General features: G+C 41.2%; 2 protein-coding genes and 1 long non-coding RNA gene across 3 annotated transcripts; 1 reads left to right on the forward strand and 2 right to left on the reverse strand.

Annotated features, from left to right (window-relative positions):
• Positions 1 to 6618: 6618 nt before the first annotated feature.
• LOC137079441 (uncharacterized) lies at positions 6619 to 8299 on the reverse strand. The gene is made up of 3 exons (XR_010905516.1): positions 7957 to 8299; positions 6934 to 7016; positions 6619 to 6842 (listed from the first exon to the last, which is right to left on the reverse strand). It is a non-coding gene; the product is annotated as an uncharacterized lncRNA (long non-coding RNA).
• Positions 8300 to 20391: 12092 nt separating this feature from the next.
• Positions 20392 to 26246, forward strand: LOC137079442 (serine/threonine-protein kinase pim-3-like). The gene is made up of 6 exons (XM_067447397.1): positions 20392 to 20478; positions 20597 to 20647; positions 20749 to 21127; positions 21269 to 21445; positions 23755 to 23843; positions 25589 to 26246. Exons 1-6 carry the CDS (start codon positions 20416 to 20418, stop codon positions 25598 to 25600), a joined length of 771 nt encoding a protein of 256 aa, XP_067303498.1. The 5' UTR covers positions 20392 to 20415; the 3' UTR covers positions 25601 to 26246.
• A 14751-nt stretch (positions 26247 to 40997) lies between these two features.
• Positions 40998 to 45843, reverse strand: LOC137079443 (serine/threonine-protein kinase pim-2-like). Its single transcript, XM_067447399.1, has 6 exons — positions 45792 to 45843; positions 45293 to 45690; positions 44236 to 44260; positions 43448 to 43691; positions 41224 to 41312; positions 40998 to 41111 (listed from the first exon to the last, which is right to left on the reverse strand). The coding sequence occupies exons 1-6, from the start codon at positions 45807 to 45809 to the stop codon at positions 41100 to 41102; spliced, it is 786 nt and encodes a 261-aa protein (XP_067303500.1). The 5' UTR covers positions 45810 to 45843; the 3' UTR covers positions 40998 to 41099.
• Between the last annotated feature and the right edge of the window lie 26246 nt (positions 45844 to 72089).

Consider the following 72089-nt stretch of genomic DNA (forward strand, 5'->3'; position numbering starts at 1 on the left):
CCTGAAGTGGGACAATCACATTGACTCCAATGTGAAAAAGGCTCAGCAGAGACTGTACTTCCTTCGTCAGCTGAGGAAGTTCAACCTGCCACAGGACCTGCTGATTCAGGACCCCCTCCTTGATGGAGATATGGTCGATGAACCAAGCTGAATGGAGAAATTTTGATGAAGTGCTGGGTTGGTAATTCTGTCTTTGCAAGATTGAGTTTAAGATGATGCTCTTTCATCCAGTCAGAAATGTCTGTCAGACAGGCAGCGATACGAACACTGACTGTAGGATCATCTGGTTGAAACGACAAGTAGAGTTGAGTGTCATCAGCATAGCAGTGATAGGAGAAGCCGTGTTTCTGAATGACAGAACCTAATGATGACATGTAGATGGAGAAGAGAAGTGGTCCAAGCACTGAGCCCTGGGGAACCCCAGTAGCTAGATGGTGTGAATTAGACCTCTCCATGACACCCTGTAGGACCTACCAGAGAGGTAAGACCAGAACCACTGGAGAGCAGTTCCTGAGATCCCCGTCTTCTTAAGTGTTGACAGGAGGATCTGGTGGTTAACTGTGTCAAAAGCAGCAGACAGATCCAGCAGAATGAGCACTGAGGATTTGGAAGCTGCTTTTGCCAGTCTCAGTGCCTCAGTTACCGAGAGCAAGGCAGTCTCAGTCGAATGGCCGCTTTTGAAGCCGGATTGGTTGTTGTCTAGGAGGTTGTCCTGTTCAAGAAACATAGAGAGATTATTGAACACAACTCGCTCAAGGGTCTTTGCAATGGCAGAAGGGATACCGGTCGGTAGTTTTCTAAAAGTGCTGGATTCAGAGAGGGTTTCTTAAGCAGTGGGGTTACCCGAGCCTGCTTAAATGCTGTGGGAAAGGTTCCCGTGTGAAGAGAAGTGTTGACAATGTGAGTGAGTGCAGGAGTGATTGAAGAGGAAATGGCCTGAAGGAGGTGAGTGGGTATAGGATCAAGTGGACAGGTAGTAGGGTGATTGGAAAGGATGAGTTTATAAATATCTGCCTCGGAGAGTGGAGAGAAGGATGGAAACGTGTTCGTGTTAGTTGTTGAGATGTGCGTGTCAGTTTGTGATGAGGAGAACTGTTTGCTAATGAGAGATGTTTTGTTTGTGAAAAATGATGCAAAGTCATCAGCTGTAAGAGTTGATGAAGGAGGGGGAGGAGGAGGACAAAGGAGAGAGGAGAATGTTTTAAAGAGTTTACGAGAGTCAGAGCAATTGTTGATTTTGTTGTGGTAGTATGTTGTTTTAGCAGTGGAGACATTTGTAGAGAAAGAAGAGAGAAGAGACTGATAAAAGGCAAGGTCAGTATTGTTTTTAGATTTCTGCCATTTCCTCTCTGCCGCCCTGAGTCCAGAGCGATGTTCACGGAGAACATCAGACAGCCAGGGGGCAGATGGGGTGGGGCGGGCTGGTCTGGATGAAAGGGGGCAAAAACTGTCTAAGGAGGATGTTAGAGTGGAGCAAAGAGTGTCAGTAGCACTGTTAGTGTCCAGTGCTGAGAACTGAGCAGGTGGAGGGAGTGAAGATGAAACCATAGTGGATAGGCGAGAGGGAGAGAGTGAGCGTAGATTACGCCGAAAGGTAATCTGTGTAGGAGTACGTGTTGTATCAGGAGTCATTATGAGGTTAAGAGTGATGAGAAAGTGGTCTGAGGTGTGTAATGGAGTAACTAAAGTGTTGTCTGTGGAGCAGTTGCGTGTGTAGACGAGGTCTAATTGGTTACCTGATCTGTGAGTAGCCGTAGTAGATACTAACTTAAGGTCAAATGAAGTCAGTAGAGTGCTGAAGTCTGTGGCTAGGTGTTTATCAAGATGGATGTTGAAGTCACCAAGCAGAATCAGTGGAGTGCCATCCTCAGGGAAGCTAGAAAGTAACACATCCAACTCCTCCACAAAGATACCGAGGTGACCTGGAGGACGATAGACCACTACCACATGGATTTTAACAGGGTGAGTAATAGTGATTCAGTCCGATTCAAATGAACTGGCCGGTAGAGACGGTAAGGGAACAAATTTCCAATCATTTGAGATAAGCAAACCAGTATCCCCACCCCTCCCAATAGGCTGAGGAGTGTGTGAAAAAGTTAAATTGGTTGAGAGGGCTGCAGGAGTGGCAGTGTCCTCTGGTTTGATCCAGGTCTCAGTTAGGGCCATGAGGCTGAGCTGAGAATGAGTCCCAATAGATGAAATAAAGTCTGCTTTGTTTACAGCAGACTGGCAATTCCAGAGACCAATTGGAATAAAGAGTAAAGTAGCAGAGGATGTTAGGATATAGAGCAAATTATTAGGATTGCGGCGTCTCGCACGTACAGAGCGTGATTTACGAGTGCTAGAAGTTATAGTTGAGATTTGAAAGCACATGGTGAATACAGATCAGAGAAAAGGCCAGATAGAAAACGAACACAAATAATGAAAAGGAAAATAATACTCAAGTGCCTTGTCGGGAGGGCTTCACACTGCCGCTTCCGCTGCCGCAGACTATCACGCTATTTATACTCACATGAGTACCGTTATTGAAAGCAACTGGGAACGCCTGGAATGTCACCAGTTCCCCTGATGTGAGGATGAAACCTGTTTACCAATCACACCAAAAGTATTTATATTGACCATACAGAAACAGCTTGTGGCAGTATCTGTGATATTTGCATGTGACCCAGAGGGTGAGAGGGTCATATCTCGGCAGGGGTGAGGAAATAGGATTGGGCCAGGTGCAGTCTTGTTTACTCTTGCATTCAGATAGTGAAGTTTTATTGTCTTTATTTCAGCTTTAATCCCTTTAGTTTGTTCTCAGGTGAAATCCATTCTTACAGTGGCAATGACCAAACAAATGCTAACTCAACAAATGCTAACTCCCACACACACCGCGAGAATACACCAAAACTAATAATACACACCTCTGCACTACACAGACACACTTATCCAACAACAAATGAACAAACAATCAAATGAGAAAAGTTACAAACACTTACAGAGTAGTTGTCTATCAGTCAATCGATGCTTCACCTCACCTCATATATATATAAACATTATTTAATACTATTAATTAATGTTATTCATTTTAATATCATAAATTAATATTACTTTTTATTTTTTTATTTTAATGTTTGTATATGCTGAACATTAATTATTATTCATAATTTATTCATTTTAATTGTATTCATGTTTTTTATTTTAATGTTTTATATGTATTATATATTAATTATTATACATTAATTACTATTAATTTATGTTAATATTCATGTTAATTATCATACATCATTAATGTTACTTTTTATACATGATTTATACAAGCACTTGCTCTGTTCAATTTTTAAAAAAATCATAAAAATCTTTCCTTTATAGGTTTGCTCATTCTGTCAATTGATATTTGTTCAGAGAAAACTTGACTATTACTGTATTTGTTCACTAGTAATTTTACTGTATATTTTTGGAAAAAAGTACAGTAAAACTCGCCAAAAATTCATTTAAGCACCTACAGTCCAATTTTCAAAAAAATCATTCAAATCTTTCCTTTATAGGTTTGCTCATTCTGTCATTTTGTTTCCAGTCATTTTACTGTATAGTTTTGGAGAAAAGTACAGTCAAACTCGCCCCAACAATCATTTAACACCGTCCATTTTTCAAAAACCCATTACAAATCTTTCCTTAATAGGTTTCCACGTTTTTTCACTTGATTCCTGTTCAGAATGATCCTGCCTATTGCTGTATTCATTTACAAGTTAATTTACTGTATAGTTTTGTAGAAAAGTTAAGGTAAATACCCCCAAAATAAAAGTGCATTCAAGCACTTACACATTTTCCATTTTCAAACACTCATGACAATATTTATTTTATAGAGTCGCTCATTTTTTTCACTTGATTCCTGTTCAGAGTTATCCTGACTATTACTGTATCAGGTTTAAAGTAATTTTACTGCATAGTTTTGGAGAAAATGAATGGTAAACTCACCCCAAATGTCTATGTGCATTCAAGCACTTCCCCATGTCCAATATTCAAAAGTTCACCAAAAAATGTCCTTTATAGGTTCACTCATTCCTTCAAGTGATTCCTGTTCAGAGTGACCATGACTATTATTGTATTCATTTTTAAGTAATTTGACTTTATATAATTTGGGAGCGAGGTAGAGGCAAAATCCCCCTACACATCAAAGTGTGTTCTAGCACTTGCCCCATGTCACATTTCCAAACACTCATAAAATGTGTTTCTTTATAGGTTTGCTCAATATTTTAATTGATTCCTGTTCAGAGTGACCCGTCTAGTACTGTAATTATATATATATATATATCCATGTATTCCTGAGACCCTGCTTACAAAGAAAAATGTAAAATAAAAACTTGACTCTACATGGCTGCATAAAAAAAAAAAAAAATCAATTTAAATAATAAATATGCAAGAACATGTATAATACAGTTTTTCTCAGTCGCTTTGGTGCATTTCTCGAATCAAACTCACAATTTGCAAAACAGTAAGTGCATTTCTCAAAACAATTTGTACAAACAGCAAAACCCCACGGATAACCTGCAAAAGCCACTCTCTTGCTCAAAATCCTTCGTTCATCTCTCAGAAGTAAATATCTGTGTCAAAGAACATGTCAGTGCCATCAGAATGACAATTGTGTATCTTGTGTCATTGTGTACGGATAAGACGGTCAGATTGTTTAGTCATGTTGTCAATATAACAGTTTACTCTGGAGGGATGTTTTGATGGAAACTATGGCTAAAGTTTTGATGACAATTATTGTCAATTGTAAGTTACATCTTAGTGTGTGTGAGTGTTATTGTAAGAGAATGGAAAATATTCAAATTTACACTCTCACTGTTTGTATTGTATTTTATTGACCGAAAATGTAATTGAGATACAGAAATGAAAAGACAGTACTAAATAGCACACACACACACACAAAAAACCTAAAGAAGAAATGTGAACATAGGAAAAACTGTACATGCGGTGCTGTATATATATGAGAAGCACCTTCATTAGAGAAAGTCAACATTCACCTGGGAGCAATTTACCAATTCAGGACAGATTTAGAATGGAAATATAGAAATGATAGAAATATGCTTGACATATTATGATAACTTGTTCAACCATTTTGCCTGTAAAGACTTATGCTATGAGCTTGTGCCTATATCTTGTGGGGGGTGAGACTGTTCAACAGAGACCCAATATAATACATTTAGATCAACATGACATAAGCAACTGATAATGAAACACCAGAGAATTGGACATAATCATTGGCATGGATGGACCAAAGCATTTGCAACTTGTTCAAAGAAATGAGAAACTGCTTTTTTGATGTGCACAAGTTACACAATGATGTGAGAAATGAACAGGTAGTTTTGAGAATTTCTATTCTGATCTGAGAAATGTGCCAAAGCGACTGAGAAAAACTGTGATTAAAGCAATGAAAAAGTTGCCAATATTGAAACCAATATTTGAAACATTTATTGCATGGGTCCTATAAGAATAATGATTCTTACTTCACTTTCTGTCATTTGCCTTCGTGAAGTGGCTTCAGGAAGAAGAAGAAAAAAAATGTATGTTAGATTTTGCCAGTACATTTGGGGCAGTGCCAGTCTTCATCCCCAGTAATGGCATTTTGGGGCATCTGTACACAGTTAGGATGATACCACCCATTGCACGAAGTACATTCAACCAGCACTTCAGTTCTGTGTGCAGTCCTGCAAATGCAGTACACATTCACACGAGTCTGTCTTAATTTTACTGTGCTCACTCTCGGCTCTGTTTTAAAATGTATTTGGCCTTTCCTGAAAGAAGTTAAAAGTTCTGTCCTCAACCGGCCCTCACGGAAGAGGCAGTTTTCTGGCCTCATGACGCAGCATAATGCAATTGCAAACAAACCACAGTAATTATAATTTGCTATAATTTTAATGCTACAATTTGATTGAGGTTGGACCGCTGAATAAATGACCATAAACTGATCTTCCACTGGCTTAAGCAACCATGACAAAGTTTGCTCATCTTTACTGTGCAGAACTGTGGAAAGACTATCATATATACACATTTGATTGTTCTTGCAAAACAAGTTGCTTGCAGTTACCCAGTGGTTTCCACTTGTGTTTATTATTTGTATAAATGGGCTGCCTGGAGTACCCACAATGCCGCCATTGTGTAACACACTGTATAAAAGACATGACTGAAAACCATCCATGTTTGGGTATTCACTTGCAAGCAAGATGCAAAATCAATCTCATCACAGCTAAGCTGTTAAACTCCTGTTTTCTTGAGTCAGCGCTCCTTAAATGTTCCTGAGGAACAAAAATAATTTTATTATGGATGGATGGATGGTTGGATGGATAGATGGATGGATAGATAGATAGATAGATAGATAGATAGATAGATAGATAGATAGATAGATAGATAGATAGATAGATAGATAGATAGATAGATAGATAGATAGATAGATAGATAGATAGATAGATTTGACCGCAGCCTAAGCAATTCACATCACAAACAAATCTTCATTCATAGTGTTATAAAAAAGCAAAATAATTTTTCAGTATTATAAAGTATAATAAAAATATAGTATATAGTCGATTATATTTTTATTTTTACAAATGAAAGGAAAAATGAAGTGTAATTTATATGACACTACAGTACCACTTTGGCTGTCTTGAATGGGAAATACTTCTTTATTGGTGAAACATAGATGCCTTTCTTGGATGTCTTCCTTTCTCTCCAGCGTTCAACATTTATCCCGTATGTCTTAAATAAAGGCAGATTCATTGGAAGGATTACTTAGGTACTGTAAGACGATCCCATTGGCTTTTCTCCATTATACCCTGTGTTCTGTTGTCCTCCGTGTAGTTCTACATTATTGCATAAAATAATTACTGAAAGTTAAACATGTAATATTGAACTAGTTATACAGTTAATGTGTAAGACATTATCAAACATTACCTGTGCAGCTGACTGACTGCAACGCATAAAAGTCTTGGACAAAAATGTGTAGGCTGGTCCTTTTCCATGGCGGCCAAGATCACCTATATTAAAGTAACAAATTTAGACCTTTAAAAATGGATTATGATGAATACACAACAAATTATTAACCACAGTGAACACATCGTAATTAATCAAATATGCCATATAATATTTCCTTTCACTACATTAAGGTTAATATGTCAATTTAAAGCTACACTGTGTAACTTTTTTACTTTATTCTTAGCTAAAATCACTTAGTTCTTTCAAAATTATATGTGCTCATTAATGTATATTTACTTCTTTCAAGTAATAATGCATTCTCGTAATTTTATAATATACCATTGAAAACACACACGTGTTGAGGGTTCGGATGGCGGTCGCCATGTTGCTCCTCCATCTTGAAAGTACATTTGACAAGGAGGGACATACCCGTAAATTCAAGCTTCGCCTTTCGCGTTTTTACACTCGATGGCACCGTGTCGAATGTGAAGAGGAGGATTGCTTGAGGCTGCTATATGATGATGGAGGATCACTTAGTGTTGTAGTACTCGAGATTGGTCTTGGTCTCGAGACCACTTTTTAAAGGTCTTGGTCTCGAGACCACTTTTTAAAGGTCTTGGTCTCGTCTCGGTATCGACCGCATTTTTACTCGGTCTCGTCTCGGTCTCGGGCGAAGATGACTCGGGATTTTGTCTCAAGACCGGTCAAGACCACAGCTGAAGGCATATGAAGAGCAGAGAACTCCACCCTGCGCGCTCTCTCTCTGTCTTCAAAATAAGCACATACGCTCTCCCTGATACTTCACATATTAAGCTAAATCAAAAGTTCAGAAAAACGAATCCATGTTGAACGTTGCGCGTTCGGACAACTGTTTTCAAGTACCGCTCGGTGTGAATTGCGCTCAAAAAACGTTTGACCAGCTAAACAGCTGACATAAATCATACATTAAATAAACAGGAAACAATTTCTATCCAGTTATGAAGTGTTTTCAGTGTGACAAACCTTCCGCGATGTTCTGACAGCCGTGATTCACACACAACGGGTCTGCTAATGTCCGATTCACGACCAAATGACTCATTTGAACCGAATCATTTTAACGACGGTAATAAGAACTGATCTGTTCAACAATGAACTGAACGAATCAGTTTAATCATTTACTCAGAACACCTCAGAAATGAGAACACAAGTGTGCTTACCCAATTTAGCAAGAGTGGAGAGTAAGAATTATTAGTTTTAACTATCCACAGTATTTCAGCTTATGTATGTTGAATGTGTAGTAAAATAAATAGTCTAAAATCATTTAGTTTAGACTGGAGTGAGGTGAAAACAGAACAAAACTGTTTGTTAGCTAGCTGATCATTTTATTAAATTGTATATGGCCGAAAATGTGGCTATTTGTAAACTGTTAATGCTATTTCTAATATTGATATGATTATATACCAAAACAATTCAACCTGTTGGAACAAAAGAAACATCAAGATAAGAGATCATACATAATATGAGATATAAACATAAGATAATAAAAATGATTGTTTCGTTGCATTTTAAAAAAAAATGGTGTGTGTGTGGGGGGGGTGGGGGGTCTGTCAGCCACCACCAAAGACCATTTTTGACCCAGGAAAAACCCTGCACATGTGAGATATTTGTTAAATCAAACTGTAGTTAATCAAAAAATGCAAGTACAGGGTTTCTTTTCCTTGTTGTTGCACAATAAAGCTGCACAATAACATTTTCAATTTGTAAATAAAAAATATGTACATATGTAAAATAATTTGCTTAAGCAGCATACTAATGCATATCTGTATGATACATATTCCACCTCCTGTTATTCACATTCATTTAAGACATAATGGACTGTGTCTGAGATTAATACCTCATCCAGATTAGCATTCTTAGGGAACTTTGAGTTTTAAAATGGGAGCGAGTGCTTTTCACAAAACAAAACACAAAGCTCTGTTAGTGTCAGTTTGGTGTTTGTGTCCACCATAGACTGTAAACAATATGGACACGTCGTCTTCAGTGCCTCCCATTGACGGAAAGTTAAGTGTTATTTGCTTATAGAAGAAAAAGATTAATTCCCACAAAGCTGCAGTGCCTTTTGATTATTTGATCAAAACTTCTCTCATGGTACACTTACACACCCACACATACGAGAGAAGTGCCAATCATATGCATATTCCACATTTTATCATAAGTGTGGGGACATGCATTGGTCTCGGTCTTGACTCGGTCTCGGCCCTTCAAAGTCTTGGTCTTGTCTTGGTCTCGGTTTAGGTGGTCTTGACTACAACACTAGGATCACTCTTAAGCCCCTTTCACACTGCACGTCGGACCCGCAATATTCCCGGAGCATTGCCGGGTCACCTTCTGTGTGAAAGCAACACCGTCCCGGGATTGATTACCGAATTCAACCCGGGTCAGGTACCTAGTAATATTGCGGGATATGTATCAGAGTCGCCAAGGAAGCGGAAAAGAGAATTAAGACGGCAACGCGACGGGCAAATCAACAAGACAAAAGTAAATATTGGAGTGGCCTTTCCCAGATGGAAAGAGCTCATGAGGAGCAACGATTTTAAAAAGAACGCCGACGTTGCCTGCTTTCTTCTCGACAGGTAATATTAATTCAGCCTATTTGTGTATATTGGAAGTTTTATTGTTGCTTGGCTAATTATATCATGGTGTGCTGTCCATAACACTAGAACGACGTCTAGGATAGTTTTCCTCACGTCAATGATGAAAAAGTATTGTTTACCTTATAACATAAATCCGTGTACTATGACGGATAACATGAGATTAATATTTTAATTGCATTATAATTAGTTTGCCTTACGCTAGTGATGTCGTACAATATACAGAATAACGACAGCACTGATAAAAGTTACTTTACTAAGATTAGCTTGCATTCGTCTGGGAACCTGATAGCTGATGTTGGCAATGAAATGATAAAAAATAACGAAAACTATTATTCATTTTACATAGATTAATTTGATCATAGATCATTTGGCAAATTAAATAACTGCAAATTATAATAGTTTTCAAAAGTAACCTCATCACTTGAAGCAACACTCACCGAAGAGGTCGAACTGGAAGCCATGACTAAATCGGCCACCGTAGGAGTTGAAACGAAATCGAAATTGAGAGGAACAGAAACTATTATTCACTGGATGGTCATATACCGTTTCACCACTAGATGGGGGAAAATATCACACAGTGGAGCTTTAAAGGGTTAGTTCACCCAAAAAAATGAAATTGATGTCATTAAAGGGGGGATTAAATCTCATGTCAATCTTGAGTACCTATAGAGTAGTATTGCATCCTTCATATCTCTGAAAAATCTTTAGTTTTATTATATTTATAAAAGAAATATGGGCTGTACCGAGTCTTTCCGGAAAAAACCGAGCGCCTGGAGGCGTATCGTGTGGGCGGAGCTAAAGAATGACGAGCGCAAAGCGGTGACGTCCTCAAGCGTGGAGAAACCCATGGCTATGGATCTCAGCTAATAGATATATGATCCAGAATCAGATCCGGAGGCTGAAATAAATTAAACAGGAGAAACAGCAGCAGCAGGACGTCCGTCTCTGTGGTATGGACTGTATTTAGTGGCCTGTCAACATTTGTGTGTGTTTACTCGCAGTTTATGAGGACATGATTCGGTTTATGGACTATTGTGTGCGACTAAACCTTAGCAGTAGCAAGCAAAACGGTTTTGCACGTCAGACTAGTGTAACGTTATACAGAACAACAATGGAGTAACCGTTAGCGCATTTGAATGATGAAGCACGCGATCGTGTCGTTTACTGATGTTTACTCACGCGACGATAGCCGACAGCACAGACATCTGAAGCAGTTTTACTCACCGACTGCTTCCAAAGCAGGACCGAACCTTTATCGTTTGAGACGTTGCCACTTTGCGACGCGACTGAAGCGTTGCTGTGAAGCTTCCCGTCATTTCTGCGTTCAATTCGGTTCAAATGCAGCGCTGCCTTCCCGGAATGCTGTGCTGAAGCGTTGAAGTCGCTCGACGTCACCCATAGGAATAAAGTGGACCGCGGCGCGCGACATAATCTGCACCTGAGAGCAGTGTTTACGGGCGTGCATTTCCTCTCTCTCGCTCTAGTCACGCGCGCGCACCCTACAGTGAGAAGAGCCCGTACGGCCCATACAAGGACCTTCCGCTCTATTAACGTCAATGACTCAATATCACACAGTGTAGCTTTAAAGTGTTAGTTCACCCAAAAAATTAAATTGATGTCATGAACTCCTCACCCTAATGTCGTTCCTCACCCGTAAGACCTCTGTTCATCTTCAGAACACAGTTTAAGATATTTTATATTTAGTCCCAGAGAATATGCAGTCTATGTAGACTTTAAAACATCATCAAAGTAGTCCATATGAGACATCAGTGGGTTAATTAGAGTCTCTTGAAGCATCCAAAATACATTTGGGTCCAAAAATAACAAAAACTACGACTTTACTCAGCATTGTCTTCTCTTCTACGTTTGTTTTCAAACCTCAAATAAAGATTCAAACGGCCATGAATCAGTGAACCGATTAATGATTCGGATCGCCAATGTCACGTGATTTCAGCAGTTTGACTCAATATAAAATATCTTAAACTGTGTTCTGAAGATGAACAGAGGTCTTACGGGTGAGGAACGACATTAGGGTGAGTCAATAACCCATTGACTTATGTCCTGATCAGTGCCCTGACTACTGAACCAGGGAGCTGATTGAGACACACGAGAGCCAATGGCATTTTTACAATCAAAGCTGACGTAATGACGCAATTGGTCATGAGACATACGACACCCAATGCTGTCAAAGCTGACCTGATGTTTCTTCCTGTGGCAATATTTGAAATGTATTATTAATCTTTGGCGGATGGACTCGACGTTCTTCTGACCGCTTTTGGGGATTATCTTCACACAAATCAATCATTTTGCCTCGGAACATTTGGGATATTTGTACTTTCTGAATAAATTGTGCCTGCAGGCGTATCTGCCTGTTATTTCCTGTTTTTATAATACACAAATGGGTAGATTTAGGGAAGAGTTTGAGTTACCTGTTCAAAATGTGTCTGAATACAGTATTGTTCAAAATAATAGCAGTACAATGTGACTAACCAGAATAATCAAGGTTTTTCGTATATTTTTTTATTGCTACGTGGCAAACAAGTTACCAGTAGGTTCAGTAGATTCTCAGAAAACAAACAAGACCCAGCATTCATGATATGCACGCTCTTAAGGCTGTGCAATTGGGCAATTAGTTGAAAGGGGTGTGTTCAAAAAAATAGCAGTGTGGCATTCAATCACTGAGGTCATCAATTTTGTGAAGAAACAGGTGTGAATCAGGTGGCCCCTATTTAAGGATGAAGCCAACACTTGTTGAACATGCATTTGAAAGCTGAGGAAAATGGGTCGCTCAAGACATTGTTCAGAAGAACAGCGTACTTTGATTAAAAAGTTGATTAGAGAGGGGAAAACCTATAAAGAGGTGCAAAAAATGATAGGCTGTTCAGCTAAAATGATCTCCAATGCCTTAAAATGGAGAGCAAAACCAGAGAGACGTGGAAGAAAACGGAAGACAACCATCAAAATGGATAGAAGAATAACCAGAATGGCAAAGGCTCAGCCAATGATCACCTCCAGGATGATCAAAGACAGTCTGGAGTTACCTGTAAGTACTGTGACAGTTAGAAGACGTCTGTGTGAAGCTAATCTATTTTCAAGAATCCCCCGCAAAGTCCCTCTGTTAAAAAAAAGGCATGTGCAGAAGAGGTTACAATTTGCCAAAGAACACATCAACTGGCCTAAAGAGAAATGGAGGAACATTTTGTGGACTGATGAGAGTAAAATTGTTCTTTTTGGGTCCAAGGGCCACAGGCAGTTTGTGAGACGACCCCCAAACTCTGAATTCAAGCCACAGTACACAGTGAAGACAGTGAAGCATGGAGGTGCAAGCATCATGATATGGGCATGTTTCTCCTACTATGGTGTTGGGCCTATTTATCGCATACCAGGGATCATGGATCAGTTTGCATATGTTAAAATACTTGAAGAGGTCATGTTGCCCTATGCTGAAGAGGACATGCCCTTGAAACGGTTGTTTCAACAAGACAATGACCCAAAACACACTAGTAAACGGGCAAAGTCTTGGTTCCAAACCAACAAAATTAATGTTATGGAGTGGCCAGCCCAATCTCCAGACCTTAATCCAATTGAGAACTTGTGGGGTGATATCAAAAATGCTGTTTCTGAAGCAAAACCAAGAAATGTGAATGAATTGTGGAATGTTGTTAAAGAATCATGGAGTGGAATAACAGCTGAGAGGTGCCACAAGTTGGTTGACTCCATGCCACACAGATGTCAAGCAGTTTTAAAAAACTGTGGTCATACAACTAAATATTAGTTTAGTGATTCACAGGATTGCTAAATCCCAGAACAAAAAAATGTTTGTACAAAATAGTTTTGAGTTTGTACAGTCAAAGGTAGACACTGCTATTTTTTTGAACACACCCCTTTCAACTAATTGCCCAATTGCACAGCCTTAAGAGCGTGCATATCATGAATGCTGGGTCTTGTTTGTTTTCTGACAATCTACTGAACCTACTGGTAACTTGTTTGCCACGTAGCAATAAAAAATATACTAAAAACCTTGATTATTCTGGTTAGTCACATTGTACTGCTATTATTTTGAACAATACTGTATGTGTGCGTGTGTGTCCACAAGGTAAATGGATTGATAAACCTACTAAATTATGTTTTTTTGAAGATGTAAAAATGCTGAATGTTTCTTGTGATAGGTAGGTTTAGGCACAGGGGAAGACTGTGTGTGTGTGTGTGTTGGGTAGGTTTAGGGGTCGCGGCACTGTAGGGGTAGCCTATCTAGACGCACCCTAGCGGCAGCAAATCTAATCTGCCGCGAGTGTCGTCTAGCAACTCTCAATACCCTTCTGAGCTGTATTCGCCTAACTCTTGCCGGGCCAATCACATCGTGTATAGAGTCGGTGGGCGGGGCCATAATGACGATGGCCGAGTTGCGTTTGCGTGCTTCTAGTAAACACAGAAACTGGCGAACGGCGGTCTTTCGAATCAGCTTTGACCGCGACTCTGGAAGACTTGGAGTTAAGCTTTTCTCTGAGAAAAGAACAAAGAAAGGCTCTGAAGTCATTCTTAAAAAGGGAAGATGTGTTCTGAGTTTAGCCGACCGGATACGGCAAATGTTTAATCTATCAACAAGCTCTGCTTCACCTTCGTTGCTCTGGTTGGTGTAGCGCTATCATATGCTTGCCACATACCCCCATTGAGAGGGGAGAGAGGGGAAAAATAAAGAAGAAAAAAAATAATTATCTGGTCTGGTTCCTAGACACACTGCCGTTCGGCCCTCCAGCCTCCGAGAGGCTCTTCCTCACGGTGCTATGCGATGGCACTGGATGCTTGGTGGACAGCTCGATCCTGGCGGCCGGCGGAGACTCCTCCTACTGAGGGACCCGGCAGCGAGCCCCGCTGCTTGCCACACTCAAGAACAATGCGTAGAGAGCTTCATGGAATGGGTTTCCATGGCTGTGTTCTCTGGAGTGACGAATCACGCTTCTCTGTCTGGCAATCAGATGGATGAGTCTGGGTTTGGCAGTTGCCAGGAGAATGGTTCTTGCCATACTGCGGTGTGCAATGTGTAAAGTTTGGTGGAGGGGGGATTATGGTGTGCAGTTTTTTGTTTTGTTAGTTTTTTAAGAGTTAGGCTTGGTCTAGGGATGGCGAAAACTAAACATTTTCTTGACCGACCACCGAGCCTCATTAGCCGGTTGAAACTGGTTAACCAATTAGTTTAAAATATGCTGCGCTATTTGAAATGACAGCCGCGCCTGCATTTCCCCAACTCTGTCGCATCTCTCTAATGTCTCTCTGTCGCTCTACTCTGCCTGCCGCTCTCACACACACACTGTCCCGGCGACGCCGCCTTCCTTCCACTCACGTCACTTTTTAAAAATCCTCTACAGCGTGTAATATGAGCCCCGCAAACGCAGTGCCGAGGAGCTTGTTTGTAATCGGAGGACAAATGGCTCCTTAATTTCTAAATGTTTTGGGTACAAGGTGATCGTGTTGAAAATAAAGGCATTTGTCTAGCTTAAGACGCTCATTTGAAACATTGCTACGGCTTATTTAAGAAAATTACAGCTCCGAAGAGACGCCACTTTAGTTCGAGGTAGTGCTAACAATAATAAAGAAAGATGACGATCAACACCTTATGTGTTACCACTGAAATGTAGATGTAATATATTTCCAAATGTAAGCCCATCTTATGCGGAATGACGCTTCATACTGTCGTCTGCCCTGGCTCTAACCTCGAGTGTTTTAGTCTGTTTACTTTTCGCAAACCTTGTGAGCGCGCAAACCCAAACGCTGTGACCTCGCGCCAAATGTTTTTATTTGTTTATTAAGTACAAACAAATAACCTGGCACCACATGTGCCAAATGATGGCGACGGCCGTGCGCCACGGCAGTCTGGCAGGTCATGCTGGAGCGCACGCAAACAACATTGACAAATTTTCCTCCCTACAAAAAAAACCTAGATTGTGTTCTAAATATACACACAAACCCCTTAAACTAGCCTACATAGTTCAAAGATTATTTGTTTTAAACTGTGTTTGCACTACTGCTACTATCCGTGCGAAGTTGCCATTCAGGCCAACAACAACAACGACAACAATCTGGCTGTGAACGCGACGATCGTCGTGGCTACAATCTCAATCCATGGAGCCAAGATGTAGTTTATGCCAAAATTCGAAACAATGGTCGTGCTACCCAACCTCCAACCTGGACAAATACTCGAGTAGCTGAGAACTGGAAACAACCACACCGAAAAATCATCTACCTGATGGCAATACTCCTGCTAGCTGGTGATATTCATTTGATGTAATTTGTGTTTCTTGTGTTCCAGGTGCCGTGGGTCTGGAGCAGGAGGGCTATTTGCTCTTTTGGTGGTGGGTCCTGTCTGAGACACCGAGCATGGTTTACAACCTAGAGTGGTTGACCCTTGGTTGCAGTGAGTGTGCGCGTGTGTGAAGTGTGGTGCACGTGTGTGTGCTTCCTGACCATCGTCGACTCTAGCGACGCGTGGCACTAGCTCGCCCTGCTTCCGGTAACCACGAGCCCTGTGAGTTCTCGTCAGTGTCACTCTTGTGGTGTGTCTGTGCCAGCAGTGATTCGCCTTTTTGGATGTTCACGATACAAGTTATTCACTCTAACATTTTTATCCTGGCTTAATAAAGATTTTTTTGTAACTCCACGTCTCTGTCAACGGGGAAATTACTTATTAGGATATTCCCCTGGTTTAGTGACCAGGGTGGTGTAGTCAGCTCTCTTTTCTCTTTCTCTTCTCTCTCCTTTTCCACACCGAATGTCACACTGGCTTTTGCTTGTGTAAAGTTAGCACTCCTGTAAAGGAGTAACGTTACGTTTGTGAATAAACAATCAGACGCAATGCTTCTCATTCATGTTTTTTACTGAGAATGAATTTGTGGCAATAAATGAACAATTATTACACACAACAATGTATGAACTCTCTTATTCATATAATTGTATACACAATAACTGCATGGGCTCTCCTAGTGTACTTCCCCTTTAAATCTGCATCCCAAGTTCACTGTGAATAAATGAGTATGCCTACACTTAAAGTAGTGCACATCCTATACTAAAACATCTACACTCTTTATATTCACATGACCACATCTCATACAAAACACACACAATACTGATCCAGAAACCCTCTCCCGCTTCAATTCGACTGATTTAAACCACATTAATTACCAGAGTTGACAGCAAGATTTAAAAGGCATTAAATATAATACAAAAACATCAAATAAAACAAGATTAATTAAATAATCATTAAAAAGTAAAATAATGATTAAAAGAGTAAAAACATGACATATATAAAATAAAGTGCAATCAGTAGTGCAGTGCTCATTCAGTTAATTCACAGATAAACAGATTTTTGTGGCTACTGTTGGAGCACATCTGCGGCCTCATTTATAACCATTGCTCAGGCACAAAACAGGCACTGTAGACTTTGAAGTAAACGCCCACAGTTAGGATAGGATGAGATTTGGGTATTTAATGAGCTTCTGCTCCCCTGTCAGTTCACATGAGGGAGGGATTGTTTTGAGAGCAGAAACCAGAATGATTCTCTCACAGAGCTCGCAAAATGTCTATCAAACAAACGCAATGATTTATCTCTCATCCGCCCGTGACTGATAGGAATATTGTTTTTGTATAACTCGGCCCGCCCAATCAGTGGATATAAGCACGAGAACCGCACACACGCGCGCCCTTCAAGTATCAAGTCAAGAGAGTGATCAGCGCAGACCAAGAAAGGAATGTTATTTCACTATTAAAGATTCTCCAGCCTGCCGACAGACTTACATTTTGGTAGCCCGTCTAGAAAACACAAAGCCCCGGGACGTTAGCGTTGCGAGCCCTGGTCCATACATGTCCGAGTCTGATCCCGAATCGCAATGAGCCAAAAAATAAAGGTTTCTTTTGCCTTTGACAGTGTGCTAAGGTAAGTTCTGTTAGACACGTACACGTAATCAAAACGATCTGTAACAATGCAATACTATCACATATATAAAACATGTTTTACTCACATAAGTGTGCTGCACCATTCCTGCCAGATCCAATATAGAAGGCATATTATATCCAATATATGTCTGCAAATTAGACATGTGCCGGTAAACGTTAATACGATATATCACAATAATGCACAAAGTGACATAATGACACATAGAGGAAAAGCACCATGCTCGAATATCCTGCGGAAAGCAACCAGTACCGCTCCAATCATAACGCATCACTACAAGCTTACCGTTGGGAATCAGGCTAAGGCAAGGGGATCGTTTTGAACACCAGCTGGTTATGTACTTGCTCAAAATTTGATTTTATATTTTTTTTAACCAACAAAAGTTATGGACTGCAGCTTTAACTAATCTATAGGTTATAATATAATTTGTAGCTGTTAAGCAACTATAAACATAACCTGCATAGTGTTTTAATATTCCACTTGACCAGAAATGTCACAAATTACATTTTGACAAATTGTGTATGGTTATACTCTTTATTAGAAAATCTTCAATAAATAAATAAATACTTAAATTATATAAATAAAATAAAACCTAAACTATTACTTTTTTTAATAATAGTGGTCTATGAATGTGTTTTTAGATTGGTTAGGCTGTGGAATTAATTTAGATTTGTAGAGTAAAATGTTGTTTTTATTGTGTAGTGAAAGTTAAGCGAGGCCCTTGAGGCAAGACGTCTTAAGTAGAAACATTTCCTAAATATACCTAAGAAATATAAATTGAAGCAAGGAAAGGAAATAAGCATTTTCTCAGATGTCACGCGCTTTCGAAAAATGCGCCTCGGAATGCGCGATGGCGTCATAAAGAAGCGGAACGTTGAACAAAGTCGCGCGAGTGAAACCTGCAAACTTTACCGTCAGTTTTCTCAGTCTGCTTCTCTTTGCTTCTTCTCTGAAGTTTATATGATAGAGTTACCCAAGTGGACAACTGTTATCATGGCACTGAAGAGAAAGCGTAGTTCTAGCGCTCAGGTGAACGAGTACGACTCCCACCAGAGCACATTCTCAACATCCAGCACCGATGCGGCGGAAAACCATCAGCCCGTTAGTGCGGGCGAGGAAAACGAGATGCCAATGAGGAAGATGAGAAGGACGGACAGTTTTGTGAAGCTGAACTACCGTGACTGGAGCAGCAGCTCAGACCAGATTACTAGAGCTGAGGGTAAATCAAATGACCATTGGAGAATATCATTGAAATATCATTACCATACGTTACAAATCCATCACAAATTAAATCGAAATACAACTGAAGTTTGATCAAGCCAGTGATCAGATTTGGCATAAATATTTTATTTTGAATCTCCCCTTAACATGAGAATGCAATGTTTAATAATCATTGGGCTATTATTTATTGTAAAATGCCTTTGTTTGGTATTCTGCTTTAGATTCTCTTCAGGACAGTGCCTGTGCTCATCATGGTCCTCCTCGGGATCCTCTAGCCAGTGGTCTTGAAGTCTTTCCTCCTGCAGATCATCATGGTCAAGCCCCTTCTGCAGTTTACCTTAAATGGTTTGAGGTATATTTGACCACAAAAAGCTACAAATTAGCATGAATGTTAATTAATATTTGGAAGATTTTGACACATTTTTGTGCATCTGTTTGATATGTTCTTTGTTTCTTGTGATATGGGAAGAAATCCAAGTCAAATGTCTTCTGTGTGTTATATGATCAGTCTGTTAGTGAGGAAAGTGATAGTCAGGAGAGACAGTGGAGGAAGTACAGCTCTGTAGAGCTGCGCTCTCTTCACTGGATCAGCAGCTCAGGTCAGGGTCAGACCACTGCAGACATTAGTGAGAGACACGCTGAGGGTAAATCCAATGACCAGTTGTTTTCTGTTTATCACAGCTCTGTACATCATAAAGTCTACATCATTTTCAGCTAGATATAAGTATACATTAATGGAAACCTAGTGTCATTCATTAGAAATATGACATTTGATGAAAACTCAGAAGATTCGATCCAGGCCATGATCAGATTTTTATTCCAGGACATGTCATATATCTTTAAACACAGATGAAACCAAGCGGACATCTTTTACCATCGGCCAAAAAAGAAAACAAAGTTCTCAAAGTGGCACGTCCTCAACATCCAGCACCGATGTGGCTGAAAACCATCAGCCTGCCAGTGATGGTGAGGAAAATGAGATGCCAGTGAGAAAGAGGAGGAGGATGGATAGTTTTGAGAAGCTGCCGTCTCTTCACTGGAACTGGAGCAGCAGCTCAGACCAAGATAACACTGCGATATATGAGAGACACACTGAGGGTAAATCATATGACCATTTCTAAATGTGTAGGCTAACTGTTTTCTGTCTACTAGAGCATCATAATGTCCAGGTTTAAATCAGTATCCATCAGTGGGAACGTCGTTCATTAATTTCTGTTCCATGGGATGAAGTGGACATGTTATAAAGTCATGATCAGATTGTTTTTATCAAGGACATTTCTTATATATGAACAGATAAAACATCGAAGAACGTTTATTTTTTAAACATTCCTGAAGAATCACCATGATATAACTATGCAGTGTTTAATTATTATTTGTCTGATATTCCCCGCTTTAGATCAGAGTTCTCTACAGGACAGTGCCTGTGCTCATCATGGTCCTCAGGACTCTCTCTCCAGTGGTCTTGAAGTCCTTCCTCCTGCAGATCAGCAGGTTGAAACCCTTCCAGTCAGTCCAGCACCAGGTCACAACAGCAGAGTGGACGGGACACCGGAGGGTGAGTTTATGGCCATAACCTCAAACATTACACTCACTTCTCTCCAATCATCTAAAACGATTCCTCTTTTAACAGACAACATTTTGAGCCGGTATGAAATCGGCAGAATGCTTGGTGAGGGAGGATACGGCTCTGTGTTTGAGGGAAAACGCTTGGAGGATGGCCTTGAGGTATTGTCATTTCCTTATTAGCAATCAAATAGTTTTGTCTCACTATATCCAGTTGAAGTCCTTTTTAATGTATATTTTATACTATTTACTGCACTTGACACTTTTTTTGGTTGATCAGGTGGCAGTGAAAATTGCCAGAAAGCCAAAGGACATGAAATACATCCACATTGTAAGTATGCTACACTCGCTACGCTGTTTTCCCACGGTCTTCAAATTAAAATGTGTTGACATAACGATAACACCGTCATATAACAATGATCTTTCCTTCAGGCTGGTCATCCCGCACCGCTCCCATTAGAGGTCGGCCTGTTAATCCTCGTTAATAATGGCCCCAAAGTTCCAGAGATCATTGAGCTGCTGGACTGGCAGGACCAGCCTGACCAGTATATCCTGGTCTTGGAGCGTCCCTCACCCTGCAAAGATCTGTGGGATTTTCTCAACTTTCACGATGGCACCCTCAACGAGGACACGGCGCGGTTTATCATGACGCAGACAACAATGGCTGCTCACGTGTGCTGTCGCCGTGGAGTTTTTCACCGGGACATTAAGTTGGAGAACCTGCTGATCAACACAGAAACATATGAGGTCAAACTGATTGACTTTGGATGTGGGGATCTCCTGCAGGAATCTGGCTATGAAAAATTCAGAGGTATGTATTAATCAGACCTGTAGTTTGGGACTTAAGTTCTAGTGACAAGCTAAATTGGTGGCACAACATCTCAGCATTGTTTAAAATGAAATAACATCAGTCATTGGTGTTTCAAGCTTCAGACAAATCTCTTTCCTACAGGCACTGTAGACTACCGCCCACCTGAGTACCGCACAGAGGGAAAGTATCACGGGAAACCAGCTACTGTGTGGTCTCTAGGAGTGCTCTTATTCCTGTTGGTGTGTGGACGCTTCCCAGAACGCAGAGACAGACGAATGATTGATGACAACACCTGGTCTATGCCTGGCTTATCAAACGGTAAGAAGCCATACATCACAACAAAGAAGACCAAAATCATACAAAACAAACTGAGGAAAAAGTAACACATAAGGCCCGATCACACAGAATGCGTTTTGCAGCGAGAGGCGCCTTTTTTGAATGGATTTCGGTTGGCAGAGTGTTATGCGCGCTGCTTATGCGCCCTGGGCGCCTCGCGTTTTAACCGCTTGCTGCGCCTCGCGTTTTTGAAGGAGAGCTCCGAGCGCATGAAGTTGAAAAAAGTCAACTCTGAGCGGAAAAGCGCCCGATGTCATCGCGTTTATTTTCTTTTGTCCAATCGAATGAATGGAGAGGCGGGCCTTCCGTTGTGTTGACCGTTTTGATTTGACTGACAGTACAGGTGATTCGGGGGTTGCCTAGAAACATAAAAACCTGCAGCGCACTTCTCTTTTCTGAATGAAAAACACTTACCAAACAGGGAGTGCACTGCGCCTTTCGAACATTAAAAAAGCGTTCTGTGTGAGCTTGATTTCGATTTAAAAAGATGAAACCGTAATAAAATAACAAATTAACAGATTACAAACAATAGCAAAAATAAATACAATAGAATAAAATATACAAATGAAATAAGACTGCTTTATTTTTTCAGGTATGTCTAACATTCAGGTAAGAAACTTTTAAACTTATAAAGAAAGAAAAAAAGACATTTAAAGTAATTAAATTTAAAATAACATTGGATAACGTTCATTGTAAAACATTAAAAAGCCTCCAGATGAAACCATTAAAGTTACACAAGTTGATCAGTCAGAGCAGTGTGATCATTAGTCTATTTGTAGTTTGATTAACAAATAAGTGCTGTCCTTTAAGACCTAACTTGGATCCTAATCACTGTTCCTGTTACTCCTTCTTCCTGAACTGTCTACGTTAATACTCTTCAAGATGTGGACTGAGAAAGTTTTTGAGTGTATTTGACCAAGCTCTGAAAAAAAAGCAAATGTTTGCACCTGTATGTCAGAGGCGGCTTTATTAATAGTATGTGTGTGTGCTTCAGATGTGAGCGTGAAATCCGCGGGGATTAGTAGAATTATGTGACGGATCTCACATACACACTAACACGCTGTCATGGGGAAAAATCCATTAGAGCGCGCGTTCGCCGTGCTCAGAGGGTTAACTGGGCTGAATGAGAATATGCCGGTGCGTGTCAACTCGTTGCTGGTCGGAGAGGAGAGTGCAGCTAAACTGAGTATCATTTCCTTTCAGATATTTCTGTATCGTTACACATCGAAACAAGGATATATTTGACAACATTAGTTGCACTGTGCCGACCCAGGCTTTTTAAGGGTCGGTTCACACTAGTAGTTTGGTTCGTTTGGTCCGGACAAAAAAACAAAACATATAGTCCTGGTCCGCTTAGCGTTCACACTGCATTTTTAACAGCGACCTTAAAGTTACCAAACCAAAGGCATAGGGAGACGCTCACAACCTGATTGGTTGGCTTACATGACGTAGGAGCTGCTTACCGAACATTCAAAACAACGCTGTGTGCTGATTACACACGATCATTTTATGCGTGTACATATGGCATTATTTTTACCCGCTGAGAACTCAAGAAGAGCTCATAAAATGTTCAAAACAGCAGCAGGATTTCCTCCGTTGTGCAGAAAAGAGACAGCCGTCTCTAATGCAAAAGAGACGGTGCAGTTCTGTCGTCTGTGCCGTCAAATGGGCAACACAGGTCCTTTGATGAGAAGAACCAGGTAACCTCGTTGCTCCACGTCTGCCCTCTAACGTTAACGTTCCTCATTTCGGATACACCGATCTTTCTGCGTCGTCAAATCAGCTGACTATGCGTCTCATCTTGTGACATCACGTCCTGTTTTTGGTTTGTTTACATGTCTTTGGTGCGTGTTGCGTTCATATATCAATCGAACCGCACCAGAGTTCGTTTGGAAGCGGACCGAGACTCATCTTTTTAGCGGTCTCGGTCCGCTTGTTTGGTGCGCACCAGGGTTCGGATGGCAGTGTTCACGTGTGTTCAAATGAACCGCACTAAACAATTAATCGCACCAAACATGACACAAGTGTGAACGCACCCTTAAAGTGAAATAAATCCACACTTTAGAGCGCCACTTTAGCCGGCAAGCACTTCCGGAAATCAGGGGGGCACTATGGAAACCAAAACCAAGTTAGAACCGGCTCTCGATGCCCAACCCTATTCATGACTTGTCTGACGATGTGTGTTTATGCTGAAATATAATAACATAATAGTTTATCTTACTGCTTAATACAAATAAAGCAGGTGTAAAGTTTCCGGTAATAATCCGAATCTCTTCCATCGTTCTGCACAGAATGCTGCCGCCTGATTCGATCCCTCCTGCAGGAAAGCCCAAGACAACGGATTGATTTGGGGGAAATCCTTCAACATGAGTGGTTTAAGGTACTGAGTTTAAGATCAGCTACAAATTATTTGAAAGATATATTCCCTTTTCATTTGAAAGATTATAATTGTAATGTACAGTCTTGTTCAAAATAATAGCAGTACAATGTGACTAACCAGAATAATCAAGGTTTTTAGTATATTTTTTATTGCTACGTGGCAAACAAGTTACCAGTAGGTTCAGTAGATTCTCAGAAAACAAATGAGACCCAGCATTCATGATATGCACGCTCTTAAGGCTGTGCAATTGGGCAATTAGTTGAAAGGGGTGTGTTCAAAAAAATAGCAGTGTCTACCTTTGACTGTACAAACTCAAAACTATTTTGTACAAACATTTTTTTTGTTCTGGGATTTAGCAATCCTGTGAATCACTAAACTAATATTTAGTTGTATGACCACAGTTTTTTAAAACTGCTTGAAATCTGTGTGGCATGGAGTCAACCAACTTGTGGCACCTCTCAGCTGTTATTCCACTCCATGATTCTTTAACAACATTCCACAATTCATTCACATTTCTTGGTTTTGCTTCAGAAACAGCATTTTTGATATCACCCCACAAGTTCTCAATTGGATTAAGGTCTGGAGATTGGGCTGGCCACTCCATAACATTAATTTTGTTGGTTTGGAACCAAGACTTTGCCCGTTTACTAGTGTGTTTTGGGTCATTGTCTTGTTGAAACAACCATTTCAAGGGCATGTCCTCTTCAGCATAGGGCAACATGACCTCTTCAAGTATTTTAACATATGCAAACTGATCCATGATCCCTGGTATGCGATAAATAGGCCCAACACCATAGTAGGAGAAACATGCCCATATCATGATGCTTGCACCTCCATGCTTCACTGTCTTCACTGTGTACTGTGGCTTGAATTCAGAGTTTGGGGGTCGTCTCACAAACTGCCTGTGGCCCTTGGACCCAAAAAGAACAATTTTACTCTCATCAGTCCACAAAATGTTCCTCCATTTCTCTTTAGGCCAGTTGATGTGTTCTTTGGCAAATTGTAACCTCTTCTGCACATGCCTTTTTTTTAACAGAGGGACTTTGCGGGGGATTCTTGAAAATAGATTAGCTTCACACAGACGTCTTCTAACTGTCACAGTACTTACAGGTAACTCCAGACTGTCTTTGATCATCCTGGAGGTGATCATTGGCTGAGCCTTTGCCATTCTGGTTATTCTTCTATCCATTTTGATGGTTGTCTTCCGTTTTCTTCCACGTCTCTCTGGTTTTGCTCTCCATTTTAAGGCATTGGAGATCATTTTAGCTGAACAGCCTATCATTTTTTGCACCTCTTTATAGGTTTTCCCCTCTCTAATCAACTTTTTAATCAAAGTACGCTGTTCTTCTGAACAATGTCTTGAGCGACCCATTTTCTTCAGCTTTCAAATGCATGTTCAACAAGTGTTGGCTTCATCCTTAAATAGGGGCCACCTGATTCACACCTGTTTCTTCACAAAATTGATGACCTCAGTGATTGAATGCCACACTGCTATTTTTTTGAACACACCCCTTTCAACTAATTCAACTAATTGCCCAATTGCACAGCCTTAAGAGCGTGCATATCATGAATGCTGGGTCTCATTTGTTTTCTGAGAATCTACTGAACCTACTGGTAACTTGTTTGCCACGTAGCAATAAAAAAATATACGAAAAACCTTGATTATTCTGGTTAGTCACATTGTACTGCTATTATTTTGAACAAGACTGTATGTAGACTATAACCTTGTAGTGTGTGTTTTTCAGGACACAGAATAAGACATGAAGAGGATTGTCAGAGCTGCATGTCATGTCAGAATTCCTCTCTTTTGGTCGCCCCTGAAGTTCCTGTAAAACCCGCTCTGGATGTCACATTTCCTGTCTTTGTCTGCTTCTTCACTCAGCTTAGCATCTAGCAGGCTGAGTGGTCCCAAAAGGCTTAAAGGCCATCTTTCAATTTATACACAATATCGTATGAAAATGTAAATTTATTTTACAACACCCACGGGCAGAAATTAAGAAAAAAAAGTGCCTGTTCTAAGCTACGCTCCAAAAACCGGCCTTTTCCTAGAGAACGCGTCATATGACGTAACGACAGGCAAACAGGCGCTGCTGCAGCCCTGGCTCTCAGTGTGGGTTTACGGAGTCTGAGAGGTGGAGTTGTCAAAACATCTCTCAAAATGCGTTTTTACGAATGCGAAACCGCAGAAAATCGAACATGTTCCGAATTTTTTTTGATGGACGAAAGTTTCGGAGGCAGCTGTGCAGGTGTGATTGACATAACGTGAGGTCGAATTTATTTTTTGACATGCGTTAATTTGGCATGCGAATTACGGACTCAGTGTGCAAAGGCCTTAAGAGTTGACATTTATCCCAACTGCAACCTCTTCACTGTCTGACTCCATTACGAAGAGACGATGTTTACCGGCCGTTGCGTCACTTAAAAAACTGTTTTAATGCACATTTATGATGAATTTCTTCACGCAAGTCGAGCTCCTTCACTATTTATCTACACGTTCATTCACAGGGGTCTTCAACTTTAAGCAACTTTGTAGCCCTGGTAGCCCCTGGCTCCTCGTTTTGAGGCAGTAACATTTGCATCTAGCAGTATTTGGTGACCACACATGTAAATGCAATGTAGATGGTGTAGTCCGATCAATGATTGAGGGCAAAGTTAATTTTGATAACTTATTTTTATTCAACTTTTTACTGAATGTCTGTTTGCTATTGTACAAATTTCTTATTATTTGTATAATGCCTGTTAATTGTTCATGAAATATTATTGTTCAATAAAGAATATTTTGTATAAATAACATTGGCGTACCTGATCTTGAGAAGTGGTCTGCGTGTTAGTGTTGGGCATTTTTCAGAAGCTTAATATATCTCATAATATGCTCTTTATAATGAACTCTTTTCTACTAATAGCTCTTCATTCTACAGTTCCCAACGCTCTAGTTTGGCTTGTGTTGATGAACGGATGACCAGTAATTTGTGTTATGCATGTTATGTTTTTCTCTATACTATATTGCCAAATGAATTGATACACCCCTCCAAATTTAATTCAGGTGTTCTAATCAATCAATCAATCAATCAATCAATTAACTTTATTTATATCGCACTTTTACAATGACGATTGCTTCAAAGCAGCTTCACAGTGTCAAACAGGACAATACTGCAACAATTTTATTTAATTTATCATATACCAAATGTTGGCAGATCAGTATTATAGTTTATAGAATTAAATAAGACCTAATTCATTGTATTTGTATATTTAGTTGAATAACTTGGATCATAACTTTAGTGTCCCCAACTGAGCAAGCCAAGCCAAAGGCGACCAAAGGAACCAAAACTCATCAGGGCATGAGGGAGAAAATAAACCTTGGGAGAAACCAGACTCAGTCGGGCTCAGTCCAATAATAACAGTGTATGATTATTATTCTGACCGCCTTACAGGTCGGAAATCATATTAGATCGGAATATTAAAGATGTCTGTGTATCACACAAGAGACGGGTTTATTTAAGATTAAGTTTATGATGGGGCGTCGATTACACAAGAGTATGAATACTTGAAAGATCAGAGTTATTGTGCCCAGAAGCAGGTCCACCATCCGATCCGGACACGGCCTGGATCCGGCCGACTGCAGTAAACCTCGGGATAAACAGAGAGACTAACATTAGTGTGGATGCCACTCTTCTTATGATGAACAAGTACATCAGGTGTTATGGGAAGTGTACTAACTGTTCAGCATTTTGCATCGTAAGGATGTGCCGTAATTTAGATCGATTTTTAAGATGGTAGAATGCAGTTTTACAGATGCTATAAACGTGGCTTTCAAATGAAAGATTGGTATCAAAGAGCACACCCAGGTTCCTCACTGACGACGAGGGCTTGACAGAGCAGTCATCAAGTGTTAGGCCCCGATCACACAGAACGCGTTTTTCAGGTTCGAAAACGCGAGGTGCAGTGCACTGCCTTTTTTGGTAAGCTATTTTTCATTCAGAAAAGAGAAGTGCGCTGCAGTTTTTTTTTATGTTTCTATGCAACCCCCGAATCACCTGTACTGTCAGTCAAATCAATGTAACGGTCAACACAACGGAAGGCCCGCCTCTCCATTCATTCGATTGGACAAAAGAAAATAAACGCGATGACATCGGGCGCTTTTCCGCTCAGAGTTGACTTTTTTTCAACTTCATGCGCTAGGAGCTCTCCTTCAAAAGCGTGAGGCGCAGCAAGCGGTTAAAACGCGAGGCGCCCAGGGCGCATAAGCAGCGCCCATAACGCTCTCTGCCAACCGAAATCCATTCAAAAAAGGCGCCTCTCGCTGCAAAAACGCGTTCTGTGTGATCCGGGCCTTAGCAGGGGCGGATCTACAGGGGGGCAAGTGCCCCCCCATTCCAGAGCCTTGCCCTCCCAGCTGCCCCCCTAACTTTGATGTTCCAAAAACTGTAGTCCTACTTGTATAAATAACCTGAACTGCCAGTATGTCCAATGCATTTACCAAAAGTAAACCATTTAATTTTAAATTTTAAATGTATTAACATTAAAATACATAAAATTCCCCTCCCCCGCGGCCCCGCCCCTCAAACACGTCCCTGATTCAAACGTGCAGAGCGGAGTTCGTTCGCTCTGTCTGGCTCACTCACACACACACACACACACACACACACAGAGCGAGTCTGCAGCGGTGCAAAGCCCAACAAACCCACTGGAGAGACTGAGCTGCCCCAGAGCCCCTGAAGGTGAAGTAAGTTTCCCCAGGTGTTGTTTAAACACCCGTTTAACTTAAAATTAATTTGTAATGAATGTATTGTGTGCTTAAGACGATTCAGCATCAGCAAAAACAGCGAGTCTACGTTAGCCAAAATTAGCGCCGGAGACCGACAGACTAGACAAAGCAGGTTATCTTACTTTTGAGTTTTGATATTTAAAAAAATTCTCAGCTCTCAGATTCTGTCACTTTTATTACGCAATTCAAACAATAAATGCCGTTTTGGCGCTTGTAAATGTTACGTGACAGATCTGCACGTGGACCGATCATCTCTACTAGCAGTAAATAAACACGAATGAACAATGCTGAAAGAAACAGCAGCCTACAACTTACCTAAATGTATATTCCTCATGTATAATATCGACCAATCAATCTAACAAAGGGGTCAATAAAACAACTGGAGAACAATTGTCACATAACATTTACCTCTAGGAAAGCCATTAAATGATCATAATAGCTAGAGCTAGAGAGTATTTTACTAAATATGTGTAGTGTACCATATTACATATATTATATTTGTATTTATATCATTAAATAAAGTTATTATTTTAAGCACTTTGAGTGCCTTGAAAAGCACTATATAAATCGAACAAATTATTATTATTATTTATAATACATTTTTTAATTTGAGTTATTTTTAACCTTGAATAACACTGCCAGCTGATAGGGCTCTCTGTATGTTTACAGCATTAGGTGAGTTGTTTTTTCTTGAGATTAGGGCTACACCTTGTGTGCCTAATATTTATCCAAATGAGTCAATATTAAATCAAATCACAATAATATAATTGAATTGAAATAACAAAGCGTAGCTTACCAGAAATTGTACCATGTAAACACTGTAACATGTTGTCACTAAACCTAATAAAATTCAGTTATTTCTAAAATGTTAGTGACAATCACAATACACTTATTGTGATGCAATTATTAACCATGAAAAGGAAGGCTAAAAGTAAGAATATTACTAGCTTTTTTGCTAAAAAAACAAAAACAAAGAAGTACACAGGAGGAAGAGGGTGAGGGAAATGAAGGAGAAGGCAGTAAACTGGAGAGACCAGGAGGGTCAGAGCAGGAGAAGACAGAAGGAGACAAGGAAATAAGTGAAGGAGACGAGGAAAAAGAAGAATCAGTGAGAGATGAAGAGGAGGCTCCAGATTCAGAGAGAGGGACAGAGGTAGAGAGTGATCAGGAGGAGGAAGATGACAGAGAGGAAGAGAGTAGACCTTCAGTTCCCACAATTATTGTACTTTTTTTATATTTTCATTTAGCTTTTTATACTGTTTTGTTTTGTTTGAACGCTGGGCTTATTCCTGTTGTGAATTAAACACCTTTGTAGTGTGTAAGGGCATGATTAAACAATAAGTACTGTAGTTTAAAAGTGGTTTTGTTAAAGCAATTCACATATAGGATTTCCATGTACCGTCTACCCCTGCCACCCTGCCAAGACCTCTTGCCACCCCTTTGCCCCCCATGTAACATTTTCTAGATCCGCCACTGCCTATACCAATAAAAGAACTCAAACCAGTCAATACCAATAGTCTAATAAAAAGACTATATTAATTTAACTGCCATAGAAATCAACAGTTTCACAGGTAATTATAATGAACAAGTTGCATGTTTATTATGCTCCGTGTTCAGATAGAAAAAGTGCAAACACATAACGATAAATTATATAAGTTATATATATATATATAATAAATTATATATAAGATAAATTATATATATATTTCAGGTCTGTGTCCACGAGCTCTCACACTTGTTTTAAACGGTAAGCAAGTGAAGCAAAAGATTGCCAGCTAGTTAGCGAAGCCTTTTGATCGAACCCACCTCAGAAAAAGCTCTTGCAGGTTTTCTCCTTTTCTCGCGCCTATTCCTTTCTGGCTTGTCTGGTCCGAGTTCTTTTACAAGGAGATTTTCTGCTAATGCTCTTCTTCCGAAGCAATTTAACTTAATTTGGGGCAAGTTCAAATCCCATGACTACTTTAGTTCTTCGCCCGCCCCGCCTGCCAGGCTGAGTGTCCCGTGGTTCAGCAGTGCGCTGCTCTAATCTCAGAGCTATGTGACCATATGATTGGTGAAATATAAACTTTTTTTGCGTAGCAACCGGAGAACCATCGGCTTAAATTACAGCACTGCGGGAGCCCAGGAAGACAGCCTATTGGCTACTGCAGCAACATGATAAACGTAACAGCGTTGAAAGTGAATGCAAATATCAGAGTGAGTTCTAAACACATTCTAAAGTAAGACCATTATTAGCATATACTTAATACACATTATGTTTCAACATGAGAGATTATTAAATAATAAAAATAAAACCAGGCATGCAGGTCGGCGCCCTCCATGGACGAGCGCCGCTGCTGCATGTTAATTTTAATGCGAACATTGCACTGTCACTTTGTAGTGTGGCAACCAGCGGGGCGAGGGACCGCCAGAGCGGGCCGGTGACGAGCGGTAATGAGTACCAGCTGCGTGACACACCGGTCTCGTCTCGCGGCCAAGTGACGGGAGCATAAAAGGAGGAGCGAAGGCAGCGGAAGACGAGAGAGGACCAGGCCTGGACTTTATGTTGAGTTATGTGTTTGTGGGCAGTCGTCCGTGAGGGGCTGCCCGAGGTTTACTTTCGTTTTGTTTATTTAATAAAAGTTGTTAAACATTTGCCGGTTCCCACCTCCTTCCTTTCATCCACGAACTTTATTACACACTTTAATTCAGCGCATCCAGCACAGCGGAAAAATAGACTCGAAGCAGAAACGATCTCCGCACTGCTCTATACGGTGGAATGTATACTCCTGGAATGTATCGCCGGACCGTGACCGCATGTAGTGTAAAAGCTGTAATCCGTAAACATATGTACGGAAAAAAATACACACCGCATACGCACTACAAACGGAGTATGTGTGAAACGAGCGTTACTTGCACAGGTGTTACTTGCAGCAGTCTTAACGCTCTGAAAGCTGCCACAGTTCACACAAATGCAGCGAGACGGTGCGATGCATTACGGGGCTCTTTGTACTTCTGTCCAACTTCCGACTTTTCGGCTACTTTTGGTAGCTGGATATATATAATTTGTTGCCGTCTAAATATGAATGAGGATACAGTTATTGATAAATCAATTTGTTATTGTTGTTCTTATTATCATTTAGGGGGGGCATAGGAACATTTTGGGGTAGCTTCAGCCCCCCTAAAATAGGCCTAATGATATCCCTGGCGGGTCCTTTAGACGTTATCGTGACAAACATGAAATCTCTCACTAGCCCGTGTTTCAGCCTCACTTTCTTAGAAGTTTACCTTTCGGTTAATATACATAACATTATATATTTATTTAGTCATTTCAAATTGTAGTTTTTCCAAATATTTTTGGACACAGAATTATGTGATACTAAGGTATCCGATTACCAGTTATGTATTTATGTTGAGAGATTGTAGTTTGACAATGGTGTTTTGTTTTGTCCTGAGATGCAACCAAGTCGTTGAATGAAAGCTGCACTGTACATGTCCAGATTTAAGGTGGTTCTCTTCTCGATCTATGGTTTTTCTATCGTCTAAGAAAAAGGACATAAGATTGGAAATTGATACGGCCATAGCTAACGTCGTTAGTGCTTCAGAGATGGTAAAAGCGCGTTTTTTTTTTTTTGGCGAATTAGCAAATGGTAAACATATAATCAAATGTAACACAGTATAAGATAATCTTTAAAGGGGTGGTTCCATGTTTTTTTTCTGGGCTTGGTTGTGTTTATGGGGCGCAGTATAACATGTCCTAATACCATATTTTTCATATACTTTACCTTTATTCCACACTGCTGTCTCCACTGCCCTTTGAACGGCTTGTTTGCTTCCTGCTTCTATGAAGCCCATCCCAAATGTATTTTTATTGGCTGAAGTGCCAAGCACAGGTTGTCCGGAAACGCCACACCCCACCCATTACAGGCAGAAGTCACATCTGCGGAGACTAGTGAGGGTTTATGATGTCACCAACCCGGGAAGAAGCTCATTGTAGTCCAAACCGGCCATTTTTGTAGGCAATAAACTGCTGAAACTTTAAAAGACAATATCTCCGTTTGCATTGAACTTTCAGCGCTGTAACTTTGCAGATACTGTTTATGCTCAAGCAGCGACATTACACACTAACTAAAGTTAAAAAAGTGATATTGCATGTAACCACCCCTTTAAAGTCTATTTGTGGCACAATGATGAGGCATAATGATCTTAAACGTGCAGTATGCAACTTTTGGCCACTAGGGGTCACTCATTCAAAATAATAACAACTGACGTACTTTGGTGACGTCGGGAAAGTGCGTGGGCTCATGGGAGTTGTTGTCATTATTGCCACTGTCAACCAGCGAATCTGGCATCTCCAGCAGAAAACATGCTCACTGACAAGGTAATTGATTGTTATATTACATCTCTATTATTGTTAAGTTTAGTTACGGCTTTTCACTTTATGTAATGTCAATCTAATGAAATAGCAGCGAGCTACCGTTACTTAACAAACTTATCAGTGGCGTTAGCTAATGTGTGAGACAGAATGTTGTGCGGGCGGTCGCTATGCCAACATACCTATAAGTTGGTAGGCTATGTTGACATATTAACCGCGCATCATAATTTGAGTTACTCAAATTATAGATATGTTGACATGGCATCCGCGATTGTCGAACATTCTGTATATCAACTGTTCAATAAGGAAATAAATGTCAATTTAGTTTATCATTACCAACATAAAACAGTAAATGAGAGAACCAGCACCAGCAATACGTTGTTCATTGGAACACGCGCTGTGTCGCTCCCCTCGTTCATCAATCATTCAAATAAACATTTATTTTGGAACTCAGAGATATATGAATAAGTAGATCATTATTAAATCAATATTATATGTAGCTAGTATTAACATATGATAAAAGTGACGGTCACCTTATATTAATTGACCAAGATAGTGGCATATTACCTTATGAAGCTAACGTTACTTTCTCCAGCTACATATAAAACCAATAATAGCTAGTCCATCTGCGTTTTACACATGACATCATCGTGTCACCAAATATACGGATAGAAATATACTTTTGAATCAGTTTTAAAAAGTCTCAGTTTCAGTCTCCAAAAACACAGAATCCGCCTGTTTGAAAAGCCGATGCAATACAAAATGTAACGTTATACGTATTCAGCTGAACGCGTCTCAATGTGGTCAAGATCGCTATGCAATATGCAAACATACAGCATGTTATGATTATATGATTATTATGTTAGCTGAATGGTTACTTAAATGACCTGTTTATTAAAACGAAAGCGAGATCAGCATCTCTCTGCAGTCCGAGCTTGTCACGAAGATTTCGCCATCTTTCAAAGGCTTCTCCAAGGTTTACACGTCTCTTGCTTCTTCTACTGTCCCAAAATCTTCTCGGGTCATTTTTTTTCACCCGTACGTTTGCGCTTTGTTGAGCTGGCAAAACGTACAGGCAAAGAGTAGTCATGATTATCATACAGACTTTTTTATACGGGTGTTCCCCTTATACTGTCTGTCAGTGTTCCTCTTTGAGTTTGACGGTTCCGCCGAGTTCGCAGGAAGCAAGACGCAAACGTGGATATGACGTGAAAGACGGGCGACATAACGGAAATAAAGACACGGTCCGTGTCTTCGAATTAAAATATTAATTTCTCTGGATTTAGAAGTTAATTGGAACTGTCGGGATAATGTAAACACACAACTTAAAAAAATATATAACATAGATATAGTGATCTTTTATATTTTTAATGCTGAAACATTACATATTGTGCCTTTAATCACAAAGAAAGTAATATTAATGTTTATATAAACTAAGATAAAAAATCTCAGAGAGGCACGCATAAACAAAATTAGTTTCTTACATTTTTGGAAAAAACGACAAAGAAAAAATATTTCTCATGAAAATGTGGATAAGTGTTCATATAGCGCTGATCATAATGAGCGAGCGTGTTTTTAAAAGTTTAAAGTTTGAGGAATCTTGATGTGGAAACAACATGTTGATCCACGACCACAGTGTGTTGTAGTCCATTTATAGCCTAAGTATTTTTTATCTAATCGATAACTACGTACACGTTGCGGCATTAGTTTTGGCTTTTTTTCACGCAGCACTCGTCCCGGATCGAACCCCGCAATGTTACTAGGTCCCCGACCCGGGTTCAATTCGGTAATCAATTGCGGGACGTGGTTGCTTTCACACAGAAGGCAACCCGGCAATGCTCCGGGAATATTGCGGGTCCGACGTGCAGTGTGAAAGGGGCTATTGTGGGAGCTGTGTGAACAAAAGCCAAAACTAATGCCGCAACGGATGTGACGTAGTGATGACGTAGTTATCGTGCGACTCCTAGAGCTTGTGTTTTCAATAATACAACCCTGCAGTGCCAGAAGAGCTAGTTGGTGTTTTAAACGCAGAGAGTGTTCGTATACAAAATAAACTAACATTAAACAAGAAATGGGTTAGGGTTTAGAAATGTGAAGAAAATAAGAAATGTGCTCAAACTGGACCACGGAGCTCCTTACTATCCGCGATGAAGCTGAGATCGTTCGCCAGCTCAGTGGAACGGTACGTGATGCGGTCGTTTATGAGCAAATAAAAATAAAAATGCAACAGCGTGGTTTCTCGAGAGAGAAAGCGCAAGTCATCAGTAAGCTGAAGGCTTTGAAAAAACAAATTCTGAAAAGTTCTCTCTTCAATGTCGCAGTCACTTCATGAACCAGAGTACAAACAGTCGATAGCCCCACACCAAAAAGACAACTGATTGTGCGGTATTCGCCAGGGGTAGCATACCACTACAAAACAATAGCCAATCTACGGCGTGGTTTAAGTGGCTTTCTCCAGTTTGTAGACTTTCGTCTCAGACTTCGCTCAACAAGTTGCAGAACAAACTCAAACGTTGTGTGTGACATGTGAAAGTGCTGATGCCACTGATCGGCGGTGAAGTTTTCGAGGACATAAACACAGCCAAAACACAGCACCTTGAGGTCTTCGTAGCATCCACATTCTTCTATCAGAAACACCCAGTTGCATGAGCCGTGTACACAGAGTGGTAGCTTTTAGCATCCGATGGCACCTCTGTGCTCTAAGTCTCGCTGCTTCACATTGTTTCCTACTCTCCGCAAGCTTTGCTTCCAGCGTACACGTTATCTCATTAACTCTCCGGAAAGAAGTCAATATCAAAAAACATGAAGTCATATGAGCATTTAGCATAAACAACAATACCGCTAGTTGCTGGTCAACAGCCATGTTTACAAAGCAATGAGAACACTTCGGTTTTGCCTTTCCTTATAGAGGGAATGCATCGATGTCACTTCCCCGCCGGAACACGCCCCCTCAGTCTGAGTGGCAGAAGAGCTGCTTCATGACCGCAGCTTTTAGAGGAAAATGCGAGTATAGCAAACAATTATCAGTTTAAACTAAAGGTTGGGCTCGATATAGTGGTCCTTACAACTTACCACAGATTCAGTGATCCATGGATAATGACATGCAGCCAGGGATCGTATTTTCCTGACATTTTTATGAGCCTGATTTCGACATGATTATTTATAACTGATCAGTCATCACATTTTTCGAGTGAATCCCACTTGAGCCCCTTTCACACTGCACGTCGGACCCGCAATATTCCCGGAACATTGCCAGGTCGCCTTCTGTGTGAAAGCAACCGCGTCCCGGAATTGATTACCGAATTGAACCCGGGTCGGGGACGAGTGCTGTGTGAACAAAAGCCGAAACTAATGCCGCAACGTGTGCGTAGTTATCGTGCGACTCCTAGAGCTTGTTTTTTCAGTAATACAACCCTGCAGTGCCAGAAGAGCTCGTCGGTGTTTTAAACGCAGAGAGTGTTCGTATACAAAAGAAACTAAAATTAAACAAGCAGAAATGAGTGCAAACTGGACACAAGTCGAGACCACGGAGCTCCTTACTATCCGCTCTGAAGCGGAGATCGCTCACCATTATACGTCACATCCGGATGTCACGTGTCAACTCGATCCGGGACCGTTACGGGTGTGTGTGAAAGAGCACATATTACGGTATTTCGCTGGCAGTGTGAATGGACCAAATCTAGCGGCCCGGGAGCAAATGCCGGGTCGCATTATCCGTGTGTTTGCCGGAATGGCAGTGTGAAAGGGGCTTTGTATATGTGGATGGGTCAGTGTATTGAAGCGTGGATGTGGCCGCTTGTCACGAATAGAAAACAAAAGTTTTATTCAAATTCTTAATATAAGACCTATTAATAAAAAATAAATAATAATTATATTGCCCAGACAGCGTGATGCCCAGAACACACTTCTTTGGTATGATTTGGTGAAGTCCTGACAGCAGTGAACGGTGGAGATCCACTTTGAGACGCGACTGAAGCGATGTTGTGAAGCTTCCCGCCATTTCTGCGTTCAAATCGGGTCAAATGCAGCGCTGCCTTCCGGGAATGCTGTGCCGAAGCATTGAAGTCGCTCGACGTCACCCATAGTAATAAAGTGGAGCGCGCTGCGCGACTATAACGACATAAGTGTTCACGGGCGAGTGGATCTGCAGCTGAGAGAGTGTTTATGGGCGTGCATTTCCTCTCTTGCTCTAGTCACGCACGCGCGCACCCTACCAGTGTTGCCAACTTGGCGACTTTGTCGCTATATTTAGCGGCTTTTCAGACCCCTCTAGCGACTTATTTTCAAAAAAGCGACTAGCGACAAATCTAGCGTTTTTTTTTTTTTTTTTTTTTTTTTTTTTTGGACAAACTTCAGCTACTTTAGTTTACAAATGTCGCCAGTACTGTCCTGCGAGCGCGAGGTCTTTTTCCCCTCTGCCGTCCTATGCTGCCGTCACACACACCTTTCTCTGCGTCTGCCCTTCAGTGAATGGCTGAGGGGAGCTGCACGCGCACACAGACAGCAGGTGACAGACGTAAATGAGCGAGCTACATAGGAGCACACAAGGTTGCCATCGATTTCTCACTTAATGTTATCTGCTTATTTTGTTTTATATTTAAATAAATTAGTTATGATGAGTTCCATCTCTTGTGCTTATCACTTATATTACTCTCTCACAGAGCTTTAGTTCATCCAGTTTCTCAATTCAGATTTTACACATAATTCTTTTTGTAATTCACTATATCATATATTGGTATAGGAAAAGAAAACATTTATTGGACAGTCGGCTGTATTATATTATTGTAAAATATAGTAGGCTAAATGAAAAAACGTTAGGCAGGCTGAACGCAAGGACGGCGTGATGACGTCACGAATATGCTAATTAGCGCATGACGTCATCTAGCGACATTTAGCGATTTTTTTGGGCAGGCTTTAGCTACTTTCCTTGGAAAATAGTTGGCAACACTGCACCCTACGGGGAGAAGAGCCCGTACGGCCCATACAAGGACCTTCCGCTCTATTAACGTCAAGCCGACCCATACTCGAAAAAAACTCTCCGAAACTTGTGCGAAACCAGAAGGAGTATATTTGACACAGAAATACTCCATCAAACGTCCAACATTAGTTTTTGAAACTTTGTCTATGTTTAGGATGGGAAGCCAAGTCTTTAACAGTGTAAAAAGCTCAGTATGCATGACACAGCATTTCACCCCCCCTTTAATCTGTTTTCATTTTGATATACACATTTAAATGAATAGGCCTATTCCAGTTTCATTAATGGTATATGCACTGAAATTACATAAAGTCATTACTCAGAATTTAAACAAAAATTATATGAATTTAGATGTAGATTTTGTTGATTTTTCCCTGTGATGCTGTTTTAATGCCAGAGATTCAGGATTTCCTCCAGCTCTGGTGTTAGAGAACTGAACTGAGCGACCAGCGTCTATAGCATCCAGTCATGATCACGTTCATTTGACTGCTTTAATTGTGAGAAACCCCCCTAAAACATCTATAATACAAAATAATAGATTCCTAAGATTATATTCATAACAATAAAATAATGCATTTCCTTGCCGATACAGTGATAGAGAGCGCGTTATACTCGTTGCTCAAGTCAACAGCGGCTGTGACGTCAACTTCCCTCTTCAATTGATTGGCTACAGGATGAGCTTCTTCTTCTTCTTCTTCTTCTTCTTCTTCTTCTTCTTCTTCTCACGTTCAATGGCGGTTGGCAACCAAACTTAAATGGTGCATTCCCGCCACCTCCTGGATTGGAGTGTGGATAACGTTATGGTAGTAGTGACCTAAATCCTGTTCCTTAAATGAGTGTCTTTTAAGAAATGAAATACTTCTTCATATAGTTTAAGTTGCTTTGGGCCATTACCTAATAATGCTTTGATATAAAAAACTTCCATTTCTCTTAATGCTTGAAATAATTTAAATCTTTCTCTTTCATAAGCCTCACATTTTAATAATATATGTTCTACTGTTTCCATATTTTCCGAACTACATTTTTCACAATACCCAGTCTGGTGTTTCCCAATCCTGACCATGCTTTGATTTAGTAGACAATGGCCTATGCGCGTTCTTGAAATTATAACATCCTTCCTCCTCTTTCCAATGTTTCTTCTTCCTAAACCCACCGTTCCTTGTATGTTGTATAAATGTCGACCCTTATTTCCACTGTCCCACTCATTCTGCCATTTCTTTCTAACTTCCTTAGCTATTATACTTTTAATCTCAGTCTTACTCAATGCAATTTTGATATCAACTTCTTGAAATGTTATGGCCTGTTTGGCTAATCTATCCACCTCTTCATTACCTGCCGTCCCCATATGAGCTGGTATCCAAAGAAAATTAATAATGATTCCCAATTGTCTGGTTCTAAAAAGACTTTGCAATATTTCATAAATGAAGTCCTGTCTAGCTGTAGATATACCACTTGCTAAACTTTCAATTGCAGATAGAGGATCTGTGCATATAACTGATCTGATTGGTTGAACTTCTTCGACCCACTGTAATGCTAATATAATAGCTATTAATTCTGATGTAAATACTGAAATGTGTACTCCCTCATGCCCTGATGAGTTTTGGTTCCTTTGGTCGCCTTTGGCTTGGCTTGCTCAGTTGGCGACACTAAAGTTATGATCCAAGTTATTCAACTAAATATACAAATAAAATTAATTAGGTCTTATTTAATTCTATAAACTATAATACTGATCTGCCAACATTTGGTATATGATAAATTAAATAAAATTGTTGTAGTATTGTCCTGTTTGACACTGTGAAGCTGCTTTGAAGCAATCGTCATTGTAAAAGCGCGATATAAATAAAATTGATTGATTGATTGATTGATTGATTGATTAGAACACCTGAATTAAATTTGGAGGGGTGTTTCAATTCATTTGGCAATATAGTATAGAGAAAAACATAACATGCATAACACAAATTACTGGTCATCCGTTCATCAACACAAGCCAAACTAGAGCGTTGGGAACTGTAGAATGAAGAGCTATTAGTAGAAAAGAGTTCATTATAAAGAGCATATTATGAGATATATTAAGCTTCTGAAAAATGCCCAACACTAACACGCAGACCACTTCTCAAGATCAGGTACGCCAATGTTATTTATACAAAATATTCTTTATTGAACAATAATATTTCATGAACAATTAACAGGCATTATACAAATAATAAGAAATTTGTACAATAGCAAACAGACATTCAGTCAAAAGTTGAATAAAAATAAGTTATCAAAATTAACTTTGCCCTCAATCATTGATCGGACTACACCATCTACATTGCATTTACATGTGTGGTCACCAAAAACTGCTAGATGCAAATGTTACTGCCTCAAAACGAGGAGCCAGGGGCTACCAGGGCTACAAAGTTGCTTAAAGTTGAAGATTCCTGTGAATGAACGTGTAGATAAATAGTGTAGGAGCTCGACTTGCGTGAAGAAATTCATCATAAATGTGCATTAAAACAGTTTTTTAAGTGACGCAACGGCCGGTAAACATCGTCTCTTCGTAATGGAGTCAGACAGTGAAGAGGTTGCAGTTGGGATAAATGTCAACTCTTAAGGCCTTTGCACACTGAGTCCGTAATTCGCATGCCAAATTAACGCATGTCAAAAAATAAATTCGACCTCACGTTATGTCAATCACACCTGCACAGCTGCCTCCGAAACTTTCGTCCATCAAAAGGGACAGGACGATTTTCTGCGGTTTCGCATTCGTAAAAACGCATTTTGAGAGATGTTTTGACAACTCCACCTCTCAGACTCCGTAAACCCACACTGAGAGCCAGGGCTGCAGCAGCGCCTGTTTGCCTGTAGTTACGTCATATGACGCGTTCTCTAGGAAAAGGCGAGTTTTGGAGCGTAGCTTAGAACAGGCACTTTTTTTTTTCCTAATTTCTGCCCGTGGGTGTTGTAAAATAAATTTAAATTTTTTATACAATATTGTGTATAAATTGAAAGATGGCCTTTAAGCCTTTTGGGACCACTCAGCCTGCTAGATGCTAAGCTGAGTGAAGAAGCAGACAAAGACAGGAAATGGGACATCCAGAGCGGGTTTTACAGGAACTTCAGGGGCGACCAAAAGAGAGGAATTCTGACATGACATGCAGCTCTGACAATCCTCTTCATGTCTTATTCTGTGTCCTGAAAAACACACACTACAAGGTTATAGTCTACATACATTACAATTATAATCTTTCAAATGAAAAGGGAATAAATCTTTCAAATAATTTGTAGCTGATCTTAAACGCAGTACCTTAAACCACTCATGTTGAAGGATTTCCCTCAAATCAATCCGTTGTCTTGGGCTTTCCTGCAGGAGGGATCGAATCAGGCGGCAGCATTCTGTGCAGAACGATGGAAGAGATTCGGATTATTACCGGAAACTTTACACCTGCTTTATTTGTATTAAGCAGTAAGATCCGACTATTTTATTCTGTATTTGATTCTGTGGTCAGAAAATCAGGAGAAATTCCTGTTTTATCCACATTGAGTCTCAATCAGCTCCCTGGTTCAGTAGTCAAGGCACTGATCAGGGATTCGGCCATTTTAAGGGCTGTTTCAATCACAGAATGCTTCCAGAGAACTGAAACCTTTGCTCTCTAAAAAGTCCCACAATGCACCGCAAAAAAAAAGGTCCATCAATGCTCATTATGTTCCCTTGACGGAAGTTCTGAAGCGTGAAACTTAAATCTCGTGAGCTAACTCACTACACAAAACATCTGATAATGACACGTTAAATGGTTTTAATAATAGAAACTATTATGTTATTATATTTCAGCATAAACACACATCGTCAGACAAGTCATGAATAGGGTTGGGCATCGAGAGCCGGTTCTAACTTGGTTTTGGTTTCCGTAGTGCCCTCCTGATTTCCGGAAGTGCTTGCCGGCTAAAGTGGCGCTCTAAAGTGTGGCTTTATTTCACTTTTAGGGTGCGTTCACACTTGTGTCATGTTTGGTGCGATTAATCGGTTAGTGCGGTTCATTTGAACACACGTGAACGCTGCCATCCGAACCCTGGTGCGCACCAAACAAGCGGACCGAGACCGCTAAAAAGATGAGTCTCGGTCCGCTTCCAAACGAACTCTGGTGCGGTTCGATTGATATATGAACGCAACACGGACCAAAGACATGTAAACGGACCAAAAACAGGACGTGATGTCACAAGATGAGACGCATAGTCAGCTGATTTGACGATACAGAAAGATCGGTGTATCCGAAATGAGTAATGTTCGATGTGTAACGGTACAGAAATATCTGAAAGGATATGATACTCAGTTTAGCTGCACTCTCCTCTCCGACCAGCAACGAGTTGACACGCACCGGCATATTCTCATTCAGCCCAGTTAACCCTCTGAGCACGGCGAACGCGCGCTCTAATGGATTTTTCCCCATGACAGCGTGTTAGTGTGTATGTGAGATCCGTCACATAATTCTACTAATCCCCGCGGATTTCACGCTCACATCTGAAGCACACACACATACTATTAATAAAGCCGCCTCTGACATACAAGTGCAAACATTTGCTTTTTTCTCAGAGCTTGGTCAAATACACTCAAAAACTTTCTCAGTCCACATCTTGAAGAGTATTAACGTAGACAGTTCAGGAAGAAGGAGTAACAGGAACAGTGATTAGGATCCAAGTCTTAAAGGACAGCACTTATTTGTTATTCAAACTACAAATAGACTAATGATCACACTGCTCTGACTGATCAACTTGTGTAACTTTAATGGTTTCATCTGGAGGCGTTTTAATGTTTTACAATGAACGTTATCCAATGTTATTTTAAATTTAATTACTTTAAATGTCTTTTTTTCTTTCTTTATAAGTTTAAAAGTTTCTTACCTGAATGTTAGACATACCTGAAAAAATAAAGCAGTCTTATTTCATTTGTATATTTTATTCTATTGTATTTATTTGTGCTATTGTTTGTAATCTGTTCATTTGTTTCTATTTTATTACGGTTTCATCTTTTTAAATCGAAATCAAGCTCACACAGAACGCGTTTTTAAGGTTCGAAAGGCGCAGTGCACCCCCTGTTTGGTAAGCGTTTTTAATTCAGAAAAGAGAAGTGCGCTGCAGGTTTTTATGTTTCTAGGCAACCCCCGAATCACCTGTACTGTCAGTCAAATCAAAACGGTCAACACAACGGAAGGCCCGCCTCTCCATTCATTCGATTGGACAAAAGAAAATAAACGCGATGACATCGGGCGATTTTCCGCTCAGAGTTGACTTTTTTTCAACTTCATGCGCTCGGAGCTCTCCTTCAAAAACGTGAGGCGCAGCAAGCGGTTAAAACGCGAGGCGCCCAGGGCGCATAAGCAGCGCGCATAACACTCTGCCAACCGAAATCCATTCAAAAAAGGCGCCTCTCGCTGCAAAACGCGTTCTGTGTGATCAGGGCCTTAGGTGTTACTTTTTCCTCAGTTTGTTTTGTATGATTTTGGTCTTCTTTGTTGTGATGTATGGCTTCTTACCGTTTGATAAGCCAGGCATAGACCAGGTGTTGTCATCAATCATTCGTCTGTCTCTGCGTTCTGGGAAGCGTCCACACACCAACAGGAATAAGAGCACTCCTAGAGACCACACAGTAGCTGGTTTCCCGTGATACTTTCCCTCTGTGCGGTACTCAGGTGGGCGGTAGTCTACAGTGCCTGTAGGAAAGAGATTTGTCTGAAGCTTGAAACACCAATGACTGATGTTATTTCCTTTTAAACAATGCTGAGATGTTGTGCCACCAATTTAGGCAAGGCAAGGCAAGGCAAGTTTATTTATATAGCACATTTCATACACAATGGCAATTCAAAGTGCTTTACATAGAAAGGAATTAAAATAGGGCTAAAAAATGCATAAGAAAAAGAATACAATGTAAAGAGAATTAAAAGTAATAAAATTATGATAACCAAAGAAAAGAACAGGTAAACTAAAACAGTTATAAAAAATTATTTAAAAAATGATGCATAGATAAGGTGCAATCAGTCGGACGTACAGTGCTCAGAGCTCATTCAGTAAACGCACAGCTGAACAGATGCGTTTTGAGTCTGGATTTGAATGTGGCTACTGTTGGAGCACATCTGATCTGTTCAGGAAGCCGGTTCCAACTGCGGCTGCCATAATAGCTAAAGGCAGACTCTCCTTGCTTTGAGTGAACTCTTGGTATTTCTAACTGACTTGATCCTGCTGATCTAAGTGATCTGTTGGGTTTGTATTTAATCAGCATATCTGCGATGTATTGAGGTCCTAGCTCATTGAGAGATTTATAAACAAGTAATAGTACTTTAAAATCGATCCTAGATCCTAGATGTAACTGGAAGCCAGTGTAAAGACCTGAGGACTGGTGTGATATGGTCATATTTTCTGGTTCTGCTCAGCGTTCTGTATGAGCTGCAGCTGTCTAATGGTCTTTTTGGGAAGGCCGGTGAGAAGGCCGTTACAATAGTCCACCCTACTGGTGATGAAAGCATGAACCAGTTTCTCTAAGTCTTGCCTGGAGACAAAACATCTAATCCTTGCAATATTTTTCAGATGATAGTATGCTGATTTAGTTATTGCTTTGACATGACTACTGAAACTCAGGTCTGACTCCAAAATTACACCAAGATTCCTGACTTGATTTTTTGTTATCAGACCTTTAGCCTCAAGATACGCGTTCACCTTGAGAATTTCATCTTTGTTTCCAAATGTAGTGATTTCAGTTTTGTCTTTGTTTAACTGAAGATAGTTTTGGCACATCCAGTTGTTAACTTCATCAATGCATTTGCACAGCGAGTCAATGGGGCTGTAGTCATTAGGTGATAGTGCTAAGTAGAGCTGGGTGTCATCAGCATAGCTGTGGTAAGCAATATTGTTCTTTTTCATTATTTGGCTCAGTGGCAGCATATACAGGTTAAACAGGAGAGGTGCTAGAATTGACCCTTGTGGGACTCCGCATGTCATGGATGTCCACTCAGACTTATGGTCTCCTATACTCACATAATAACCTCTCCCTTCTAAGTATGACCTGAACCATTTGAGGACCATTCCAGAAAGCCCAACCCAGTTTTCCAGCCTGTCTAGAAGTATGTTGTGGTCAACAGTGTCGAATGCAGCACTGAGATCGAGTAGAACCAGAATTGATGTTTTGCCTGTATCAGTATTCAAGCGAATATCATTTATAATCTTTATGAGCGCTGTCTCTGTGCTGTGATGCGGTCGGAAACCAGATTGAAAATTGTCAAAGAATCCGTTTGAGTTTAAGAATTTGTTCAACTGATTGAAAACAACTTTTTCGATGATTTTGCCTCTGAATTTAGCTTGTCACTAGAACTTAAGTCCCAAACTACAGGTCTGATTCATACATACCTCTGAATTTTTCATAGCCAGATTCCTGCAGGAGATCCCCACATCCAAAGTCAATCAGTTTGACCTCATATGTTTCTGTGTTGATCAGCAGGTTCTCCAACTTAATGTCCCGGTGAAAAACTCCACGGCGACAGCACACGTGAGCAGCCATTGTTGTCTGCGTCATGATAAACCGCGCCGTGTCCTCGTTGAGGGTGCCATCGTGAAAGTTGAGAAAATCCCACAGATCTTTGCAGGGTGAGGGACGCTCCAAGACCAGGATATACTGGTCAGGCTGGTCCTGCCAGTCCAGCAGCTCAATGATCTCTGGAACTTTGGGGCCATTATTAACGAGGATTAACAGGCCGACCTCTAATGGGAGCGGTGCGGGATGACCAGCCTGAAGGAAAGATCATTGTTATATGACGGTGTTATCGTTATGTCAACACATTTTAATTTGAAGACCGTGGGAAAACAGCGTAGCGAGTGTAGCATACTTACAATGTGGATGTATTTCATGTCCTTTGGCTTTCTGGCAATTTTCACTGCCACCTGATCAACCAAAAAAAGTGTCAAGTGCAGTAAATAGTACAAAATATACATTAAAAAGGACTTCAACTGGATATAGTGAGACAAAACTATTTGATTGCTAATAAGGAAATGACAATACCTGAAGGCCATCCTCCAAGCGTTTTCCCTCAAAAACAGAGCCGTATCCTCCCTCACCAAGCATCCTGCCGATTTCATACCGGCTCAAAATGTTGCCTGTTAAAAGAGGAATCGTTTTAGATGATTGGAGAGAAGTGAGTGTAATGTTTGAGGTTATGGCCATAAACTCACCCTCCGGTGTCCCGTCCACTCTGCTGTTGTTGTGACCTGGTGCTGGACTGACTGGAAGGGTTTCAACCTGCTGACCTGCAGGAGGAAGGACTTCAAGACCACTGGAGAGAGAGTCCTGAGGACCATGATGAGCACAGGCACTGTCCTGTAGAGAACTCTGATCTAAAGCGGGGAATATCAGACAAATAATAATTAAACACTGCATAGTTATATCATGGTGATTCTTCAGGAATGTTTAAAAAATAAACGTTCTTCGATGTTTTATCTGTTCATATATAAGACATGTCCTTGATAAAACAATCTGATCATGACTTTATAACATGTCCACTTCATCCCATGGAACAGAAATTAATGAACTACGTTCCCACTGATGGATACTGATTTAAACCTGGACATTATGATGCTCTAGTAGACAGAAAACAGTTAGCCTACACATTTAGAAATGGTCATATGATTTACCCTCAGTGTGTCTCTCATATATCGCAGTGTTATCTTGGTCTGAGCTGCTGCTCCAGTTCCAGTGAAGAGACGGCAGCTTCTCAAAACTATCCATCCTCCTCCTCTTTCTCACTGGCATCTCATTTTCCTCACCATCACTGGCAGGCTGATGGTTTTCAGCCACATCGGTGCTGGATGTTGAGGACGTGCTCTGATGGGAGTCGCACACCTGAGCACTTTGAGAACTTTGTTTTCTTTTTTGGCCGATGGTAAAAGATGTCCGCTTGGTTTCATCTGTGTTTAAAGATATATGACATGTCCTGGAATAAAAATCTGATCATGGCCTGGATCGAATCTTCTGATTTTTCATCAAATGTCATATTTCTAATGAATGACACTAGGTTTCCATTAATGTATACTTATATCTAGCTGAAAATGATGTAGACTTTATGATGTACAGAGCTGTGATAAACAGAAAACAGCTGGTCATTGGATTTACCCTCAGCGTGTCTCTCACTAACGTCTGCAGTGGTCTGACCCTGACCTGAGCTGCTGATCCAGTGAAGAGAGCGCAGCTCTACAGAGCTGTACTTCCTCCACTGTCTCTCCTGACTATCACTTTCCTCACTAACAGACTGATCATATAACACACAGAAGAGATTTGACTTGGATTTCTTCCCATATCACAAGAAACAAAGAACATATCAAACAGATGCACAAAAATGTGTCAAAATCTTCCAAATATCACTGGCTTGATCAAACTTCAGTTGTATTTTGATGTAATTTGTGATGGATTTGTAACGTATGGTAATGATATTTCAATGATATTCTCCAATGGTCATTTGATTTACCCTCAGCTCTAGTAATCTGGTCTGAGCTGCTGCTCCAGTCACGGTAGTTCAGCTTCACGAAACTGTCCGTCCTTCTCATCTTCCTCATTGGCATCTCGTTTTCCTCGCCAGCACTAACGGGCTGATGGTTTTCCGCCGCATCGGTGCTGGATGTTGAGGATGTGCTCTGGTGGGAGTCGTACTCGTTCACCTGAGCGCTAGAACTACGCTTTCTCTTCAGTGCCATGATAACAGTTGTCCACTTGGGTAACTCTATCATATAAACTTCAGAGAAGAAGCAATGAGAAGCAGACTGAGAAAACTGACGGTAAAGTTTGCAGGTTTCACTCGCGCGACTTTGTTCAACGTTCCGCTTCTTTATGACGCCATCGCGCATTCCGAGGCGCATTTTTCAAAAGCGCGTGACATCTGAGAAAATGCTTATTTCCTTTCCTTGCTTCAATTTATATTTCTTAGGTATATTTAGGAAATGTTTCTACTTAAGACGTCTTGCCTCAAGTGCCTCGCTTAACTTTCACTACACAATAAAAACAACATTTTACTCTACAAATCTAAATTAGACCACTATTATATATATATTTTTAAAAAGGTAATCATGTAAGTAATAGTTTAGGTTTTATTTTATTTATAATTTAAGTATTTATTTATTTAAGATTTTCTAATAAGAGAATAACCATACACAATTTGTCAAAATGTAATTTGTGACATCTCTGGTCAAGTGGAATATTAAAACACTATGTAGGTTATGTTTATAGTTGCTTAACAGCTACAAATTATATTATAACCTATAGATTAGTTAAAGCTGCAGTCCATAACTTTTGTTGGTTAAAAATAATCTAAAATCAAATTTTGAGCAAGTACATAACCAGCTGGTGTTCAAAACGATACCCTTGCCTTAGCCTGATTCCCAACGGTAAGCTTGTAGTGATGCGTTATGATTGGAGCGGTACTGGTTGCTTTCCGCAGGATATTCGAGCATGGTGCTTTTCCTCTATGTGTCATTATGTCACTTTGTGCATTATTGTGATATATCGTATTAACGTTTACCGGCACATGTCTAATTTGCAGACATATATTGGATATAATATGCCTTCTATATTGGATCTGGCAGGAATGGTGCAGCACACTTATGTGAGTAAAACATGTTTTATATATGTGATAGTATTGCATTGTTACAGATCGTTTTGATTACGTGTACGTGTCTAACAGAACTTACCTTAGCACACTGTCAAAGGCAAAAGAACCCTTTATTTTTTGGCTCATTGCGATTCGGGATCAGACTCGGACATGTATGGACCAGGGCTCGCAAAGCTAACGTCCCGGGGCTTTGTGTTTTCTAGACGGGCTACCAAAATGTAAGTCTGTCGGCAGGCTGGTGAATCTTTAATAGTGAAATAACATTCCTTTCTTGGTCTGCGCTGATCACTCTCTTGACTTGATACTTGAAGGGCGCGCGTGTGTGCGGTTCGTGCTTATATCCACTAATTGGGCGGGCCGAGTTATACAAAAACAATATTCCTATCAGTCACGGGCGGATGAGAGATCAATCATTGCGTTTGTTTGATAGACATTTTGCGAGCTCTGTGAGAGAATCATTCTGGTTTCTGCTTTCAAAACAATCCCTCCCTCATGTGAACTGACAGGGGAGCAGAAGCTCATTAAATACCCAAATCTCATCCAATCCTAACTGTGGGCGTTTACTTCAAAGTCTACAGTGTATATATGGATATATATCATGTTTTTACTCTTTTAATTATTATTTTACTTTTTAATGATTATTTAATTAATCTTTTTTTTGTATTATATTTAATGCCTTTTAAATCTTGCTGTCAACTCTGGTAATTAATGTGGTTTAAATCAGTCGAATTGAAGCGGGAGAGGGTTTCTGGATCAGTATTGTGTGTGTTTTGTATGAGATGTGGTCATGTGAATATAAAGAGTGTAGATGTTTTAGTATAGGATGTGCACTACTTTAAGTGTAGGCATACTCATTTATTCACAGTGAACTTGGGATGCAGATTTAAAGGGGAAGTACACTAGGAGAGCCCATGCAGTTATTGTGCATACAATTATATGAATAAGAGAGTTCATACATTGTTGTGTGTAATAATTGTTCATTTATTGCCACAAATTCATTCTCAGTAAAAAAACATGAATGAGAAGCATTGCGTCTGATTGTTTATTCACAAACGTAACGTTACTCCTTTACAGGAGTGCTAACTTTACACAAGCAAAAGCCAGTGTGACATTCGGTGTGGAAAAGGAGAGAGAAGAGAAAGAGAAAAGAGAGCTGACTACACCACCCTGGTCACTAAACCAGGGGAATATCCTAATAAGTAATTTCCCCGTTGACAGAGACGTGGAGTTACAAAAAAATCTTTATTAAGCCAGGATAAAAATGTTAAAGTGAATAACTTGTATCTTGAACATCCAAAAAGGCGAATCACTGCTGGCACAGACACACCACAAGAGTGACACTGACGAGATCTCACAGGGCTCGTGGTTACCGGAAGCAGGGCGAGCTAGTGCCACTCGTCGCTAGAGTCGACGATGGTCAGGAAGCACACACACGTGCACCACACTTCACACACGCGCACACTCACTGCAACCAAGGGTCAACCACTCTAGGTTGTAAACCATGCTCGGTGTCTCAGAAGGACCCACCACCAAAAGAGCAAATAGCCCTCCTGCTCCAGACCCACGGCACCTGGAACACAAGAAACACAAATTACATCAAATGAATATCACCAGCTAGCAGGAGTATTGCCATCAGGTAGATGATTTTTCGGTGTGGTTGTTTCCAGTTCTCAGCTACTCGAGTATTTGTCCAGGTTGGAGGTTGGGTAGCACGACCATTGTTTCGAATTTTGGCATAAACTACATCTTGGCTCCATGGATTGAGATTGTAGCCACGACGATCGTCGCGTTCACAGCCAGATTGTTGTCGTTGTTGTTGTTGGCCTGAATGGCAACTTCGCACGGATAGTAGCAGTAGTGCAAACACAGTTTAAAACAAATAATCTTTGAACTATGTAGGCTAGTTTAAGGGGTTTGTGTGTATATTTAGAACACAATCTAGGTTTTTTTTGTAGGGAGGAAAATTTGTCAATGTTGTTTGCGTGCGCTCCAGCATGACCTGCCAGACTGCCGTGGCGCACGGCCGTCGCCATCATTTGGCACATGTGGTGCCAGGTTATTTGTTTGTACTTAATAAACAAATAAAAACATTTGGCGCGAGGTCACAGCGTTTGGGTTTGCGCGCTCACAAGGTTTGCGAAAAGTAAACAGACTAAAACACTCGAGGTTAGAGCCAGGGCAGACGACAGTATGAAGCGTCATTCCGCATAAGATGGGCTTACATTTGGAAATATATTACATCTACATTTCAGTGGTAACACATAAGGTGTTGATCGTCATCTTTCTTTATTATTGTTAGCACTACCTCGAACTAAAGTGGCGTCTCTTCGGAGCTGTCATTTTCTTAAATAAGCCGTGGCAATGTTTCAAATGAGCTATAACGGCAGACAAATGCCTTTATTTTCAACGCGATCACCTTGCCCAAACCATTTTGAAACCAAGGAGCCATTTGTCCTCCGATTACAAACAAGCTCCTCGGCACTGCGTTTGCGGGGCTCATATTACACGCTGTAGAGGATTTTTAAAAAGTGACGTGAGTGGAAGGGAGGCGGCGTCGCCGGGACAGTGTGTGTGTGAGAGCGGCAGGCAGAGCAGAGCGGCAGAGAACTCACAGAGAGATGCGACAGAGTTGGGGAATTGCAGGCGCGGCTGTCATTTCAAATAGCGCAGCATATTTTAAACTAATTGGTTAACCGGTTTCAACCGGCTAATGAGGCTCGGTGGTCGGTCAAGAAAATGTTTAGTTTTCGCCATCCCAAACCAAGCCTAACTCTTAAAAAAATAAAAATAAAAAATGCACACCATAATCCCCCCTCCACCAAACTTTACACATGGCACACCGCAGTATGGCAAGAACCATTCTCCTGGCAACTGCCAAACCCAGACTCATCCATCTGATTGCCAGACAGAGAAGCGTGATTCGTCACTCCAGAGAACACAGCCATGGAAACCCATTCCATGAAGCTCTCTACGCATTGTTCTTGAGTGTGGCAAGCAGCGGGGCTCGCTGCCGGGTCCCTCAGTAGGAGGAGTCCCCGCCGGCCGCCAGGATCGAGCTGTCTACCAAGCGTCCAGTGCCATCGCATAGCACCGTGAGGAAGAGCCTCTCGGCGGCTGGAGGGCCGAACGGCAGTGTGTCTAGGAACCAGACCAGATTATTATTTTTTTTTCTTCTTTCTTTTTCCCCTCTCTCCCCTCTCGATGGAGGTATGTGGCAAGCAACAGGGCGAGGGGCCGCGAGAGCGGGCCGGTGACGAGTGGTAATGAGTACCAGCTGCGTGACACACCAGTCTCGTCTCGCGGCCAAGTGATGGGAGCATAAAAGGAGGAGCGAAGGCAGCGGAAGACGAGAGAGGACCAGGGCTGGATTTTATGTTGAGTTTTGTTTATGTTTTGTTATGTGTGTGTGGGCAGTCGTCCGTGAGGGGCTGCCAGTGTTTTATTATGTGTGTGTGTGTGGGCAGTCGTCCGTGAGGGGCTGCCAGTGTTTTATTATGTGTGCGTGTGTGGGCAATCGTCCGTGAGGGGCTGCCCGTGTTTTATTTTCGTTTTGTTTATTTATTTTGAATTAAAGTTTGTTGAACGTTCACCGGTTCCCGCCTCCTTCCTTCCCAGCTAAGAACCCCGTTACATTGAGCTAATCTAAAGGCCATACAAAATGTTTAGTTCTGTAGCTGTTGACTCATTGTGACTCATATGCACACTGTGTGCCTCAGCATGCGCTGACCCGGCTCTGTGATTTAAAGGGGCCTTCCACTTCATGGCTGAGTTTCTATTGTTCCCAATTGCTTCCACTTTTTTAAAATACTACTAACAGTTGACCGTGGAATATTTAGTAGTGAGGAAATGTTCCGAATGGACTTACAGGTCCTTCTCAAAAAATTAGCATATGTGATAAAAGTTTATTATTTTCCATAATGTAATGATAATAATTAAACTTTCATATATTTTAGATTCATTGCACACCAACTGAAATATTTCAGGTCTTTTATTGTTTTAATACTGATGATTTTGGCATACAGCTCATGAAACACCCCAAAATCCTCTCTTAAAAAATTAGCATATCATGAAAAGGTTCTCTAAACGAGCTATTAACCTAATAATCTGAATCAACTAATGAACTCTAAACACCGGCAAAAGATTCCTGAGGCTGGTTCATTACTCAAAACCGCAATCATGGGTAAGACTGCCGACCTGACTGCTGTCCAGAAGGCCATCATTGACGCCCTCAAGCGAGAGGGTAAGACACAGAAAGACATTTCTGAACGAATAGGCTGTTCCCAGAGTGCTGTATCAACGCACCTCAGTGGGAAGTCTGTGGGAAGGAAATAGTGTGGCAAAAAACGCTGCACAACGAGAAGAGATGACCGGACCCTGAGGAAGATTGTGGAGAAGGAGCGATTCCAGACCTTGGGGGACCTGCGGAAGCAGTGGACTGAGTCTGGAGTAGAAACATCCAGAGCCGCCGTGCACAGGCGTGAGCAGGAGATGGGCTACAGGTGCCGCATTCCCCAGTTCAAGACACTTTTGGGCTACAGAGAAGCAGGACTGGACTGTTGCTCAGTGGTCCAAAGTACTTTTTTCGGATGAAAGCAAATGCATGTCATTGGGAAATCAAGGTGCCAGAGTCTGGAGGAAGACTGAGGAGAAGGAAATGCCAAAATGCCTGAAGTCCAGTGTCAAGTCCCCACAGTCAGTGATGGTCTGGGGTGCCATGTCAGCTGCTGGTGTTGGTCCACTGTGTTTTATCAAGGGCAGGGTCAATGCAGCTCGCTATCAGGAGATTTTGGAGCACTTCATGCTTCCATCTGCTGAAAAGCTTTATGGAGATATGTATACTTGTATACTTGGATATAAATGTTGATACTGTTAAAATTCTGCAGCAGAGCGATGACATCTCAGATCATTACCTAATATCATGTATACTTAATTTACCTAAGGCTGCAAAGCCATCCCCTCGCTTCAAATATGGCAGGACGATAACCGCTGCGACTAAAGATTGCTTTGTACATAATCTTCCTCATCAGTTCCATCTCCTCAGCATTACAGATAGCCAAGAGGAACTTGATGCTGCAACAGAAACTATTGACTCTCTCTTTACTAGCACTTTAGACAAAGTTGCTCCCCGGCGCTTAAAGAAGATTAAAGCAAATAATCCAACGCCATGGTACAACGAGCACACTCGGGCCCTTAAAACAGCAGCCAGAAAAATGGAGCGCAGCTGGAAGAAAACAAAACTGGAGGTTTTTCGCAATTTGTGGAAAGAGAGCATGATTGCATACAGAAAGGCCATAAAAACTGCTAGATCTGCTTATTTCTCAACTCTTTTAGAAGAAAACAAACACAACCCTAAGTATTTTTTCGATACAGTAGCTAAATTATCAAAAAATAAAGCTTCAGCTTCAGATGTTTGTAAACAACACAGCAGTAATGACTTTATGAACTTCTTTACTAGTAAGATTGATAATATTAGGAATAAAATTATAACCATGCAGCCGTCTATTACAGTATCACTTCAGACAGAGCATTGTAGGGTCACTGAGGAAAAATTACACTCATTCACTACTATAGGAGGAGAAGAATTGGCTAAACTTGTAAAATCATCAAAATCAACAACATGTATGCTTGACCCTATACCGACTAGGCTATTAAAATAGATACTTCCAGAGGTCATAGATCCTCTGCTTATTATCATTAATTCATCCTTGACATTAGGATATGTACTGAAAACTTTTAAGTTGGCTATAATTAAACCACTTATTAAAAAAACGCAACTTGATCCTAAAGAATTAGTCAATTACAGGCCAATCTCGAATCTACCGTTTCTATCAAAAATACTAGAAAAGGCCGTGTCCTCACAATAATGTTCCTTTTTAGAAAGAAATGGTATATGTGAGGATTTCCAGTCAGGATTTAGACCGTATCATAGTACTGAGACTGCTCTCATTAGAGTTACAAATGATTTACTCTTATCATCTGATCGTGGTTGTATCTCTCTATTAGTGTTACTCGATCTTAGCGCTGCATTCGATACTATCGATCACAATATTCTTCTGAATAGAATCGAAAATTATGTTGGCATTAGTGGAACTGCTTTGGCATGGTTTAAATCGAACTTATCTGACCGTTATCAGTTTGTAGCAGTAAATGAAGAGATGTCACACCGATCACAAGTTCAGTATGCGGTACCGCAAGGCTCAGTGTTAGGACCGCTGCTCTTCACCCTGTATCTGCTCCACTGGGAGATATCATTAGGAAACATGGCGTTAGCTTTCATTGTTATGCTGACTATACTCAGCTCTATATTTCCTCACGCCCTGACGAAACCTACCAATTCAGAAGATTAACGGAATGCATAGCTGATATAAAAAATTGGATGAATAGTAATTTCCTGCAACTTAATTCAGATAAAACTGAATTTTTAATTATTGGACAGAAAAGCTCCACAAGTAGTAACCGAGAATACTGTCTAACACTTGATGACTGCTCTGTCAAGCCCTCGTCGTCAGTGAGGAACCTGGGTGTGCTCTTTGACACCAATCTTTCATTTGAAAGCCACGTTTCTAGCATCTGTAAAACCGCATTTTATCATCTTAAAAATATATCTAAATTACGGCACATGCTTTCAATGCAAAATGCTGAACAGTTAGTACATGCGTTCATGAGCTCAAGGCTAGATTATTGTAATGCTCTACTGGGTGGTTGCCCTGCTCGCTTAATAAACAAACTCCAGCTGGTCCAAAATGCAGCAGCTCGAGTTCTTACTAGAAACAGGAAGTATGATCATATTAGTCCAGTTCTGTCAACACTGCACGGCTCCCTATTAAACATCGCATACATTTTAAAATCTTGCTTATTACTTACAAAGCACTAAAAAGTTTAGCTCCCCGGTACTTAAGCGAGCTCTTAACGCATTATACTCCATCACGTCTATTGCGGTCTCAAAACTCTGGCCAGTTGATCATACCTAGAATATCTAAATCAACTGCAGGCGGTCGATCCTTTTCCTATTTAGCTCCTAAACTGTGGAATAGTCTTCCTAGCATTGTTCGGGAAGCAGACACACTCTGTCAGTTTAAATCTAGACTAAAAACACATCTCTTTACTATGGCATACACATAGAACATTTTTAACTTTTTATTATTCAATTCAATTGACTGATTGTTAGGCTGCATTAACTAGGTCAGCCGGAACCGGGAACACTTCCCATAACACCTGATGTACTCGTTACATCATAAAAAGAGTGGCATCTACGCTAATGTTGTCTCTCTGTTTATCCCGAGGTTTATCCCGGATCTGGGCCCTGTCCGGATCGGATGGTGGACCTGCCTGGACATGACCAGCTCATCCTGGAGTGTCTGCTGAGCCGTGTCAAATGGTGTCTCCTCCGAATTTGCCTCACTGGCACGACATGCTCAAAACCCGTCTTCGGCGCAATAATTCCAATCTTTTATGTATTCATACTCTCGTGTAATCGACGCACCATCCCATCATTTATTTCCAAATAAATCTGTCTCTTCCGTTATACCCTGAAATTTTGAATATTCCAATCTAATATGTTTTCTGACCTGTAAGGTTGCCAGAATAATAATCCTACACTGTGTGTTAATAGGCCAGAGGAGAACTGGCCCCCCGACTGAGTCTGGTTTCTCCCAAGGTTTATTTTTCTCCATCATGCCCTGATGGAGTTTTGGTTCCTTGCCACTGTCGCCTTTGGCTTGGCTTGCTCAGTTGGGGACACTAAAAATATGATTAAAGTTATTCAACTTATTATACAAATAAAATGTATGAATTAGGTCTTATTTAATTCTATAAACTTAAATACTGATCTGCCAACATTGTTGCTATATGATAAATTAAACTAAGCTGATAACATCACTGTTTTCTCCAGTACGACTGTACAGCCAAATCTAATTTTGTCGCAATATTATCCTGTTTGACACTGTGAAGCTGCTTTGACACAATCGTGATTGTAAAAGCGCTATATAAATAAAGTTGATTGATTGATTGATTTGGTTTTTCAGCACGACCTGGCACCTGCTCACAGTGCCAAAACCACTGGTAAATGGTTTACTGACCATGGTATTACTGTGCTCAATTGGCCTGCCAACTCTCCTGACCTGTACCCCATAGAGAATCTGTGGGATATTGTGAAGAGAAAGTTGAGAGACTCAAGACCCAACACTCTGGATGAGCTTAAGGTCGCTATCGAAGCATCCTGGGCATCCAGAACACCTCAGCAGTGCCACAGGCTGATCACCTCCATGCCACGCCGCACTGAAGCAGTCATTTCTGCAAAAGGATTTCCCACCAAGTACTGAGTGCAGAACTGAACATAATTATTTGAAGGTTGACTTTTTTGTATTAAAAACACTTTTCTTTTATTGGTCGGATGAAATATGCAAATTTTTTGAGATTTGGGGTTTTCATTAGCTGTATGCCAAAATCATCAGTATTAAAACAATAAAAGACATGAAATATTTCAGTTGGTGTGCAATGAATCTAAAATATATGAAAGTTAAATTTTTATCATTACATTATGGAAAATAATGAACTTTTATTTGAGAAGGACCTGTATTGCACAGGTGGCTACCTTCACTTGTTCCGACCTTGACTTGTTCACTTGTATCACCAGACCAAGCTCAATTTAAAATTAAACATTGGTCTGGGGAGTCTGCTCTGTATTTTCTACTGCACAAGAGGCGTGATCAACGAGCATTATTTGAATGACTCTGTATGCAATTGGATAGTCCTTCAACCAATCCGACCACAAGAGGCGTGATCAACAGACAACGACCCATCGTTTCTCTATCTGTCATCGTGTTAAACCCGCCAATAGTGTGCCAAGTGGATAAGCCAGTCTGTGATTGGTTCCCGCAAAAGTATAACAGAAGCAGTAGAAATGAATGTACAGGTTTGCAGACATGAGTTGCAGGTTGAAATCAAATCGCCGGCAGATCAGGGTTTACCCAGTCTAAACCCTCACGGTACCACGCTTGAATTCTTGATGGAAAAAAACGAATCCATTCACAAATGTTTGTAGAAGCGTCTGCATGCCTGTGTGCTTGATTTTATACATATGTGGCCATGGAAGTGATCAGAACAACTGAATTACAGACTGATCTCATGAAATTGCATATGTATGACACGCCAATTCATATGCCATTTTGGCGCGCTATCAAGGCGCATAATCGCTTTTTAGCGTGTTTATCAACGCCATTTCTCTTCCCCTGCGCCTAAACCTATCACAAGAAACATTCTGCATTTTTACATTTTCAAAAAAACATAATTTAGTAGGTTTATCAATCCATTTACCTTGTGGACACACACACGCACACATATTCAGACACATTTTGAACAGGTAACTCAAACTCTTCCCTAAATCTACCCATTTGTGCATTATAAAAACAGGAAATAACAGGCAGATACGCCTGCAGGCACAATTTATTCAGAAAGTACAAATATCCCAAATGTTCCGAGGCCAAATGATTGATTTGTGTGAAGATAATCCCCAAAAGCGGTCAGAAGAACGTCGAGTCCATCCGCCAAAGATTAATAATACATTTCAAATATTGCCACAGGAAGAAACGTCAGGTCAGCTCTGACAGCATTGGGTGTCGTATGTCTCATGACCAATTGCGTCATTACGTCAGCTTTGATTGTAAAAATGCCATTGGCTCTCGTGTGTCTCAATCAGCTCCCTGGTTCAGTAGTCAGGGCACTGATCAGGACATAAGTCAATGGGCTGACTCCCTGATCAGTGCCCTGACTACTGAACTAGGGAGCTGATTGAGACGCACCCATTGGCTCTCGTGTGTCTCGTGACCAATCGTGTCCTTCTAAAGAGACTCGTCGTTGTGTGTTATTTCATTTAAATGAGAAATATGAACGAGTGCGTGTGTTCTGTTCACAAAGGGTCGCGATCATTTCAACGGCTAAAACATTAAGGGGTTAGTTCACTTAAAAATGAAATTGATGTCATTAACTCCTCTCCCTAATGTCGTTCCTCACCCGTAAGACCTCCGTTCATCTTCAGAACACAGTTTAAGATATTTTATATTTAGTCCCAGAGCATATGCAGTCTATGCACACTTTACTGTCCATGTCCAGAAAGCTAATAAAGTTTATTTAGTTTGTTTATAAACTATTTATAAAGTATAAAACTTATTTATAAAGTTTGTTTTCAAACCTCAAATAAAGATTCAAACGGCCATGAATCAGTGAATCGATCAATGATTCGGATCGCCAATGACAGACTCTTCTGACAGACTCTTGCAAGATGGCGCCGCCGTGTTCGGTCGCCGTTCAGGTCGCTCCTCTGAGACTTTGCTTTTATTTATTATTCTACACTCTTTTGTTCTCGATTTTTACTAATCTATCATCAGCCTTGGTCTGCTATGATAGCAAAACACTTTTGGATATAGGTTATCGCTACACTGACCTGGTTCAAGACGCTTTCATTAATCCTCTGTGGCCACCTGAGATTCTTCGGAACGCCGAGTTGAACAAAGGCCACCCGACTCGTAGGCGAAGATTCAAAAAACACCGCGGGAAACGCGCTGGGATCCGCAACAGACTGAGGAAGAGAGCATTCAGTCCTCCTCTCCCGAGCATTCTGCTCGCAAAATGTCCAATCCTTGGAGAATAAGATGGACGATCTTAGAGCCAGGATAAGTTTTCAACGGGACATGAGAGACTGCAACATCTATTGTTTGTCCGATACATGGCTCACGCCCGCGGTCCCGGACACAGCTGTGACGCCGTCTGAGAACTTCTCTGTTTTCCGGATGGACAGAACAGCCGAGGCCGGTAAAACCAAAGGCGGTGGAGTGTGTTTCATGATCAACAAGAAATGGTGCGATCCCAGAAACATCTCCATCCTTTCGCGATCCTGCTCGCCTCACCTGGAACATTTATCAATCATTTGCCGCCCATTCTATCTGCCTAGGGAGTTTTCTTCGGTCGTCGCCACTGTGGTTTATATTCCACCACAGGCAGACACAGGACTGGCTTTATCTGGCCTCCATGATGCCATCAGCGGCTCCACAAACAGCCACCCCGATGCGGCTTTCGTCGTCGCGGGTGATTTTAACAAAGCCAACCTTAAGAAAGGATTGCCTAACTTTTACCAACATGTCTCCTGTCCCACACGAGGAGCAAACACGCTGGATCACTGCTATTCTCTGTTTAAGAATGCCTACAAGGCTCGCTCAATACCAGCCTTTGGTAAATCGGACCATGCCGCCATTTTCCTTATACCTGAGTACAAACAAAGGCTCGTTCAGGAACCCCCGGTGAGGCGGGAAGTTAAACGCTGGTCGCCTCATTCAGAGATCACGCTACAGGCAGCTCTTGACGACGTTGACTGGGACATGTTCCGAGCGAGTTCATCGGACGTCAGCGAGTTCACTGATGTGGTGCTCTGCTTCATCAACACACTGACAGAGCAAGCCACACAAACAATAACTATAACGTCCTTCTCTAATCAGAAACCGTGGGTGGACAGTTCAATCCGCGCTGCAGTGAACGCCCGCACTGCCGCATACAACGCCGGTCTACTAACAGGGAATATGAGTGATTATAAATCATCCTGTTATGCTCTCCGATGGCCGTTAAAGCCGCAAAGCTCCGTTATAGGGATCGCGTGGAGTCTTATTTCCAACTCAACGACTCCCGGCGGATGTGGCAGGGACTGAGGACCATCTGTGCTTTTGGAACGAAATCCTCTGCAGAAGTGAGAGCTGATCCGTTGCTTGTGAACGAGTTAAACTCTTTCTACGCTCGCTTTGATGGCAATCGTGGCAGCGCGACACCGCCAAGTGACACGTCAGACAGAATCACTCAGAGCTGCAACAATCACGTGATCTCTGTCTCGGAGGATGAGGTTCGTAGGACACTCAAACGTGTGGATGTTAGGAAAGCTGCTGGTCCGGATGGCGTTTCAGGTCGTGTCCTGCGGTCCTGTGCTGATCAGCTCGCTGGACTCCTCACATCCATCTTCAATGAGTCCCTTGCTACATCTGTGGTCCCAACCTCATTCAAAAAATCCACCATCATCCCTGTCCCTAAGAACAGTAAACCCTCTTGCCTAAATGACTATCGCCCAGTGGCTCTCACGTCTTTAGTCATGAAGGTCTTTGAGAGACTCATCAAAAACAACATTTGCTCCTCCATCCCTGACACCTTGGACCCTCTTCAGTTCGCCTATCGTCCCAATAGATTGACTGAAGATGCCATCTCTCACGTCCTCCACTCCTCCCTCACACACATCGACAGCAAGAATGGGAACTATGTAAGACTGCTATTTATTGACTATAGTTCAGCCTTTAACACCATAGTTCCCATTAAGCTAACTAACAAACTCCTGGATCTCGGACTGAACTCTTCTCTCTGTCACTGGATTGAAGATTTCTTCATTGGCAGACCTCAGGTGGTGAGAGTAGGACAGTTCACCTCCACCTCCATCACCGTGAGTGTGGGAGCTCCACAGGGCTGTGTCCTCAGTCCCCTGCTCTACTCTCTCTACACGCATGACTGTTTGTCCACACACAGCTCCACCTCTGTCATCAAGTTTGCGGATGATACTGTTGTCCTGGGCCTCATTTCCAACAACAATGAGACCGCATACTTGGACGAGGTGGAGCAACTGACATCATGGTGCCAAGACAACTGTCTCCTTCTGAATGTGAACAAGACCAAAGAACTGATTGTGGACTTCAGGAAGAGACAGCAACGGTCATATTCCCCTCTCATGATCAGCGGGACACCAGTAGAGAGAGTGAGCAGCTTCAAATACCTGGGTGTGAACATCTCCGAGGACCTGACCTGGACTGCACATATCCAGTCTCAGGTGAAAAAGGCCAGGCAAAGACTGTACCACCTGCGCCAGCTGAGGAAATTCCGGGTCTCACCAGCTATCCTGAAAACTTTCTATTCAGGGGCGATAGAAAGTTTACTGACTCAGTGCATCACAGCGTGGTATGGTAACAGCACCAGTCACGACTGCAAAGCCCTGCAAAGAGTGGTGCGCTTGTCCGAGCCCATCTCAGGGTCAGCTCTCCCGTCTCTGCAGGACATCTACATCAAACGATGCAGAGGTAGAGCTACAAAAATCATCAAGGACATTAATCACCCGGCCAACCCCCACTTCACCCGGCTGCCTTCTGGTAAGCGCTTCCGTAGCCTGATGGCCAAAACTGAGAGACTCAGGAGGAGTTTCTTACCACAGGCCATCAGACTCCTGAACGCTGTCACTTAACTACATGTGACTTCACCTCACTCAGTATTAACAAACTCACACACTGATATTGCACTGCACTTTATTCTTGTGTTCCATGTAACTACTCATTATAATGCTGTTTGCACATTACACTCCTGCACTTCTGTTATCCACGTATTTATTTTTATAGTCTCCAGTTTACTTTTTCTCACTTATTTTATTCCACATCTCTTATTTCTTTTACTTGATTTATTCATAATTCTACATATGTATATATATAGCACCTTATCCTATTCCTATTTTATCCTATTCCTATTTTATAATTTATTGTGCTCTTTTTGTTAATTGTTATTTGCTGTCCATGGAGCGGACCTGTTTACATTTCACTGCCGGTTGTATTCTGTATAACTGTGTATGTGACAAATAAAACTCTTGAACTTGAACAATGTCACATGATTTCAGCAGTTTGGCACGCGATCCAAACTGCTGAAATCACGTGACATTGGCGATCCGAATCATTAATTGATTCACTGATTCATGGCCGTTTGAATCTTTATTTGAGGTTTGAAAACAAACGCGGAAGAGAAGACAATGCTGAATAAAGTCGTAGTTTTTGTTATTTTTTGACCAAAATGTATTTTCGATGCTTCAAGAGACTCTAATTAACCCACTGATGTCTCATATGGACTACTTTGATGATGTTTTAAAGTCTACATAGTCTACATAGACTGCATATTCTCTGGGACTAAATATAAAATATCTTAAACTGTGTTCCGAAGATGAACAGAGGTCTTACGGGTGAGGAACGACCAGTGGTGGAGGAAGTACTGAATCTCAGTACTTAAGTAAAAGTACAAGTAACCAGAGCCATATTTACTTAAGTAAAAGTAGAAGTACTACAACGACAATCCTACTTAAGTAAAAGTAAAAAAGTACTTGATTTTAAATGTACTTTTAGGGTTAGGGTTAGGGTTAGTACTGTAAAAGTACTTGTATAACAATTTATTCTCTTAATGTCTATATTCTAATAATTAAAAAGAAGAAAACAGTATGGGCTGTGGTCTTTTAATTAAGTTAGTTTTGGGTTAATGTAGGCTAATTGTGCGTATCATCTGTTGCCCAGTTTACATTCTGACTCACAATATCAGGGCGATCTGCAGAGTTAAATATCAATATTCAGAAGTAACATTTTCATCAGCTTTGATGTATTTACATCTTCATATTTATGAGGATTAATCTTAAATATAGGATATGCTTCAGCTTTCCTTTTATATTCTTAAATTTGATCAATAAATTAAATTAGAATAATGCTAGCCTATATGGTTGTTAAATTAAATAATTTAGACTGACAAATTACAACTGCATTAAATAATGTTATGAGATTGTTTTAACTAGGCCTATACATTTTTAATACAATAAGAAACGTTGGAAATAATCTTTAAACATGAAACTAAACTACCAGTAGGTGGCGGCAGGTCTTAATGAGTGAGTCATTGAGTCGGTTCTTCAAACGGCTGATTCGTTCATGAATGAGGCAGTCGTTTACTAACAGGTCATTGAATCTTTGATTCAACCGATTCATTCGAACGCTGAATCATTCATTACACTATTGCTGTGAGATGCGCTGTGGTTCTGATTTGGAAATATGATCTGATCTTGGAAATATTTTTGCTGCTGTAATAGAATGAAAGCAGTTTATATTGCATCTAAAATGTAAGTGACTAATTTTAATTAATTGTTTATGGAACTGTCATGAAATCAGTGTCACATTTTCAGTCGTGACGGTATTCAGGAAAACAGCACTCTTGGTCGTGTCTTGTGATGTTTTTTAACTGTATTATACGTTATCAAATATAAAAACCTTCACATTTTGAATATTTACTGCAGTATGTTACTGAGATTCTCTGTACGAGCGGCGTTGGTTTGTTTCCATTTCTCCTCGAGAGGCTGCGCGATTGTCAACAGTGCAACCGTCAGTTCATACGTTAGCCTATTACCGGTATTATCCATTAATTATCCGAACAAACCTTAATCTCGAGCCCTGAAACTGATCAGAAAATGTAACGAAATGCTGTAGAAATGCAGTGGAGTAGAAAGTAAAATATTTGCTGCAAAATGTAACGAAGTAAAAGTAAAAAGTATGCACTATTGATTCTACTTAAGTAAAGTACAGATACGTGAAAAATGTACTTAAGTAAAGTAACGAATTATTTGTACTTCGTTACATTCCACCACTGGGAGCGACATTAGGGTCAGTCATTAATGATATCAATTAAATTTTTAAGTGAACTAACCCTTTAAAGCTACACTGTGCGATATTTTTCCCCATCTAGTGGTGAAAAGGTATATGACCATCCAGTGAATAATAGTTTCTGTTCCTCTTAATTTCGATTTCGTTTCAACTCCTACGGTGGCCGATTTAGTCGTGGCTTCCAGTTCGACCTCTTCGGTGAGTGTTGCTTCAAGTGATGAGGTTACTTTTGAAAACTATTATAATTTGCAGTTATTTAATTTACCAAATGATCTATGACCAAATTAATCTATGTAAAATGAATAATAGTTTGACGTTTTCGATATTTCTTTTACCAGTTCATTGCTAACATCAGCTATCAGGTTCCCAGACGAATGCAAGCTAATCTTAGTAAAGTACCTTTTATCAGTGCTATCGTTATTCTGTATAAACGACATCACTAGCGTAAGGCAAACAAATTATAATGCAATTAAAATATTAATCTCATGTTATCCGTCATAGAACATGGATTTATGTTATAAGGTAATCAATACTTTTTCATCATTGACGCCAGGAAAACTATCCTAGATGTCGTTCTAGTGTCATGCACAGCACACCATGATATAATTAGCCTGTGGCAGGGGAGGCGTGGTTTTGCGGGATCGGCAGAGGGAGAGAGAATGCGGAGCCGAGCGGGGCGTAAGTGGGTCAAGTGCAAATGAATAACACCTGTGTCTCATTGCAGTAATTGGCGTGGAGAGACGGCTTAAAAGCCACGGCAGAGAGAGACGAGAGAGAGAGAGAATTGGACTGGGACTGTGCGTGGCTGCTGTCTGAACTGGAGAGAACAGATCTGTTGCTGAGAGAAAAGAGAAAGAGCTTTGAGTGTTTTGAGCATAACGCCCACGTGCGTACTTTGTGTTTGATACTGAGTAATACAATTGCAAGTCCCAGTCACGCCGACCCCGCCTTCTTCCTTCCACCCACGAACCTAACCACACTGGTGCCGAAACCTGGGAGGAAGAAGTGTGCACGCCGCCATGGAAACTCCGTCACACCACCCACTTGCGGACCTGGTGCAATCGCTCGCGGGCCTCCACCAGGAAACCCACCAGGATCTGCGGGCCGTCAGGGAGGAGCAGCAAAAGAGGTTCGAGGCGCTCCTCCAGGCCCGCGAGCTGTTCCGGAGCTGGATGGACCGGGAGGTTCAGGCCAGTCCCAGACCCGCCAGCGACTCGGCCGCCACCATCGCGCTCTTGAAGATGGGACCGATGGACGACCCGGAGGTGTTCATCGACCTCTTCGAGAGGTCCGCCGCCGCTCGGGACTGGCCCAAGGATGACTGGCCAATGCGGCTCCTGCCCCTACTATCTGGAGAAGCGCAGGTAGCCGCCCACCAACTGCCAGTCAAGAACCTCCTGGTCTACGACGACCTCAAGCGCGCCATTCTGCAGCGGGTCGGCCGGACACCGGAACAGCACCCCCAGCGGTTCCGGACTCTGGCGCTTGAAGAGTCCGGCCGGCCCTTCATCTTCGCGCACCAGCTCCGGGACTCGTGCCGCAAGTGGCTGATGGCCGGAGAATGCGACGTCGATCGTGTGGTGCTGGAGCAGTTCGTCCCGCGCAGTGGGTCCAGTGCCACCGCCCGGCATCGCTGGACCAGGCCATCCAGTTGGCGGAGGACCAGATGGTGGCGTGCAACGGGGTCGGCGAGCCCTTGCCAGTGGCTTCTCTCTCTCTCTTCTCCCCCCCCCCCTTGATACTCACAGGTATCTGGTACAGGCCAGCTTGATCGGGGCGGCTTGTGGCGCGTCGGGGACCCGGGACACTTCATTGATCGGTGCCCTTTGATGGACGTGGGGACGCTGGTCCGGGTCCCCGACGCGCCACAAGCCGCCCCCGATCAAGCTGGCCTGTACCAGATACCTGTGAGTATCAAGGGGGGTACCCATCAGGCTTTGGTGGATTCGGGGAGTAACCAAACCTCCATCCATCAAAGTCTGATTCCACCTAGGGCATTGGGTAACAGCCGCATGGTTAAGGTGAGGTGTGTGCACGGGGAAGTGGTGAACTATCCGTTGGTGCCCGTGGATATCCAATTTAGGGGACAAACGCATAGTGTTGAGGTTGCAGTTAACCCGCGCCTCCGGCATCCAATAATTCTGGGGACGAATTGGCCAGCGTTTAACAAATTATTAGGGCACTTATGTGTGGATGCCTCTTGGGGGAAGAACGGAAGTGGGAGGATAGCGGTTGCGCAGGCGGGATTCGGGACCGCCGGGGGCAGTTCCGGGGGAACAGAGCGCAATGGGACCGCCCATCTTCTCAGAGCGCGATGACTTTCCCTTGGAACAGAGAGAGAATTTTACTTGACTGACAGACAAGAGCCGGATTAAAACAAAAAATAACTAGCGAATCACCAAAATGCAAGAATGTTTGTGCATTAATTTAGTGTAAGTAGCGATCGATAGTGGACAATATATAATGAACTGATGATAATAAGGTCGCGCTGTTGACGCTCGTGCAGCCTCTCGAGGAGAAATCACAACACTAGAGCGTTTTCCTGAATACCATCACGACTGAAAATGACACTGATTTCATATGACAGCTCCATAAACAACTAATTAACATTCACTTTACGTCACTTACATTTTAGATGCAATATTTAGTGTTGTTGTTCTATTTCAGCAGTTAAAATCGTTCACAGCAGACCCGTAACACGTCTCACTCACAGCAAGTGTGAACGATTCAGTGTTTGAATGAATCGTTTGAATGAACGACTCAGTGACTCACTCATTAAGATGGTCACATGCACATACTTTCCAACATTTCTTTTTGTCACTTGTAATGAAGCTGGATTATTAGTGAAATTATTAATATCACAGAATGGTAATTATGGACTTTAGCCTGGATTGATGGTTCTTAATATCGCAATATATATCGTTGGGGGGAAAAATATCGCAATGTAATTTTTTTCCAATATCGTACACCCCTATTGGGAACTGGTTTCTCCAAGATTTATTTTTCTCCATCATTCCCTGATGAGTTTTGGTTCCTTTGGTCGCCTTTGGCTTGGCTTGCTCAGTTGGGGGCACTAAAGTTATGATCCAAGTTATTCAACTAAATATACAAATAAAATTAATTAGGTCTTATTTAATTCTATAAACTATAATACTGATCTGCCAACATTTGGTATATTAAAATAAGCTGATAACGTCACTGTTTACTCCAGAACGACTGTACAGCTAAATAAAATTGTAGCAATATTATCCTGTTTGACACTGTGAAGCTGCTTTGAAGCAATCGTCATTGTAAAAGCGCGATATAAATAAAGTTGATTGATTGATTGATTGGAACACCTGAATTAAATTTGGAGGGGTGTTCCAATTAATTTGGCAATATAGTATAGAGAAAAACATAACATGCATAACACAAATTACTGGTCATCCGTTCATCAACACAAGCCAAACTAGAGCGTTGGGAACTGTAGAATGAAGAGCTATTAGTAGAAAAGAGTTCATTATAAAGAGCATATTATGAGATATATTAAGCTTCTGAAAAATGCCCAACACTAACACGCAGACCACTTCTCAAGATCAGGTACGCCAATATTATTTATACAAAATATTCTTTATTGAACAATAATATTTCATGAACAATTAACAGGCATTATACAAATAATAAGAAATTTGTACAATAGCAAACAGACATTCAGTCAAAAGTTGAATAAAAATAAGTTATCAAAATTAACTTTGCCCTCAATCATTGATCGGACTACACCATCTACATTGCATTTACATGTGTGGTCACCAAAAACTGCTAGATGCAAATGTTACTGCCTCAAAACGAGGAGCCAGGGGCTACCAGGGCTACAAAGTTGCTTAAAGTTGAAGACCCCTGTGAATGAACGTGTAGATAAATAGTGTAGGAGCTCGACTTGCGTGAAGAAATTCATCATAAATGTGCATTAAAACAGTTTTTTAAGTGACGCAACGGCCGGTAAACATCGTCTCTTCGTAATGGAGTCAGACAGTGAAGAGGTTGCAGTTGGGATAAATGTCAACTCTTAAGGCCTTTGCACACTGAGTCCGTAATTCGCATGCGAAATTAACGCATGTCAAAAAATAAATTCGACCTCACGTTATGTCAATCACACCTGCACAGCTGCCTCCGAAACTTTCGTCCATCAAAAGGGACAGGGCGATTTTCTGCGTTTTCGCATTCGTAAAAACGCATTTTGAGAGATGTTTTGACAACTCAGAGCCACCATACATATTATTCTAGCAAAAATACCACAACTATTATTATATCCGCTATAATTATAGCACATCAAGTCTGTGTGTGTGTGTGTGTGTGCGATCGGATCCATAGACATACTGCCAGGTGTTCAGGATCAATTGATTCATGGAAATTAGTGGTCTTCTTTTTAATACGTGGCTCTAGTATCGCTAGCAAAGCATCAAACTGAGCCACTGAAACTTTGGATCGGTCGGTCTGGATCCCGCTTGATAAGGAGGGGAAGCTCTCCTCTACGCGATCGCAGGAGTGGATGAACAATATCCGCATCGGACTCGGTGTGCAAGGTCTCTGTGCGTGACACGTTTTTCGGATCACGAATATGAAAAAACGCATCGCGAAAATATCGGCCTCAGTGTGCAAAGACTGCAGAAAAAAGAGAATCGGTTGAGAATTGGGCAGGTGTCTTGGTGAGTGACCGTAGGGTATAGCTAATTGTGGCTAACGCTGTCTCCATGTTTATCACATTGCAGTATCTTTATTAAATCATATTTAGCAATATTGTTGTCGACTTTGTTGTTTTTCAAGCATGCATGTAGATTGCCACCATCTATGCCAGCAACATGTCTTAAAATAAATCATTTAGATCCCAGATTTTAAATGAATGTTGTAGGATGTAGGCTAAGCTTACATCTGTGACGGTCAGCTAGTCTGGATTAGGGAAAGAAATTCTGTGCATTTCTACACAACATAGTTTATTGTGAAATTTTGTAGAAATTGCTAGCTGATGTTTAATCAGTAACTGCTTTAAACCTAGGTGTCCGCATGTTCTGCTTCTGCAGATATCAAGCGTTTGGGCCGTATATCTGAACAACATAACCGGACAGCTGGAAGGCCGAGCTTAGTCGGCTGTTCTACTACTCACCTCTTAGGATTTCCGACGGACATAATCAAATGAGCTCACATGTACTGTGGAGTGCGTGTATGAAAGCAGTTAGTCTTTCGGCTAGGACGGGAATATGCTGTTCATACAGTCATTGTAACAAGGATCTTTTATTGATTCACCATTGTGACAACTCAAACCTACTATAACTATAATAACGATAACAACAATCTCTATTTTCTGTTTCCACCTCTCAGACTCCGTAAACCCACACTGAGAGCCAGGGCTGCAGCAGCGCCTGTTTGCCTGTCGTTACGTCATATGACGCGTTCTCTAGGAAAAGGCCGGTTTTTGGAGCGTAGCTTAGAACAGGCACTTTTTTTTTTCTTAATTTCTGCCCGTGGGTGTTGTAAAATAAATTTACATTTTTTATACGATATTGTGTATAAATTGAAAGATGGCCTTTAAGCCTTTTGGGAGCACTCAGCCTGCTAGATGCTAAGCTGAGTGAAGAAGCAGACAAAGACAGGAAATGTGACATCAGAGCGGGTTTTACAGGAACTTCAGGGGCGACCAAAAGAGAGGAATTCTGACATGATATGCAGCTCTGACAATCCTCTTCATGTCTTATTCTGTGTCCTGAAAAACACACACTACAAGGTTATAGTCTACATACATTACAATTATAATCTTTCAAATGAAAAGTGAATATATCTTTCAAATAATTTGTAGCTGATCTTAAACGCAGTACCTTAAACCACTCATGTTGAAGGATTTCCCTCAAATCAATCCGTTGTCTTGGGCTTTCCTGCAGGAGGGATCGAATCAGGCGGCAGCATTCTGTGCAGAACGATGGAAGAGATTCGGATTATTACCGGAAACTTTACACCTGCTTTATTTGTATTAAGCAGTAAGATAAACTATTATGTTATTATATTTCAGCATAAACACACATCGTCAGACAAGTCATGAATAGGGTTGGGCATCGAGAGCCGGTTCTAACTTGGTTTTGGTTTCCATAGTGCCCCCCTGATTTCCGGAAGTGCTTGCCGGCTAAAGTGGCGCTCTAAAGTGTGGCTTTATTTCACGTTTAGGGTGCGTTCACACTTGTGTCATGTTTGGTGCGATTAATTGTTTAGTGCGGTTCATTTGAACATATGTGAACGCTGCCATCCGAACCCTGGTGCGCACCAAACAAGCGGACCGAGACCGCTAAAAAGATGAGTCTCGGTCCGCTTCCAAACGAACTCTGGTGCGGTTCGATTGATATATGAACGCAACACGGACCAAAGACATGTAAACAAACCAAAAACAGGACGTGATGTCACAAGATGAGACGCATAGTCAGCTGATTTGACGATGCAGAAAGATCGGTGTATCCGAAATGAGGAACGTTAACGTTAGAGGGCAGACGTGGAGCAACGAGGTTACCTGGTTCTTCTCATCAAAGGACCTGTGTTGCCCATTTGACGGCACAGACGACAGAACTGCACCGTCTCTTTTGCATTAGAGACGGCTGTCTCTTTTCTGCACAACGGAGGAAATCCTGCTGCTGTTTTGAATGTTTTATGAGCTCTTCTTGAGTTCTCAGCGGGTAAAAATAATGCCATATGTACACGCATTAAAGGATCGTGTGTAATCAGCACACAGCGTTGTTTTGAATGTTCGGTAAGCAGCTCCTACGTCATGTAAGCCAACCAATCAGGTTGTGAGCGTCTCCCTATGCCTTTGGTTTGGTAACTTTAAGGTCGCTGTTAAAAATGCAGTGTGAACGCTAAGCGGACCAGGACTATATGTTTAGTTTTTTTGTCCGGACCAAACTACTAGTGTGAACCGACCCTTAAAAAGCCTGGGTCGGCACAGTGCAACTAATGTTGTCAAATATATCCTTGTTTCGATGTGTAACGATACAGAAATATCTGAAAGGATATGATACTCAGTTTAGCTGCACTCTCCTCTCCGACCAGCAACGAGTTGACACGCACCGGCATATTCTCATTCAGCCCAGTTAACCCTCTGAGCACGGCGAACGCGCGCTCTAATGGATTTTTCCCCATGACAGCGTGTTAGTGTGTATGTGAGATCCGTCACATAATTCTACTAATCCCCGCGGATTTCACGCTCACATCTGAAGCACACACACATACTAGTAATAAAGCCGCCTCTGACATACAAGTGCAAACATTTGCTTTTTTCTCAGAGCTTGGTCAAATACACTCAAAAACTTTCTCAGTCCACATCTTGAAGAGTATTAACGTAGACAGTTCAGGAAGAAGGAGTAACAGGAACAGTGATTAGGATCCAAGTCTTAAAGGACAGCACTTATTTGTTATTCAAACTACAAATAGACTAATGATCACACTGCTCTGACTGATCAACTTGTGTAACTTTAATGGTTTCATCTGGAGGCTTTTTAATGTTTTACAATGAACGTTATCCAATGTTATTTTAAATTTAATTACTTTAAATGTCTTTTTTTCTTTCTTTATAAGTTTAAAAGTTTCTTACCTGAATGTTAGACATACCTGAAAAAATAAAGCAGTCTTATTTCATTTGTATATTTTATTCTATTGTATTTATTTGTGCTATTGTTTGTAATCTGTTAATTTGTTTTTATTTTATTACGGTTTCATCTTTTTAAATCGAAATCAAGCTCACACAGAACGCTTTTTTAAGGTTCGAAAACGCGAGGCGCAGTGCACTCCCTGTTTGGTAAGCGTTTTTCATTCAGAAAAGAGAAGTGCGCTGCAGGTTTTTATGTTTCTAGGCAACCCCCGAATCACCTGTACTGTCAGTCAAATCAAAACGGTCAACACAACGAAAGGCCCGCCTCTCCATTCATTCGATTGGACAAAAGAAAATAAACGCGATGACATCGGGCGCTTTTCCGCTCAGAGTTGACTTTTTTTCAACTTCATGCGCTCGGAGCTCTCCTTCAAAAGCGCGAGGCGCAGCAAGCGGTTAA

This window comes from Pseudorasbora parva, chromosome 6 (genome assembly GCF_024679245.1).
Source record: "Pseudorasbora parva isolate DD20220531a chromosome 6, ASM2467924v1, whole genome shotgun sequence".
In the NCBI taxonomy this organism is placed as follows: Eukaryota; Metazoa; Chordata; class Actinopteri; order Cypriniformes; family Gobionidae; genus Pseudorasbora; species Pseudorasbora parva.

Coding starts and splice junctions, on each gene's coding strand:
- LOC137079442 (XM_067447397.1), top strand. CDS start 20,416: ATGCTTGGTGAGGGAGGATACGGCTCTGTGTTTGAGGGAAAACGCTTG. Junction 20,648..20,748: donor ACATGAAATACATCCACATT/GTAAGTATGCTA, acceptor TCTTTCCTTCAG/GCTGGTCATCCCGCACCGCT. Junction 21,128..21,268: donor TGGCTATGAAAAATTCAGAG/GTATGTATTAAT, acceptor TCTTTCCTACAG/GCACTGTAGACTACCGCCCA.
- LOC137079443 (XM_067447399.1), bottom strand. Junction 44,261..45,292: donor GGTATGTATGAATCAGACCT/GTAGTTTGGGAC, acceptor TCTAGGATCTAG/GATCGATTTTAAAGTACTAT. Junction 43,692..44,235: donor ATTTTAAAGTACTATTACTT/GTTTATAAATCT, acceptor ACAACATCTCAG/CATTGTTTAAAAGGAAATAA.